The following is a 72,089-nucleotide window of genomic DNA, read 5'->3' on the forward strand; positions in this document are numbered from 1 at the left end:
ATCTCCTGGACAGTCCCTAGGGAAGACTTGGTATCCTTGTTGGCAAGTATGTAGACTTTTTTAAGGAGAAATGGGTCCACAACTTTTTTTGGCTCCGTTTAGATTTCAAACGATAGGAGAACTTCCAGGCTTCTTGCCCACAAATTCTTCCCATTCTGTGCTTGCAGGAAAGGGAATTTAAGAAGCCCTATTTCAGCACAATTTAGAGGAAAGAGGATGAGCTATAGTACCAAGCAGAGCTCCATTCAATCCCTGTGTTAGGAGTTCCCACTGTGGCTCAGTGGGTTAAGAACCTGACATAGAGTTCCTGAGAATGCATGTTTCATCCCTGGCCTCACTCAGTAGGTTAAGGCTTGGGCATTGCCACAAGCCGTGTCATAGGCCTGCAGCTGCAGCTCTGGTTCAACCCCTAGCCTGGGAACTTCCATATACTGCAGGTACATCCCAAAAATGAGGGTAAAAAAAAATTAAAACAAAACAAAACAAAACACAAATCCCTGTGTAGTCACTCATGCACTGGATGACCTAGACAAGTGACTTAAGCTTTGTGAACTGCAGTTTCCTCACCGATAAAACAGGGGTTATAACCATCACTTGATAGGAGTCTTGTGATGATTAAATCAAATAATCCCTATAAAGGGCTTAGCATAGAATCTGGTACAGAGGAAACAATAAGTTATACCATTATTATTATATTTGCCACAGCTTGCTTCTAGTAACAAAAAAAAGAAATGGAACCAATTTAAATATCTATCACTTGGGACTTGGTTAAATAAAGATGTTACATCCAAGGAATTCCCTTCTTAGCTCAGTGGAAACAAATATGACTAGCATCCATTAGGACGCAGGTTCGATCCCTGGCTTCACTCAGTGGGTTAAGGATCCAGCGTTGCCATGAGCTGTGGTGCAGATTGCAGATGCAGCTCGGATCTGATGTTGCTGTGGCTGTAATATAGGCCAGCAGCTACAGCTCTGATTCAACCCCTAGTCTGGGAGTCTCCACATGCTGCAGGTGCGGCCCTAAAAAGACAAAAAATAAAATAAATAAAAAAAATAAAGATGTTATATCCATATATACCGCTGGAGTCTGTGCAGCCATTTAAAATTACAATGCAGATCTATACTTGCTAATGTGGAAATCTGCTCATATATTCATTATTTTGGAGGGAAAAGGCAAGTTTTGTATCAGTATATATAATATGACCTGATTTTATGTTTAAATGCAAATTTGTATAAATGTGTATGGATGAATATGTAATTATATGTATAAGTGCTTAGAAAAATGTTTAGGATGAGATACACCAAACCATTAACAGTGGTTATCACTACAGGGTGAGAACATGGGTAAATTTCTTTTCTTTCTGCTTTTCTTCATTTTAATTTTTTTAATAATGACCATGTGTGATGTGTGTAATAAAAATAATATAAAGAAAAATATAAAAATTTGTGGTCTAGAACAAGAAAGAGCTCCAAATGATGTCTGCCCAACACAAAGCAGAGTAAAAATGGAATGAGATTTTTTTTTAAATGAAAAGGAAGCTTTATCCAGCTTTTTAAAATTGTGATAAAATACATGTAACATAAAACTTACTGTTTCCACTATTTTTAAGTGCACAGTTCAGGGGCAGTAATTACACCCACATGGTTGTGCAACCATCACCAGGATCCATCTTCAGAACTTTTTCATCTTCCCAAACAAACTCTCTACCCATTAAATCTCCCCATCCCTCCTCCTCCCAACCCCTGGCAACCTCCGCTTTTCTTTCTATCTCTGTGGATTTAACTACTTTACCTGCCTCGTATAAGTGAAATCCTTCATCATTTGTTCTTTTTCCTTTTTTTAAGGCTACAACCGAGACATATGGAGGTTCCCAGGCTAAGAGTCAAATACACCACAGCCACGGCAACGCCAGATCCTTAACCCACTGAGCAAGGCCAGGAATCGAACCTGCAACCTCAGGGTTCCTAGTCGAATTCCTTTCCGCTGCACCAAGACGGGAACTCCTGTTTGTTCTTTGTGTCTGGCTTATTTCACTTAGCATAACATCTTCAAGGTTCATCAGAGTTTCATTCATTTTTAAGGCCGAATAATACTCCGTTACATGTCTACACCACATTTTATTTATCCCTTCATCCATCAATGGACAGTTTGCTTGTTTTCACCTTTTGGCTGTTGTGAATAGTGCTATTGTGGACCGTGGTGTTTAATCTGGCATTTTTTGTTTGTTTGTTTGCTGCTGTTTTTAGAGCCACATCCGCAGCGTATGGAAGGTCCCAGGCTAGGGGTCGAAGTTCCCAGCTATAGCTGCCAGCTACAACCACAGCCACAGCAGTATGGGATCCGAGCCACATCTGCGACCTACACCACAGCTCACAGCAATGCCGGATCCTTAACCCACTGAGCAAGGCCAGGGATTGAACCCATGTCCCCATGGATCCTAATCGTGTTCTTTAACCACTGAGCCACGAAAGGAACCCCCAGGAAACCCCCTCATCTGGCTTTTTTTTTTTTTTTTTTGTCTTTTTGCTATTTCTTTGGGCCACTCTCTCGGCACATGGAGGTTCCCAGGCCAGGGGTCGAATCGGAGCTGTAGCCACCGGCCTACGCCAGAGCCACAGCAACACAGGATCCGAGCCACATCTGCAACCTACACCACAGCTCACCGCAACGCCAGATCATTAACCCACTGAGCAAGGGCAGGGACCGAACCCGCAACCTCATGGTTCCTAGTCAGATTCGTTAACCACTGCGCCACGACGGGAACTCCTCATCTGGCTTTTTAATGGAAGGTCACCACACACCATTCTGTGTCTGGCCTCTCTCCAGTCGCTGATCCGGTTGAGACTGACCTAATGTTTAACAAGCAGCTACTGAACTCCAGGAGCCAGGGTAAGTGCCACTGTAACAGAGATGCAGGATGGGCTAGATTATGCTGTACTAACAAATGACCTCAAAACCTCAGACACAGGTTTTTTTCCTCTGACAAATATTTGTTTCTCACCCATGTTAACATGTCTTCACATCGTAGGTCAGCTTATCTCTACTCGTGTTCTCATCACTCCAGGCCAGAGGCACAGCCCCTCTCAGGGTCATTGCTGGACTCAGGGTAGAGAGGAAAGAAAAGGATGGCAGGCCACAAGCCAGCTGAAAACATCTGCTTAGAAGCGACATGGCCATTAACACCCACACTTTACTGACCAAATCAAATGGTATGGCCACCCCTGAATTCAACCAGGCAGCGATGGAGAATTACCCTCCCCCAGGATGGGCAGTGAAGAGCCATGGGGACACTCCTGCAGCTGGGAGAGATGACAGCAAATGTCTCAGGGAAGCCGGCAGGTGTTCAGGCTGGGTCCACTTTGCGAAAGTAGACACCAAGGTTTGTGAGTGCCCCCGAAGTGCCCTAATGCCAGAGAACTGACCCACATCAACCCGAGACTCAAAGGCGACTCTAAACAAAGGGGAGGTCAAGATGTCTGTTGACAGTGACACTTAGAAAGGCCACAGGGACCAGACACCTGGGTCCTCTGGGGACACACTGTGTCTTTCCTGGACTGAGGGCTCCTGAGGATCCCGCGGTGACCACGAGGCTACTGGTGACCCTGCAGTCAGCACTGTAGAGCAATAGGCAGGGCTTGAGGGTCCTGTGTGGTTAGATGCAAGACAGGCCCAGCACCCCCCACTTCCCTGAAATACTGCCCTCTTTTTCCTGCCATGTAGAAAAAGCAAGTCAGTGTGTGCCTGGTGCCATGCTGGCAAAGATCCCCCAGGGACCCCTTTGGAGCCTGTAAGTGGAGGCTATTTAACAGCAGGAAATGGGAGGGAGATGGAGGAGCGAATGTATAGATCAGTACGCACATTTTTTATTTTTATTTTTTAATTTATTTTTTGTTTTAGTTGATTTACAATGTTCTGTCAATTTTTTCCGTACACACATTTTTATAAATACACTAGATATTACATATTTAATGATCTTACCTGCCTACATTATATACATATATAATATATGATGCATGTGTGTTTTATACTGCACATCATATAATATGTACCTATCGGAGTTCTGTTGTGGCGCAGCGGAAATGAATCCGACTGTGAACCATGAGGTTGTGGGTTCAATCCCTGGCCTCAGTGGATTAAGGATCCAGCATTGCCGTGAGCTGTGGTGTAGGTTGCAGGCATAGCTTGGATCTGGCATTGCTGTGGCCCTGGTGAAGGCTGGCAGCAACAGCTCCAATTAGGCCCCTAGCCTGGGAACCTCCATATGCCTCAGGTGCGGCCCTAAAAAGAAAAAAATAATAATAATAATATGTACCTATTATATATATTATACACACACATATATATGTGTGTATAGTACACAGACAAAATGAGAAAGGTCAATAGTGTTTTTTGCTGGTGATATAATTATGGGTATTCAGATTTTCTTTTCATTTTTAAAGTTTTATTGGAGTATAGTTGATTTATAATGTTGCGATAATTTGTGCTGTACGACAAAGTGATTCAGGTATACATATACACACAGCCATTCTTTTTCAGATTCTTTTCCCACACAGATTATCACAGAGTATTGGGTAGTGTTCCCTGTGCTTTACCTCAGGTCCCCACTGGCCAGTCATTCCACATAGCACAATGTGCATATGCCAATCCCATATGCAATTAGGGGTATTCAGATTTTTTAGTATTATTTTCCTATCTGTATTGAGTATACATCAGTCTATAATTAGGAAACACATATTAAAAGTGAAAAGAATTCTAGGGCGTTGCTATTGCGGCGAAGCAGAATTGAATCCGACTAGCATCCGTAAGGATGCAGGTTTGATCCCTGGCCTCACTCAGGGGGTCGGGGATCTGGCATTGCCATGAGCTATGGTGTAGGTCGCAGACGAGGCTCAGATTCCGCCTTGCTGAGGCTGGGGCATAGGCCGGCAGCTGTAGCTCCCATTTGACCCCTAGCCTGGGAACCTCCATATGCCACGGGTGCAGCCGTAAGAAAAAAAAGAAAAGAAAAAGAAAACAATTCTAAAAAAAATTAGTGATCTGAGGAATTGCACTTATGGGAATCAACCTGTCCTGGATTTTCTACCCAAACCCCACCTCAAGCGTCCTTTTTTGGGCAACCGTCATCCTCCCAGACCGCAGGTGCTATGTGGACAGTGGAGAACAAGAGGCGTCGTGTCCTTACAGAGCTCACGAGGTGGGAAGACGATGAAGGAGTGGTTGCAGGAGTGGTTTCCATCAAGTGCTCTGGAGGCCCAAGAGGCTGGGGGTGTGAAGAGCTTTTCCTCAACTGCCCAGTGACTAAGCGGTGGTTCCTACAAACAGAGTATTTAAAAGCAAGGGTTTTAAGGAGTTCCCGTTGTAGCTCAGTGGTGACGAACCTGACTAGTATCCATGAGGATGAGGGTTCCATCTCTGGCTTCGCTCAGTGGGTTAAGGATCCGGAACTGCCGTGAGCTGTGGTGTAGGTTGCAGATGTGGCTGGGATCCCACATTTGTGGCGTAGGCCGGCAGCTGCAGCTCCGATTCGACCCCTAGCCTGGGAACTTCCATGTGCCGCATGTGTGGCCTTAGAAAGACAAAAATAAACAAATAATAAAAGCAAGGATTTTAGACCTGAATTCAAAATCCTGATTCCATTCCCTTAACTGTGTGAGGCTCCGCCACTCCCACCCCAGGAAATAATTCAAACTCCCAGCCTTGGTTTTGGTGTGTGTACAATGGGTCATTTTAAGATTAACTGAGATAGTGCACATAAAATCCTGAGCTCGGAGCCTGGCACAGAGGGAGTTGCTGATTTGACCCAGGATATCCAAGTCCAAGTCTGTTGTCCTTCTCAACCCACTGCCCTGCCTCTAACTAGGAACGACTTCCTCAGTCACTCCCTGCTGGGTGGTAGGGACTTGAAGTCTGCAAAAATAATGACTGGCAAGAAACTGTTGTCTCTAAGGAGAGAGAACTGGGAAGCAGGGGTGGGGAGACGGCATAGCCTCCTCCTGAGCTGTTTGGAAAAATCATTTTCTCATTCATGAATTCTTCTCAGGTTTAAAAATACAAGAATGAAATTATTTTAATAATTTGAATTAATGAGCTCTTCAGTGATTCCTTCGGTGGAAAGTTCTTTTCCCTCTGCAGAGCATGGTTCTCCTCAAAGCTTAGTTTGAGGACCACCTTTATGAAATTCTGTGCTACTGCCAGCTCCAATGAATCAGAATTTCTAGGGCAGTGGAAGAAGGGGGAGCCTGCTTAGCCTCACTTTTAATTAGCTCCCCTGGTAATTCTCCAAGACACCAAAGTTGAAGAACCACTGCTTTTATGAACCCTTGGGCATAGCAAGTGCTCAGAAATGCTGCCTTTCGGAGTTCCCCTTGTGGCTCAGTGATGACGAACCTGACTAGTATTCGCGCGGATTTGGGTTCGATTTCTGGCCCTGCTCAGTGGGTTTAGGACCTGGCATTGCCGTGAGCTGCCGTGAAGTTCTCAGACTCAGCTCGGATCTGGCCTTGCTGTGGCTGCGGCGTAGGCCGGCAGCTGCCGTTCCGATTGGACGCCTAGCCTGGGAACTTCCATATGCTGTGGGTGCAGCCCTAAAAAGATTAAAAAAAAAAAAAAGTAAACTGAAAAAAATCAAAGTGTACAGCAATGTGCTTAGCCTGCTAGCACTTGTGTAAAAGTGCTGCACACACAAGCTATACACGTGTACTTGCGTATGCAAATTTTAGCATGTGCAAATCTCTGGAAGAATAAGCAAGGAACCAGGGGTTGGGGGAGTTGTGGTTGCCTCCGGGAAGAGGAAGTGGGCACTGGGTAAGAGAATGACTTTTCCCAGTGCTGTAGACACACCCTAGCTGTTGAATCTTGAACCAGCTGAAGGCATTTCTTTTTCAGAAATAAACTCAAAAGTAAAAGCATGTTCCCCGGAGACACTGTCTTTAAGCTGCTCTGAATGCACAAACCTCGTTCTCAGCTCATCCCTACAGCTTCTTGTTCCTCACACTGTCTTTTCTTTTTTCTTTTTTTTTTCCCTTTTTAAAATTTTATTTTACTTAAAAAATATTTGGGAGTTCCCGGCGTGGCGCAGTGGTTAACGAATCCGACTAGGAACCATGAGGTTCTGGGTTTGGTACCTGCCCTTGCTCAGTGGGTTAACGATCCGGCGTTGCCGTGAGCTGTGGTGTAGGTTGCAGACGCGGCTGTGTAGGCCAGTGGCTACAGCTCCGATTCGACCCCTAGCCTGGGAACCTCCATATACCGTGGGAGCGGCCCAAGAAATGGCAAAAAGACAAAAAAAAATAATAATAATAATAATGTTTGCATTGAAGTATGGTTGATTTACAGTGTTGTGTTAGTTTCAGGTGTACAACAAAGTGATTCAGTTTTACATATGTTTCTTTCAGATTCTTTTACATTATTGGTTATTACAAAATAAGTATATTTCCCTGTGCTTTGCCGTAGGTCCTTATTGATTATCTACTTTATGTTATAGTAATGTGTATCTGTTAGTCCCAAATGCCTTATTTATTTTATTTGCTTTTAAGGGCCACACCCGAGGCATATGGAGACTCCCAGGCCAGGGGTCGAATCGGAGCTGTAGCCACTGGCTACACCACAGCCACAGCAAAACCAGGTTGGAGCCACATCTATGACCTATACCACAGCTCATGGCAAGGCCAGATCCTTAACCCACTGAGCAAGCCCAGGGATTGAACCTGAATCCTCATGGATACTAATCAGATTCATTTCTGCTGTGCAACGAAGGGAACTCCTGTACCATTATTTTTTTTAGATTTCACATATGAGTGATATCATATGATATGTCTTTCTCTCTTTGGCTTACTTCACTTAGATGATAATTTCTAAGTCCATCCACGTTGCTTCAAATGGCATTATTTCAACCTCACACTGTCTTTTCATCTAAGGCTCTCCTTCCCCAGAGTCAGTCACTGACCTTGTCCATCCACAGACACATTTTGATCAGACTGTTAAGCCAAACAACTCCACCAGCACTTAACATTCCAGTCCAGAGGCAGCAAGAGCACACCTGGAAAAGATTTCATGATTTTAGACTCTAGCAGGAGGCAAGAGATCCGTGTGCTTATGTAAGCCAACAATGCTTCTCCATTGAGATGTGCTCAGGAAAACAAGGTGTGCCCTCAGCCTGCCGCTGCACCTCGGCTCACACAGGCCCAGGGCAGCTTGGAGGCACTCAAAAAGAAGGGAACTGAGTCCTTATCCAGTTAAGGGGCCTTGACCAATCTAAATTGATTGGTTTAAGCCAAAAAGGGAAATATATTAAGAATAACTTAAGGTGGTACAGCCGCTATGGAAAACAGGATGGAATTTCCTCAAACAACTAAAAATAGTGTTACCATATGATCCAGCAACCCACTCTTGGGCAAATACCCAGACAAAACTATAATTTGAAAAGATACATGCACCTCTGTGTTCATTTACAATATTTACAATAGCCAAGGCATGGAAACAACTGAAATGTCCATCAATAGATGAATAGATAAAGAAGATATGGTATATATATAATTTTATACACACGCACACACACACACACAACGGAATATTACTCAGCCATTAAAAAGAATGAAGTTTTTTTAATGCATTCCATTTGCAGCAGCATGGATGGACCTAGAGTTTATCATACTAAGTGAGATTTTTAAAAAAAGAGAATAACTTAAGGGTAACACATGACCCAGCCATTCCACTCCTAGGTATTTACTAAAGAGAGAAAGAAATATTACAACCATATGAATACTTGTACAAGAATAGCAACTTTATTTGTAATAATCTTGAATGGGAAACAACACAAATGTCCAACAAATTGGGGCATATCCATCCAGTGGAATACTACTCAGCAGTAAAAAAAAAAAAAAAAGAAAACAAAATAATTAACTGTTGATACTTGCAACGACATAGATGAATCTAAAAAAAAAAAAAAAATTGCTGAATGAAAAAAGCCAGACAAAAAAGGAGTACAGGGAATTCCTGTTGTGGCTCAGTGGGTTACAAACCCGACTAGTATCCATGAGGATGAGGGTTCGATCCTTGACCTGGCTCAGCAGGTTAAGAATCCGGCGTTGCTGTGAGCTGTGGAGTAGGTTGCAGATGTGGCTCTGATCCAGTGTTGCTCTGGCTGTGGCGTAGGCCGGTGGCTGCAGCTCCAATTGGACCCCTAGCCTGGGAACCTCCAATATGCCTTGGGTATGGCCCTAAAAAAAAAAAAAAAAAAAAAAAAAAAAACCATACAGTTTTTTGTATATCAGCTGTACCCCAACAAAGCTGTTTTTCACAAAAAGAATCATGGAGTATCAGGTGTAACTCAAGTTCCATAGGTGATGCTTTTGGGGATTGAAGGAAATGCTCTATATCTTGATTGTGATCATAATTACATGATTGCATACAGGTTTACGTTCATCAAATTGTGTGCTTAAAATCAGTGATTTTTGTTGCATGTAAATTTTACCTCAATGAAACTGATTTTTTTTTTTTTGTCTTTTTGCTATTTCTTGGGCCGCTTCCACGGCATATGGAGGTTCCCAGGCTAGGGGTCGAATCGGAGCTGTAGCTGCCGGCCTACGCCAGAGCCACAGCAACACGGGATCCGAGCCGCGTCTGCAACCTACACCACAGCTCATGGCAACGCCGGATCGTTAACCCACTGAGCAAGGGCAGGGACCGAACCCGCAACCTCATGGTTCCTAGTCGGATTCGTTAACCACTGCGCCACCACAGGAACTCGTGAAACTGATTTTTAACAAGCAGAACATGCACAGTATATACACACACAGAGACCAGGTTAGCAGCTGGACCCCAGGAACATCAGGGGCCCCCCTACCACTGCTGCAAAAATGCTCTCTTCATCTTCGTCTCTCTTGTCTCTGGTTCTCCATACACATATCTCATTCTTCTCTCTCTTTCTCTAAACATCCCACTGATTGATTTTTTTTTTTTTTTTGTCATTCTTTGGTCCAAAAGGCAGAACATTTAGCAGTGTGTACTTTCTGAGCTTTATATCCTGAGGCCCAGGCCTTAAAAGGGGAAAAAAAAAAAAAAAAAAAAAAAGGAACTTCTTTCTGAGTCAAGTTGCAAAATTCACAGAGAAGGATTCGGATTGGTCTATTCTGAGTTATGTGTTAGGCCATTGTTTACTCAATCAAAAATTACTGATCAGCACTTGCAGACACTGTGCTAGGCCCTGGGATCCCGTGGAGAATGAGGTTAATGAAGTCTCCATCCCAGTGAAACTTACAGTCTAGAAAGGAACCAAGACAATAAACAAGCTGGCAAATAAACTCTACCACTTCAAAACATGCTATGTCCTGCAAAAATGAGAGAAAGGGGATAGAAAGTGATGGAGCACGAGGTTATTATAGGTAAGGTGACCAAGGATGACTTCTAAGGAGCTGACATTTAAATAGACATGAAGGACTAAATGTCCATTGACAGAGGAATGGATTAAAAAGACGTGGTACACATACACAATGGAATATTACTGGGCCGCAAAAAGGACAAAATAATGCCATTCACAGAAACATGGTTGCAACTAGAGATTACCATACTAAGTAAAGTAAGTCAGAAAGAGAAAGACAAATACCTCATATGTAGGATCTTATATGTGGAATCTAAACTACAGCACAAATGAACCTATCTACACAATAGAAATAGACTCAGACAAAGAGAATAGACTTGTGGTTGACAAGGGGGAGGGGGGAGGGAGTGGGATGGCCTGGGAGTTTGGGGTTAGTAAGTGCAAACTATTACATTTAGAATGGATAAACAGGAGTTCCTGTCGTGGCTCAATGGAAACGAATAGGACTAGGAACCATGAGGTTGCAGGTTTGATCCCTGGCCTTGATCAGCGGGTTAAGGATCCAGCATTGCCATCCTCTGTGGTGTAAGTCACAGACACGGCTCAGATCTGGCATAGCTGTGGCTGTGGCATAGGCTGGAAGCTACAGCTCCAATTAGACCCCTGGCCTGGGAACCTCTACATGCCAGCCCTAAAAAGCAAAAAGCCAAAAAAAAAAAAAAAAAAAGGGTAAACAACAAGGAACAATATCCAATCCCCTGTGATAGACCATGATGGAAAAGAATATTAAAAAAAGAAGTATTGTGTGTGTGTGTGTGTGTGTGTGTGTGTGTGTATACATATGTATATATACTGAGTCACTTTGCTGTACGGCAGAAATTGACACAACATTGTAAATCAACTACACTTTAATTTAAAAAAATAGAATAGGATTTCCCATCATGGCCCAGCAGTGACGAACCCAACTAGTATCCATGAGGATATGGATTCAATCCCTGGCCCTGCTCAGCGGGTTGAAAGATCTGGTGTTTTTGTGGCTGTGGTATATATGGGCCAGCAGCTACAGCTCCAATTCAACCCCTAGCCTAGGAAGTTTCATATGCCACAGATGCAGCCCTAAAAAGAAAAAAATACTTTAAAAAAATACAATACATAGACATGGAGGATAAGAGATCAGCTCTCCAAAGATCCAGCAGAAGAGAAGATAGAAGGAACAGCAGGTGTAAAGACGGTGGCAGGTGTGTGAGGCCAGGTGACTGGAGCATAGTTAGGAGGGAAAGAGACGAGGCCAGATCATGGAAGGCTTTGCAGGGCAGGGAGAGAAAGTTGAATTTTATTCCCGGTGTCTTAAGAAGCCTCTGGGGCAGTTGAAGCAGATGTGATTTTTTTCAAAAGCTCCTTTGACCGCTATGAGAATAGGTTGTAGCAAGGCACCAGGAAAAGGCACATATTGAAGGTACACCAATAGGACTTGCGAATGGCTTGGGTGTTGGGGAAGAAGGAGGGAGAAAGTTAGGGAAGAAAGGTGGTGTGTAGCCAAAGAAAGGAATAAAGTGGATAAATGTGGCCAAGGGGAAGTCCTGCTTACTGACAAATCATCTCCCACCAAGGTCACGTGGCTAAAGATGGGGATGGGGTGAACGAACAGTCAGGGTAAAATGTGGCTATTTCATTTTTTTCTTTTTCAGCCACCCTGCAGCATATGGAGTTCCTGGACCAGGGATCAGGTCCGAGCCGCAGTTGCAGCCTGAGGCCAGCTGTGGCAAGGTCAGATCCTTAACCCACTGTGTCAGGCCAGGGATCCTGTGTCCCGGCATCCCCAAGATGCTGCCAACCCCATTGTGCCACAGCAGAAACTGCAAAATGTGTCTATTTTAAATTCCCTCTCTAAGCCGCAGTAACCAGGTCTGGAAAAGGAGATGGTTGGAAGAGCCTCAGTGGTTCTCAGTGGAGAAATACTCATTACAGAATGTTGACATTTAGGGAGTTCCCATTGTGGCTCAGAGGGTTACAGACCCAGCTGGTATCCATGAGGATGCAGGTTCAATCCCTGGCCTCAGTCAGTGGGTTAAGGATCAAGCAATGCCATGAGCTGTGGTGTAGGTCGCAGTAGAGGCTCAGATCCTGTGTTGCTGTGGCTGTGGCGTAGGCCAGCAGCTGCAGCTCTGATTCGACCCCTAGCCTGGGAACTTCCACATGCTGCAGGTGCAGCCCTAAAAAGCAAAAAATAAAAATAAAATGTTGACATTTAGAGGAGGGGGCCAGGTGTTCTAGCATTTGAGAATATGTAGAATATCTCATACAATCAAGAGTGGTCCCAAGTTCCACTGTCAAATGCCCCGCTGTGTATATATATAAAGATGAAAAACCTGTACAATTATCAGATCCTTAGAATCTACATCCATTCTACATACAAGCATGGTTTTTTTGTTTTGTTTTGTTTTGTTTGTGTTTTTTCTTTGTTTTTTTTTTTTTTTTTTTTTTTTTGTCTTTTTTGCTATTTCTTTGGGCCGCTCCCACGGCATATGGAGGTTCCCAGGTTAGGGGTTGAATCGGAGCTGTAGCCACCGGCCTACACCAGAGCCACAGCAACGCGGGATCCGAGCCGCGTCTGCAACCTACACCACAGCTCACGGCAACGCCGGATCCCCAACCCACTGAGCAAGGGCAGGGACCGAACCCGAAACCTCATGGTTCCTAGTCGGATTCGTTAACCACTGCGCCACGACGGGAACTCCCAAGCATGGTTTTTAAAAATACTTCCCAGGAATGCAACTCAAATGAAAATCAAGGGATTTGATCTGTTAGAGAATTGATTTTGGAAGAGCGTGTCACCAATAGCAATGCTCATAGTTTTTGAAGTGCAGCACACCCCCATCAGTCGACATTTATAGCTGTGGCCTCTAGGGTGGCCTCCAGGGTGATTCGATGTGTAGGTGTAAACATCTATTTGTCTCTTCCAGGATAATCATGCCTAGGTATTTACAAATTTAAAATATACTTTATTATTAATTACTTTCTTTTTTCCCTTCTTTTAAGAGGTAGGAAATTGTAATCCTAAGCATATTATAATATCATATATATGTACATACTAATTTAGTCCTTAAATAATCTTATGAGGTATATACACTGTCATTGGTCCCATTTTATAGATGAAAAAACTGAGGCACAGAATAGTACCCTAGTACACACAGCTAAGAAGCAGCAGAGCAGGAATTTGAACCCAGGAAAATTACTCCAAAGTCCACATTGTCTAAAGCAAAGCATATTGACTTTAGGTAGGTAATCTGTGAATTTTATTTCAGGATAGTAAAGTTGGTACTAAATATTGGTCTGATAAGGATGAGAGCCAGTGGTCTGGATGCTCCTAGGTCTCTCCCAGCTCCAAACTCTGTTTACTCTGGCTATATTTCTAAACAATTCACTGTTCAATTTAGCCTATACTTGGAGGCACAAGGAACTTCTCTGAAGAGGAATGGTGTTATGAAAAATTAGTGAAGTTTTTTGCTTTTCTTTTATTTCATTTAGGGCCAATCCTGCAGTACATGGAAGTTCCCAGGCTAGGGCTCAAATCGGAGCTATAGCTGCCAGCCTATGCCACAGGCACAGCAACACAGAATCCAAGCCACATCTGTGACCTACACCACAGCTCATGGCAATGTCAGATGCTTAACCCACTGATCGAGGCCAGGGACTTAAACCACAAACTCATGGATACTAGTCGTGTTTGTTACTACTGAGTCATGATAGGAACTCCAATTTTTTGCTTTTTAAACACAGTATCTGGAGTTCCCTGGTGGCCTAGCAGTTAAAGGATCTGGCATTGTTACTGTTGTGGCATGGGTTTGATCCCTGGCCAAGGAACTTCCACATGCTGTGGAAATAGGCAGTAAACAAACAAATGAGCAAATACCCAAGTCAAGTGAAGACCAATACAGATGCTCTCAAATACTGTTGGTTAGAGGACAGTGGGTGGCCAATGGGCAATAGAAATTCAGCAAAATATCAGCATCACTGATTATTAGAAAAATGCAAATCAAAACTACCTCACACCAGTCAGAATGGCCATCATTAATAAGTCCACAAATAACAAATGTTGGAGAGGGTGTGGAGAAAAGAGACCCCTCTTACACTGTTGTTGGGAATGTAAATTGGTACAACCACTCCAGAAAACCGTATGGAGGTACCTCAGAAAATTAAATATAAAACTACCATATGACCCAGCAATCCACTCTTGGGCATATATCCAGACAAAACTTTCCTTGAAAAAGACACATGCATCCATATGTTCATTGCAGCACTATTCACAATAGCCAAGACATGGAAACAACCTAAATGTCCATTGACAAGTGAATGGACTGAGAAGATGTGGTATATATACACAATGGAATACTACTCAGCCATAAAAAGAACAAAATGATGCCATTTGCAGCAACATGGATGGAACGAGAGACTCGTATTAAGTGAAGTAAGTCAGAAGAAGAAAGACAAATTCCATATGATATCACTTGCATCTGGAATCTAATATATGACACAAATGAACCTTTCCACAGAAAAGAAACTCATGGACTTGGAGAACAGACTTGTGGTTGCCAAGGGGGAGGGAAAGGGAGTAGGACGGACTAGGAATCTGGGGTTAATAGATGCAAACTATTGCCTTTGGAATGGATAAGCAATGAGATCCTGCTGTATAGCACTGGGAACTCTATCTAATCACTTATGATGGAGCATGACGGAGGATAATGTGAGAAAAAGAATGTATATGCGTATGTGTGATTGGGTCACTTTGCTGTACAGTAGAAAATTGACAGAACACTGTAAACCAGCTATCATGGGGAAAAAATCATTTAAAAAAGAAGAAATTCAGCAAAATACCATATCCTTTGACTCTGATTTCACTCCAAAAATCTCTCTGAGTATTTTTTATTGTGTTAAAGTACACATAATATAAAACTTACCATTTTAACCATTTTTAAGTGTGCAATTCAGTAGCATTTAGCACAACCACAATGTTGTGCAACCATCACCACTATCTAGTTATTTCATCACTCCAAAAAGAAACCTCATGTCCATTCAGTAGTCACTCCCCATTTCCCTCTGCCCCAGCCTCTGATGACCACTAATCTGCTTTCTGTATCTATGAACTTACCTATTACGGATATTTAATGTAAATGGAATCATACATTATATGATCTTCTGTGACTGGCTTCTTCCACTCAGAATATTGTTTTTAAGGTTAATCCATATTATAACATGTATGAGTACTATACTCTTTTTTTATTTTAATTTTATAGGTGAAATTCACATAACTCAAAATTAAACATTTTAAAGTGTTCAAGTCAGGGATATTTAGTACATTTACAATGTTGTGCAATTACCACCTTATCTGGTTGCAAAACATTTTCATCATCCCCAAATTAAGCCCTTACTCTTTAGAGAGTTAATTCCTATTCTCTTCTCCTCCCCTAACAACCATCAATCTGTCCTCTGTCCCTATAGATTATCTATTCTAGATATTTCATACAGATGGAATCATATAGTATGTACCTTTTTGTGTCTGGCTCTTTTACTGAACGTATTTTCTTAGGCTCACCCACACTGTAATATGTATCAGTACTTCATATCTTTTTATGGTTGAGTAATATTTCATTGTGTGGATATACTACATTTTGTTTATCCATTCACCCACTGATGGACATTTGGGTCATTTCCACCTTTTGGTTACTGTGAATAGTGCTGCTATGGACATTAGTGCCCACATTTTGTTTCGATCCTTTCAGGTATATACCTAAGATTGGAGTTGCTGAGTGATATAATAATTCCATGTTTACCTTTCTGAGGTGCCACTAAACCATTTTCTACAATGGCTGTGCCATTTTACATTCCCACCAGCAATGTTCCAATTTCTCCATCTCCATTGTTTACTGTCTCAAAGTTCTGGAGGTTGGAAGACAAAAATCAAGGTTTTAGCAGGGCCATGGTCCCTCTGAAAACTATAGGGCCCTAATGCTTATTTTTTTCTTATTATGGCCATCCTAGTGAATATAAAGGGACATCTCATTGTATGTATTTTTATTTATATTTCCATAATGACTAATGATGTTGAGCATCTTTTCTTGTGCTTATTGGCCATTTATATCTTCTTTGGAAAAAATATCTACTCAAGTATTTTGTCCTTTTTAAAAAATGGGTTGTTTGTCTTTTTGCTGTTGAGTTGTGCCTGGGGAAATAATTTTAAATTTGAAAAACTATTTAAACATAGAGATATTCATCACAGTATTATTTATAATAGTGAAAAAATTGAAATGACACTAATGTCTAACAGTGGAGGATACAAAAACAGTCTCAGCCCTCAAGGGGCATTCTCTTCTGTCAACAAAGCACACAAAAAAATAATAATAATAAGTTTAGTAATACCCATGTTTATGGTGTGTGTGCACAGGGTGTCAAAGAAGCTCAGAAGAGGGGTAGGGAGGGTGTCAGAGGCATGTGGCAAGTGTATGCAAAGCAGAAGAATAGCACTCATCTAGGGCTGTCAAACAGAATGATACAATTGGGGAACTACAAAATTTTTTGGTCTGCGATATAAGGTTTAGAGTAGAGAAACAAGATGGAGCTGGAGCAAAAGTTCTTTTGTGCTAAATCTTTACCTGAAATCTCAAAGAGCTTCAGGAGGAGGCAGCAAAATGAACTTTATGTTTAGGGAAGATGACTCTGACAGCCACATGGAGAATTGGTGATAGCGGAGCTAGACTAGAGTCCAGTCAGGAAGAGTTATAAGACTAACGAACTAAGACAGTGCCTGCAGGGAGAGAGGAGGTAAGAAGGTCAGGGATTAGATATGATCCTTATCTCATAGTTCCTGCCTGTTATGAATTAGATTGTGTTCCCTCAAAACAGATACGTTGAAGTCCTTACCCCCAATGCTTCAGAACATGAGTTTCTTTGGAAATGAGGGGTCCTTGCAGATGTAATTAGGTAAGATGAGGTCATACTGTAGTAGGCTGGACCCCTAATCCACTATGACTGGTGTCCTCATAAGAAGACAGTCACGTGAAAATAGAGACACACAAGGAAAACTCCATGTGATGATGAAGGCAGAGTCTAGAGTGATAAAACTGCAGGCCAAGGAGTGTCAGAGATTGCCAATAAACCACTCAAACCTAGGAAGAGGCAAGGAAAGATTCTTCTATAGTTTTCAGAGGGACCATGGCCCTGCTAACACCTTGATTTTGGTCTTTTTTTTTTTTTTTTTTTTTTTTTTTGCCATTTCTTGGGCTGCTCCCATGGCATATGGAGATTCCTAGGCTAGGGGTCTAATCGGAGCTGTAGCTGCTGGCCTACACCACAGCCACAGCAATGCAGGATCCGAGCCGTGTCTGCTACCTACACCACAGCTCACAGCAACACCAGATCGTTAACCCACTGAGCAAGGCAGGGATCGAACCCGCAACCTCATGGTTCCTAGTCGGATTCGTTAACCACTGCGCCACGACGGGAACTCCTGATTTTGGTCTTCTAACTGTGAGACAATAAACACCTCTTTTTTAAGCCACCCAGTCTGTGGTACTTTGTTATGGAAACCCTGGGAAACTAATATACTCATACTTATTTAGGACATGTCCTGGCATAATTATGTAGCTCAATAAATACAATCACTAATATATCTTTGTGTGTGTGTGTGTGTGTGTGTTTAGGACCACACCCACAGCATATGGAGATTCCCAGGCTAGGGGTCCAATCAGAGCTGTAGCTGCTCATGGCAACGCCGGATCCTTAACCCACTGGGCAAGGCCAGGGATTGAACCTACATCCTCATGGATGCCAGTCAGATTCGTTAACTGCTGAGCCACAACGGAACTCCAACAATCACTAACGTTTCTTGAGTGGTTACTCCATGTCAGGTTGTCTGTAGAGTACCTTACAGAGCAACCCATTTCCAGCACTTGATTCCCTAGGGGAAGATCCTGTTATTATTGCTACTTTATACTTAAGAAAACTGAAGCACAGAGCAGTCAAATCAATTTGTCAAGGTTATAAAGCTATGTAAATGACAGAGCCAGGATTTCATTCTTGACAGGTTAACTCCAAGCTCTAGTGTTCTCACCCAATACACTACGCAACCATTCTTTTTTGTTTTTTTTTTTTTTTTTTAGGGCCATACCTGTAGCATATGAAAGTTCCTGAGCTAGGGGTCAAATCAGAGCTGCAGCTGCCAGCCTACACCACAGCCACAGCAACACAGGATCTGAACTGCAGCTGCAACCTACACTGTAGCTCATGGCAGCGCCAGATCCTTAACCCACTGAGTGAGGCCAGGGATTGAACTCGTATCCTCATGGATATTGGTTGGGTTCATTTCCACTGAGCCACAATACAAACTCTATATGCAACTATTCTAATAAATATTTGATGAAAGTTTCCGTGGATGAATGAATGAGCGAATGACTGAGTAAATCTGGATTTGTCACCAGAGTGAAAGGTAAAAGTGATGAAGAAAAGAGAGGAACCAAGGATGATGCCCAGATGTCTTGTTTGGAAGACTTGGTAAATAAGGCATCACCATTTATTAAGGCAGGAGAAATAGGGGCAAAGCCAGATTTTCAAGGTGGAGGTTGAAAGCTGGAGAAATAATGAATGCATTTCTTGAAATGCTGAGTTTGAACTGTCGTGAGGCAAGACAGTGAGATGTCCTGTAGACAAATGGATTTGGAGCTCCAGAGAGAGAGGTGGGTTGTAAGTATAGATTTGGGAGCCATCAGTTTACTTAACGTCAGAGGTCTGGAAGAGATCATCAAAGCACAATGTATAGGCAGAGGAAAGCAGATCACCTAGGACAGAGCTTTGGGAAACACTGGGTTTCAGGGGGCCAGTGGAATCGAAGAAGACTTCCTACCACAGGGTCTGTCATGGAAAGAACAAAAGGCAGGTTGTGCTGAGTTGAGGAGTGAATAGAAAATGAATCAAAGGGTAAACATACATGCTGCAGGTGAGAAAGTGAGAAAGGTGGATGACAGGATCAGACCCAGAGTAGGTGCAGAGTTAACTAGACACAGTGCTGTGCTGGGGTAGCTCGTAACAAGTCTGTCAAATTTCAGAAACTTGGAGTGCCCATCAGGGCGCAGTGGAAATGAATCTGACTAGGAACCATGAAGTTGTGGGTTCGATCCCTGGCCTCGCTCGGTGAGTTAAGGATCCAGTGTTGCCGTGAGCTGTGGAGTAGGTCACAAACACAGCTCTGATCCCTCGTTGCTGTGGCTGTGGTGTAGGCCGGCGGCTACAGCTCCGATTGGACCCCTAGCCTGGGAACCTCCGCATGCCACGGGTGTGGCCCTAGAAAAGACAAAAAAAAAAAAATATATATATATATATATATTTGAATAAATATATATGAATAAATAAGTTGTACCTAAAGAAAAATTTCATAAATTCTTAAAACTCTTCACTTTCTAATTTGTTATTACTACATTTTACTACTATCTATGGTATCTGATAGAAATATAATGGTGTCCACTGCACTTCTCTTCCCAATGCTGTGTTGAGTGATGTCTATTTGTAGCTTGAAATTGGCCATGCCAGGATTATTTACACCATGGAGACTGGGAAATGCTACAGATCAGAGCTGAATTATTGTTTTGATGATTGTATACACTTAAATTAATGGAGAAAATGTTGCTAATGCATATTAAAAGTGCATCCTGTCTGTAGCTACTACATTGTAAGCAGAGCCAAAAAAAAAAAAAAAAATCGAGGAAATAATCCTCCAGTACTCAAAAACTATTTTCCAGTTTCACAAAGTCACATCATTGATGAATGAATGAAGTTCTAACACGTCTTCATTGTTCTACTTTTCTTTTTTTTCCTTTTTAAGGGCCACAGGTGTAGCATATGGAAGCTCCCAGGCTAGGGGTCGAATCGGAGCTGTAGCTGCTGGCCACAGCCACAGCCACAGCCACATCCATGCTGGATCTGAGCCGTGTCTGTGACCTATACCACAGTCATGGCAATGCCAGATCTTCAACCCACTGAGTGAGGCCAGGGATCGAACCCGAGTCCTCATGAATACTCGTTGAGTTTGTTACCACTGAGCCACAAAAGTAACTCCTACTTTCAAGTCTTTAAAAGAAAAATATCAACCATCATTTATGTCGAGTTCGTTTACAGCAACCACAGGTCGGCTAGGATAAAAGAGTTTGACAAAATCAACAAAAGTATTCTGTGAGAATTAACTGTCTATATGGAATTTAAAATGTAGAGTAATGCATATTTTATTGTCTTAAAATTGTGTTACAATCCTATATCAGTAAACTGCATATCAGTAAAATGTAAACATATATATATACACACACATACAAATGTACATATAATTGTTTTCCCACTCCCCACCCCCCAACATTGTTCAACATCCTGACTACATCAGAGGCAAAGCAATCTCACTCCTATGGGAATAGGTCACTGGATTTAAGGAAGTAAAGGTCTTTGATGCTGAGGGACTAGAAGAGGCACTGAATCTGCCAAGGATGAGAGAATGACTCAGGGTTGGACTTCAAGGCCCAAGGAACTCCATGCATTGAGTGATGGGGAGGTGGGAGAGGAAAGCAGCCATGAGGGGTAGTGGTTGTAACAGCCCAAGGATAACTGTCTCAAGCTGGTATTAGTCAAGACAGAACAATGGTCTGGATACAACCATGGAGAGCTGACCCCTCATCTCCCAGTGGTCTTTGTAGTTCATAGGTCATGGGAGAATGAGTATCCCGTCTTTGAGGTTGCAGAGAAAACAGTGTCCTCAGGGGACAACTTGTTTCAGTTATTAATAATAACAGCTACTACTATTGCATGCTAGGGGACGTTAGGACAGTGATATGATCAGGGCTTCTGAGTTAAACATTTCAGGTTAGAATTCTAGCCCTGCCACTTACTAGACATGTGATACTGGGCAAGGTACTTACCTTTTCTGAGCTTCCATGTCATAATCTGTAAAATGAAGATAATATCATCTACTGCACAAAAGCTAATATACTTCAAACACGAAGCACAGTGCCTGGCACATGGTAAACTTTCCATAAATTGTAAATACTGGAGTTCCTGTCGTCGGCTCAGTGGTAACAAACCTGACTAGTATCCATGAGGATGTAGGTTCAATACCTGGCCTTGCTCAGTGGGTTAAGGATCTGGCGTTGCCATGAGCTGTGGTGTAGGTCGCAGACACAGAGGCTCTGGTCTTGTGTTGCAGTGGCTGTGGCATGGGCCGGCAGCTACAGCTCTGATTCGACTCCTAGCCTGGGAACTTCCATATGTCACGGGTGCAGCCCTAAAAAAAGACCAAAAAAACATGCAAATACTATTTTGGCTATGTAAGTGAAAAAGGAAGATACATAATTACATAATTACAATTATACATAGAGGTAAGGAGGAGAGGTAAAAGCAATACATCATTATAATGGCTGTCCCTGGATGGCAGTACAATGAGGGTTTTTTTCCTTTACTTCCTCTGTACTTCTCAAAACTTCTACAATAAGCTAATTTTGACTTTCATTCTAAAAAAATTTTTAAGCAAGGAGTGTACAATCAGAAGAAAAATCTTCATTTAAAAAAAAAAAAAAAAAAAAAAAAAAGGAGTTCCCCTGGTAGCTCAGCAGTTAACGAACCAGACTAGCATCCATGGGGATGCAGGTTTGATCCCGGGCCTCGCTCAGTGGGTTAAGGATCCATCGTTGTCGTGAGCTGTGGTGTAGGTTGAAGACGAGGTTTGGATCCCGAGTTGCTGTGGCTCTGGCACTGGCTGGCAGCTACAGCTCTGATTGGACTCCTAGCCTGGGAACCTATATATGCCATGGGTACAGACCTAAAAAGAAAAAAAAAAAAAATAGTGCTGTCAGGTATGGGAAATAAAAAGTCTTCAGTAGGGAGTTCCCACTGGGATGCTGGTTCAATCCGAAGCCCCACATAGTGGGTTAAGAATCCAGCATTGCCACAGCTGTGGCTTAGGCCTGGGAACTCCATGTGCTGCAGGGCAGCCTAAAAGAGGAAAAAAAAAAAAAGTCTTAAGCAGACCTAGTACCTGGGCAAATTATTGTAAAGGGCAGAAAAAAACACTTCACCACTAAAAAAATTGGTAAGTTCAAAGGCTGTCTCCTCATCTCTATTTTCAATCTCATCCTGTGATTTTTAGATTTCAAGAGGGCTTGCAGTAATGAATAAAGTTACTATAAATTAATCTAAACATGATTCGAATCTTTAATTTATGTATTCATTAAAATTTTACCTGTTATCAATCTTAGGGTTCCAGGTGTTAATGGCAACTCTAAGTGAAAGTCAAAGATAATCATTTGCATAAAAGCATTAGAAGTTGATTAATTGGTGTTTTCAGGCAGCTGTGATCTATTCTGCACTTCCAGAGCCGAAAAGAGAATGTTTCACTAAAAACATTTACCTGTGCTAATGCTATGAAACAGCACAACATCCTCCAGTTTTCCATGTACTCAGTTACATTTATAGCATTTTCATTTCTAGAGTCACATTTCATATTTCCAGATTTTAAAAGGCATTACAATGGCACACCGTTGAAAATTAAACTTGTTTCCACACCATTCCTTGAATGTTTATGTGTTCTGTTCCAATAGGAAGATAGAGATTAAATCCACTCACCTTAACAAATTCCTATTTGGGTGTCTTAGCATGATTTGGGGAATAGATCCCAATTTCAAGGGGCCTAAACTTGAGGTGCCCGAAAAAATAAGTAATAGGGCTTAGATAGAAAAATGTTTTCAGAAAAGTGATTTATCTATGCTGAATAAAAACTGTAGCACTGCCAGCTCAGATGCAGTTACGATTGCTAAAGCATGTCCAGGCTGGTTATCTAATGCCTCTGCAGGAATTTAGGCCACGCATTAATGCACTGAAGATAAAATCAATTTGAAAATTTCTTAAATCAAATACCAATACTGGAGTAATACTCTCGGTGCAGGGGAACCAGCCAACAGTAATAGGAAGACAATTATAAACTATAAACCACTCTGCTCAAATGTCCTGGTTTGTTACTGGTAGGGCCCATTACACACAGTTTGCACAAGCTAAATCCACTGACTATGCAGAACTGTTGTACATGGGGACACAGGCACTCCTCTCTCCCCTGCCCCCCACACTTCACATAAAGATGCAGCTCAGTTGTGTCTCATTGAGGGACTCATTGAGGCCGAAAACCCAAAGCAACATTCTGAACATAAACATCTTCCCATTCTACTACAGCAGTACAGCCAAGCAGTTAAGTACCAATTTTAGAATCAGACAGGTCCAAATGCAGCCTCCTGCTTCTTACTTCACTTCTCAGTTTGCTCATCTACAAAATGGGATTAGGGAGTTCCCGCAGTGGCTCAGCAAATTATGAAGCCAGCTAGTATCCATGAGGATGCAGGTTCGATCCCTGGCCTCGCTCAGTTGGTTAAGGACTGGTGTTGCTGTGTCTGTGGCATAGGCCAGCAGCTGCAGCTCCAATTCGATCCCTAGCCTGAGAACTTCCATATGCCACAGATGTGGCCCTGAAAAGCAAAAAAAAAAAAAAAAAACTAAATAAAAAGGATTAGCAATGAGCAGAAGCTTATGAAGATAAAATGAGATAATTCATGATAATTCTGAGCCTAGTCCTTCTCATCAGATGTTGACTAGTGTTATTTCCTTTTTCTTTGGTCTTCCTGACTGCTCTGACCCTAAAACAGCAAAGGGATCAGAGGCCCCAACTCTGAAACACCTCTCCTTACTGCAAGCCATCACCAGCCCACCACCCATACATAAATGGTCTCAGCTTCTACTCTCTTCAGTACATTCTCATTGAACTGATAATTATTGCCCAGTAAAAATCAGCCACTGAGTTTACATAACAGGTACAGCCTCTAACTTAAGGATTTCTATCTTTTTCTCCACCCCCCCCCCGCCCCCCGCTTTTTTGGTCATACCCCATGAGGAATTTCCCAGGGCCAGGGCTCAAAAAAGCTCCACAGCAGTAACCAGAGCTACAGCAATGAAAAATCCCTAACCTACTGAGGCACCATGGAACGCCGAAGATTTCTTGAATACGCTTTCTGAGCACAGATCTGATCATGTAATTGCTGTGTTTACCAACCTTCAGAGGGTCCCTTTTGCCTAAAATAGAGGTTCCCAACTTGAGACTGATTCAGAATGACCTTTATGTTGCCTGGACACAGACATTTTGAATAAACCATGTAGCTGAATCTGTTTCCTCCTGATTGAAAAACAAGACTGAAATTTCTTGCTGACATCCAATATCCTCTACAATATGACCTCAACCTTGCCAGCCTCCCCAAATACAACCTGACCTCTGCCTAAACTCACCTCCATTCCTTGCTATACTTCAGCCATATTTCCCAGTTATCTCCTGAATGTACCAAGCTGTCTTTCAAATTGACACATACTGATACCCATACTGCTTGGAAAGTGCTTCCACTGCCTTCACAGTGCATTTGCACATAGTACTAGGCTCCTTCACCTTCCTCAGAAACCTTCCCTGACCATCCCATCTAAATCCATACTTAATTCTAGTCACTAGCCCCTTACCTACTTTTCTCTCTTCCCATCTTCATAGTACCAATCACTATCTGGAAGTATGTTAGTTACCTGTGTACCTCTTTATTCTTTATCTTCTCCAATAGTACTTAAACCCTGTATGGGCAGCGTTTGTCTTTGCCACTGTATCCTAAGTGCTTTCACTTGTGTGTAGTATGTGGTAGGTGCTCAAATACTTGGTAATACTTACCAGTAAATCTTCACTCTTCCCATAGGTTCCTTTAGCCACAGCACTTAACACGCTATTTGTATAATCCCTTCAAGTCAAGGCTCTAAGTATGGCTATGAAGAAGCTGACTCAAAGTACTTAAAAAAAAAAAAAAAAAAAAACAGCAGAAGCCTCTGGAATCTCCCTGTTTCTATTTTCTAAGTTAAAAAAAAAAAAAGCCACAAGCTGAGTGAGGATAAGAAAGGTGTTAAAATTCTTTATCTTTCAAGTTTTCAAGGTGACTGAAAAGAGTAAGTGGGATAGAGAAATGCAGGCTTGCCAGAGGGTACTAAGGCCTTACTGGAGATCATGACTTCAAACACAGAAACCATGCTAGCAAGTTCAGTTGCATACATGCTCTAAGTGCAGAGAACGTGGCATACTGAACTTAACCATAAATGGAGTTCAGCCAGACAGGTATAATGAAGCAAGAGAAGGGACAAAGCAATGTACTGTGTGGCCAAGTGATTCTAACACTAGACCACAGAATCTGAGCTCGGGAATAAAGGACAGGAAGTGAAATCAGCGAACTATAGGTCACACAGTTCTGTAACCATTCACTCTTGTTTGTATGTGCACATATCTGACTTTTCTGGACCGAAGTCCTCCAAAGTGGGACCAGGGTCTTTTCATTCTTAGTACCTCACTGCATAGATTTGTTATCTGGATGGAAGAGTAGATGTTTATCCATAGTTCAAGGGAAAGCTCCCACCTCAAATCCTATGGTATATAAAGTTCCTCCTTTCTCACTATTCTTAAAGAGTTCAAGTAAAAAGTTTCAGTCCTACATAAAAACCCTATTGGTATAAACAAATTCTTTGAACTGAGACAAGATGCTGAATTCCTAGTATCCAAGTACTGAACCAGAAAATGAACCAGATGTATCCCAACTAATGTTCAGGCTGCCCCTACTGAACACCTGGGAGCCATAAAATCTGAACATCCCAACCTCTATAATTATTTCACCTCCTTGCAGTAATTATTAGCAAGACCCAAAACAGGCCTTGAGAAAACCAAGTTTTTTAAGGAGACATAAGCGAAACTCAACCTGAGGGTGGAGAACAAATGCACAGACAAAGAGCATGTAAAATATGTTTTATTGTTCTTTAAAAGGGCTCAGGGTTTGGTTTTAAATCAGGCTGCACACCTTTCATCAGTCTGACATCTCTCTTACCATGTCAAACTGGCTTAAGCTAGCAGTACTTCATTGAATCCAAAAGAAAAAAAAAAAAAACTTTTAATTTTGAAGAAGAAAATCCAGTTCTGAGAACAATTAACATTACTCTATACTTCAAAACAAAATAAGGGCCAATGTTTCATGATGCTTTATTCACCCTTCTCCTCTCACAGAACCAGGAATGTAATTTTCCTAACTCAGGCAGGCACTGATACTGGTGGATACTACACACTCGCACGCGTGCACGCACGCATGTGCGCGCGCGCGCGCGCGCGCGCACACACACACACACACACACACACACACACAAAACCTCTCTCTTCCCCTCTCCCTTCCCCTCCCTTCCTCCCTCCAAACAACAAAAATCTGAGCATATCAAAGGAAAAAGGTTTGTTATGGTATTGATTAAAACCCTTGGAGTCAACAGTCTATCTGAGCTTAGAGGGTATGCTGTTTTGATCTTGAGCCTATGTTAAAGGAATCTACTGTCAAGTTCTGAAATAAAGAAGTTTGGGTAGTACCATCATTTTTCACTTTAAAATCCTAGAAACAATTTCAAAAAGCATTATTTTGTTTTGTTTTTTTGGGATTGGGCGGGAGAGAATCTACAGATTTTCATTTATTTCAAAATCAAAACAACTCAGCACAGGAAATAGGCAGTTCACATAGCCAGCCAACATCTGAGGTATCATCAGTGTGAGACAAGGTCCCAGTCCATTCCTACTGGCCTAGCTGATCCTAACAAAATGGAAGGTTATGGCTCTGCACAGCAAACTCCAACAGGACAAGATGACCCTAAGGCTTTATTCAAATCCTTGGAAGCAGAGCACTATTAAGCATGTTAATATTTAGATGGAGAGTGCAAGAGCCCCTGATGGTATCTCCCAACTTCTTTGTCAATGCAGCCTGGTCACAACTAACTTCTGCAAAGGAGCAGGAAAACAGCTTTTCTAGATCTGCACAATGAACCCAGCAAAGAATCTACAAAAATGATACATTACACCAATTCACTAGCCACACAGTCCCTTTGCTACTCATTGAACCGCTCGTTCTGTCTCTCTTCTACCCTGTTATGGCCTGTGGACACACACTCACTAGGCATTGTTGGTTTTGAACCAGCAATCTTTTTTTTTTTTTGTTTTTTTTTGAATTTCATAAAGACCTAGTAAGAAAATAACAAGGCAATCAGTGGTTAAACTGAACTGTACATATAGGGGACAGTTTTGGAAAATACCCATTATAGGCATTTCTCAAGTCTAAAATATTGTCTTTGCTGCTACTCCTTTGACTGTTCCTGAAAATTCAGAGTACAAATAAGTTCTAAAATAAAAATTTTTAACTACGAGCATTTTCTGACATCATTAGACAGAAAATCAGAGTTGCTACAGCCCACAATTCTACACAGTGTAGAAAGTGTGCTAATGCTCTGCCTGGACACATCTTCAGTGATGGCCTGGAGTACTCCTCTTCAGAAAAAAACCTCTGGGATATCCACTTAGCTTCACTGGTTGGAAAAGAAAAGAATTTGACTCTCAGCTAAGTTCTCTGAGAAGAGACTCCTCTTAAAACGCTGTTTCTCCACAAAGTTATCAAAACAAAAGGTTCTTGGCTACTCTGCCTAATGTTGAATATGGTTTTCAAGAAAAGAAACTAACATGAATACCCACCATCAATAAAGACTAAAAACCACCTGGATCACATAATATATATACCACTGCTTTTTTTTTTTTTTGGTGTTTTTTTGTTTTGTTTTGTTTTTTCTAAAAGTGCCCAGGTGGGCTTAAGGCTGCCAGACTGCACACACATCTAAAGCAAAATGGGCTTCTCCTATTCCATCTACAACTTGTATCGGGGGGAAAAAGAGGGACAGAAAAAAGTGAGAAGAAGAGAAAAATATACCTCCCCCCCGCCCCCCCATGAAAGAAAGAAATCCCACAATAGGGAGATCTATGTGCCAAGCATAATGGAAGAGTGTGCTCCCCAAACAGATGGTTCTGCACAGGCTAATGTTCTGCTGGTTTTCCTTGGAGACCTATTTTGAGAAAGTTTAAAAAGACAGGAGATTTTGAAATAATTCAATCCTGGCAGAAATTCAAACTCCAACACTAGGAGCAAAATCACCCTTCACTGAATTAATCCCTTTTTTCTTTCTTTTTTCTTTTCTTAAACATTTTTATTCACGTTATAGAGGGATTTCTTTTTTGTTTGCTTTTTTTCCAATCATTAGGAGAGTGGTTGAGGAGTACTGAATCCATCACTACTTTGATGACACAGTTAAGATTCCAGATTCACATTTCCAGGTACCAAGAGTTCCCTCTAAATGCCACAATCAAGTCAGCCTTCGTATGCATTTCTTTCTACTGAACACAGCAATGCCCATTGGTATCTCTGAAGCGTAATCGCATCTTAGGTCGGTATTTCTCCAGGTAAAGCAGCTGTTTGGAATTGAATGCTCCCCTTCTTTTCCTGAAAATACAAGAATGGCAAGTTTTGTCATGTTAAAAGAGAGTCCACCTGCTTCACCGAAATGCATTATTCCTTTCTCACTCTACAAAGCTGAAAACCAGCATATTTCCCATACAACATCACTTCTTGAGTGAAAGGACTAGTTGAAACATGAACTTCCTGTGCCTTCCTAAGAGAAGAAATGGACAAATTTTCTTTGCTCTCATTCGTCTATTAATCATTTAATAAAGATCAGAATGGTTTATCCAGAGACATCTGACTTCATTCTTCCCAATTAACATATTCTTCATAATAGAGTCAGCAGCAAGCATTTAGTATGAATGAGCAAATATTTACATGAAGCAACAGACTCAGCTGGCATTCCCTGAAATATGCTACCTTCCTAGAACTGCTACCATACATCTCATGCCCTTTATCACAGTCATTTTCTCTTTCTTTCAAGAAAAGTTTAAAAAGGGAAAGGGTAACATAACTGCCAAAGAATCCTAGACAACAAAACAGCATGGCCTGTTATTCCAGACTCATGTCAGATTCTGTCTGAGAACTACCATCCTGATTCTTTGACGAAACAGGTCACTGAAGGGTCCTAAGTGATTAACTGCTCCTGTAGTTTCTTCCTTTCCTTTTAGTCACAGAAAGTTACAAATTTGGAAGGCATTTTGTACATCCATTAAAAGAGACACTAGATCACTGAGACTCTACTACCTAACTTTTCAAAGATTCCTAGATATTCAAGTCATATACTGGACATATTTTAATTTTTTTGTCTTTTCTAGGGCCGCACCCGAAGCATATGGAGGTTGCCAGGCTAGGGGTCCAATTGGAGCTGTAGCCACTGGCCTACGCCAGAGCCACAGCAATGCAGGATCTGAGTCGCATCTGCGACCCACACCACAGCTCATGGCAATGCCGGATCCTTAACCCACTGAGCAAGGCCAGGGATTGAACCCACAACCTCATGGCTGGATTCGTTAACCACTGAGCCACAACGGGAACTCCTACTGGACATATTTTATAATGTCCAACTTTACCCCTAAATTAGAAAATCTTTAAATCCGGCGCCAGTAGTATTATTGTGAGTCTCTTTATGACTTGCATTTTTTGATAACTTCAAACAATATTTTAAACCAAAGACAGCAAATAACTGCACTATAAATGCATACTTTCATAATTTCTTTCTCTTGCATGATTTTGCTTTATGTGTTTTTGAACATAAAACTTCATACTCACTGTCTTATAAACTGAACTGCATCTTCATACTTCATTCCACATTCAATCAAAGCAAGTGCAACCAGCACAGGTGCCCTGAAGAAAGAAACTTATTTGTAAATAACCAGAGGTCTTTGGAATTAAAGATTTTTTTTTTTAAGCCAGGATTACATATTACCAAAACCATGTAAAGCTTGAGCTTTCCTTATTCCTAAATATTTGGTACCTTTCTATATAGTAGAAGTATCTAGGAGTTCCCACTGTGGCACAACATGATTGGCAGCATCTGTGGAGCAGTGGGGCACAGGTTTGATCCATAGCCCAGCACAGTGGGTTAAGGATCTGGCGTTGCCACAGCAGCAGTGTAGGTTACAACTGCAGCTCAGATCTGATCCCTGGCCCAGAAACTCCATATGCTGTGGGACAGCCAAAAGAAGAAAAAAGAAAAAAGAAAGAAAAAAAAAAAAAAAAGGTAACTAAAACATATATAGCTTCTACAGCATTTTCTGTTTTTAGTAAAGCACAAAATTCTTAATTTTTAAAGAGATCTTTATTCTTTTAAAACATCACATTATAGCTCAAATTTTTTACATCATTTTGTTATAAATGACCAAATGTATTATCTTCAGTATCTCAGAATTTTCATTACAAATCAATTTTATTTTTTATTAAAGTATGGTTGATTCACAACAAATCAATTTTAATATCTCATCAAATACTTCAAGAAAATCTTTCCCACGAGGCTAGGAGAGTATCACAGAATTGGTAGTTAGAATATTGGTAATAATTGGTAATATAGAATAGATTTATCTCTGTGTGTGTGTGTGTGTGTGTGTGTGTGTGTGTGTGTATAATCTAACAAAGGAAATGATGTTTTTAAAAAGCCCATTATAGGGCACCAACTTTGGACTGACTACCTAACTAGGATAGCTATTAATTTAAGAAACTGCCTCAAGTCAAGTTAGAACACTACCATTACCCTTCAGGATAAGGTCTGAAACTTATAAACCTGAAAAAAAAAAAAAAAAAAAAAAAAAAAACTGTACTACACTAAACTGCAAAAAAAGAAAACAGCCAACAAAAGAGTTGAGCAAAGTAAAGCCTGAGTCACTACCACCTTGAGGCAACAGCAGCCTGCATTAATGTTTTAAGTCAAAGGGCATGTCATAAACTGACATTTAATCTGTTGTTGATGACTGCTGCAACACCATTCCATGCATTGCTCAAGGAAAACGATTTTAAAAATCAATTTTCATTCTCCATACATCTACTTTCAAAAGTTTAAGACTCAACCATCTGCTCTCCACCTATTAACTTCCTATTCATCTCAATCCAAAATTAACCATGCAGATTCTTTAAATCTAAAATTACTTTAACTTTGTTGCCCATTTCAAAGACCTAAACCTTTGATTACTTAAAATCGGAAGAAAAAGAAAACATACTGAATTATAAGACTCTATTTTTGACTCAAAGGTAAGATAATTACATTAAATTAGTTTCAAAACAACTTCTGAACCATCACCCACTATATCTGGTATGGTATCAGACAAATAATGAAACATAAAAAGTTATTTTGGGAAATCATTACATCAGCTTTGGCTCTCATTTCCTTTCCTTTCAGGCAATTTAATATTTAGTGTAATAAATGCAACTTTCTATCAAAGTGAAATTTTTGATAATAAATTCACAGACAAAAGGGGGAAAAAAAAGCTTACCTTCCCAATCCTGCAACACAGTGCACTGCAACACAGCAACCTGGCTCTTCACGAAATTTGGTTTTTAGTAGGTTTAGCCAATCATCTACTATCTGATTAGGGGGTGGTGCTCCATCGTCAAATGGCCAATCCTGGGAGAGAAAAACCTTTTGTATTAAATTGATATTTTCTCCAGGGTTAACATCCTAATGTACAACAGCTGCATAGTACACAGGGTAGGCCCAATTGCACTAACTGTACTATATATAATACAGTTAGTGCAATATATATATATATATATATATTCTTTTTTTTTGTCTTCTTAGGGCCACACCTGCGGTATATGGAAGTTCCCAGGCTAGGAATGGAAGTGGCCTACGCCACGGCCACAGCAATGCCAGATCCAAGCCACGTCTGTGACCTACACTGCAGCTCACAGCAACGCGGGATCCTTAACCCACTAAGCCAGGCCAGGGATTGAACCTGCATCCTCATGGATACTATTTGGGTTCATTACCACTAAGCCACAACAGGAACTCCTATATATCTATTATTAATTACACAATTCTGATCTTTGCTGATAAATGATCCAATATCAAAAATTCAATGTGTCAAACAACTTAGCCTTCTTAATGAAGCATTGCCAACATCCTAACAAGTGATCTTTATTTAATCTTTGGAAATATCTCTTATCGGAGTGATAAGAGGCTAGTGTTCTTTAAATATTTTATCTGAATAGCAAATTAGACATAATAGAGAAAACTAAAAATTAAAACAAAGACAAAGTAAGAGAGGACACATCATCTGTCAACAAGATTCAGCAGTCCACTCTGGCAAAGAAATGCACAAATGGTATCTCATTGGTCTCTACAAATATTTGAGGATTATCCCCCAAATAGCTCTAAGTTATAATATCTTGTCTTTAGAGAAGGCTCTCGGATAAGTAATTTCCAATAGTTAGCAGATCATAACAGAATCATACCACCATTTCTGTACTTATATACATATTTTTTAAGTCAATTAGCAAATATTTTTCAAGCTCCGCCTAAATTATATACACCACATTTAACGAGCACAGTGTCATATGACAGGATCCTGAGCAAATGAAGACTCTCAAATATTCCTTTCTCTTTTTATATTCATTGACTTGGGTTGTTTTTTCAATGAAGACCAATCCCATGTGCATTCATTATAGTGGCAAAGATTGATCTTGTTATTTAGCATGAGTTCCTGAGAAACCAACACAAATCAGCTTTGAAGAAAGGCAGGGGAGGGAGATTCATATGTTCTCCCATCTAACTTCAAGCACAGAAATGCGAAGACACTGGGAATTTTTTTTTTTTTTTTTTTTTTAGGGCCGCACTTGCGGCCTGTTGGAGGTTCCCAGGCTAGGGGTAGAATCAGAGCTATAACTGCCAGCCCACGCCACAGCCAGAGCCACGCTGCATCTGAGCCAAATCTGCAACCTATACTACAGCTCATGGCAACATCGGATCCTTAACCCACTGATTGAGGCCAGGGATCTAACCCACATCCTCATGGATAATAGTTGGGTTCATTTCCACTGAGCCACAACAAGAGAGATTGGAAAAGAATAGTTTAACATATTAGAGAAGGAAAAAGAGAAAAGTGACAGGGTACAAAATTGATTCTGCACTCATTACTGGCATCACTAGAATACTTCATGTAGCCCATTAGCCATGATGGCACGTTATGTTTGATTTGTCAACTACGCCCCATAATTAAAGGGCTGTCAGTGTTATCATTATAAATGTCACTATAGAGTTTAACTGTAAATAGCAATAAAACCAGTAAGTACCTTAATCGAGAGCTTACTTCCTGTAATACTCCCTAAAATGCATCTAGCTAGAAAAAAAATATGAAACATGCTTTGCTTACTTATATAAGCAGTTTCTATCAAAATAATCTCTAAAATAATAATTTAGAAGCATCTGAACTGCAAACTGGCATGGCTGAAAAACCACCATTAGTCTTTTCCAATGTGCCTCTCTCTGATTTGCAAGAACACTGGTTAAGGGTAGAGAGGTCTCACTTTAGGGATATGCCCTTTAAAATGTCCCAAACCCTCTTTACCTAGCAAAAGGAAATTAACAATCCAACTTAAAATTTCTGCCTAGGAAAAAAAAGAAATTCCAAGCTTAATTTTAAATGTCCTTTTTTTTCCCCACAGCTTTAGTTAGACCTTTAATTTTATCTGATCACAGCTCTTTAAAACAAAACAAAAGCCTAAATTTAAAGGCCTGGAATAAATCTCCATCCTTCCATTATCTTTTACGAACTACTTCAAGTTCTTTAGTTCATTTCTATTTCATAAAGGTGTTTACCAACATTACTGATTCAAACAGACTATGGTCAATCTGTAGTTCATTTTCTCACCCTGCCATCTGTCAAAATGATTTCTCATCTACCCACTAAACAACATACTCATGATACAGGAAAAAGAACCTGTATTCAGTTTAATTACAGAGGTTAAAAATTTGTTTTTATGTTTTAAAACACAAGGCTACATTTTACACATATTCATACTTATCTTCAGTGATTTCCAGCCAGGGGACCTTAAAATCACTTAGAAATGGGAATGCAAGCCAAGTATTATTACCACAACATACTATTAAAACACTTTTTTTTCCCCCGGTCTTTCGTCTTTTTAGCACCACACCTGCGGCATATGGAAGTTCCCAGGCTAGGAGTCTAATTGGAGCTGTTGCTGCCGGCCTATGCCAGAGCCATAGCAATGCAGGATCCGAGCCATGTCTGTGACCCACACTACAGCTCATAGCAACGCCGGATCCTTAACCCACTGAGCAAGGCCAGGGATCGAGCCTGCAAGCTTATGGTTCCTAGTCGGATTCATTAACCACTGAGCCACGACGGGAACTCCATGTTTGGCTTTTTAATTTGTGTGTTTTCCCCAAAGTGAAGGTGAAGAAACTTTATGGGTCAGATGTAAGACATGTAAGGCCTTACCAACAGGACATTTATTTATTTTTGTAAGAACTGTCTTCTCAACCACTAACCATTTATTTCATTAAACACCTTTTTTTTTTTTTTTTTTTTGCAAGAACTGCCTTCTCAACTACTAACCAATGTAACAATAACCACTACAGAACTACCTCTCAAAAAAATTTTTTTGAAACAATTTGAAACAGGAGTTCTCCTGTGGTGCATCAGGTTAAGGATCTAGTGTTGTAATTGTAGCGGCTTGGGTTGGGGCTCTCGTGTGGGTTCGGGGCTCTCGTGTGGGTTCAATCCCTAGCCCAGGAATTTCCACATGCCACAGGCATGGCCAAAAAGAAAAGGAACATAACCTTGTATCAACATCTTCCTTGATACCTTTTCCCTACTCAACTACTTCAAAAATCTCCAGTTCTCTTCCCACTACAATGCCTTCACACAATCACATCAAACAGCTCTAAGACACAAAGACTACAAGGTCATTTCAATACATGCTCCTGTAATTTAGACAACTGTTTAGGGAATAAAGCATAAAATTTTACCTAATCGGAGGTTCCTATTTCCAATAATGAAATAGCAAATTTAAAGGCCAAGGAGAAATTTAATTTAAAATAATTCCAATCACTATGTCCAAACTGAACTATGAAAGAAATCTTATCTTACAAAAGCTTCTTAGAAACCCATCAAGTGTCAGAAACTATGCTAATTACTCTGAAGCAAAGTGCCTTACCCCTTTCTCTTCTTATCTTCTTCTCCCACCTTTTTGTGCTCTATAAATTATCCACAAAATAGTAAGTAACCAATTTGTACTTGCTAAGTCAGAGAGAATATTTCCATGTGATTTAAGAACATCTCATGGAAATTACTTTCAGTTATATTCAAACTAGTAGCCTAGAAACAAATGGCAAATATTGTATTAACTTCCTAGAGAAAACAAAATGAAATTTCGATTTTCTTGAACTAAGTATGCACTAAATTTTGCTTTTTATTTGGTGAAAATACTTTACACATTAAGGGCACAAATGAAAAAAAACTGGTAATCCAAAGGAATTTTAATAGATTGCTAAAATCACTGTATCTCCTACAAGTTTAGAAAGCAAACTCTGACTGCCAAATTTTAAACATATTTATGTTTAAAAGGTACAACTTGTCTGTAGTGAAAAATTAAAACACTACACACTCACTAGAACGTGGATTCCTTCCTTTTCAACTGGTGCTTTATCATATGTAGCATCACAAACTCGAACCAAAGTTGTCACTCCATACTTCTTAAGTTCCTTTAAAGAAAAACAAACATAAGGAAATTTTGTTTTGTTTTGTTTTGTTTTTCAGGGCCACAGGTGAAGCATATGGAAGTTCCCAGGCTAGGGGTCGAATCAGAGCTACAGCTGCCAGTCAACACCACAGCAATACCAGATCCAAGCCACATCTGCAACCTACACCACAGCTGTTGCTGGATCCTTATCCCACTGAGTGAGGCCAGGGATCGAACTTGTATCCTCATGGATACTAGTCGGGTTCATTTCCATGAGCCACAACAGGAACTCCCATGAAACTTTTTAAGAATCTGCAATCAAAGCTTTAAAAATATACTCTTGTAAACTGAAGGGAGGTCTGATTCTTAGACAAAGATCAAAATCATTCTCATTGTAACAACATATATAATGGACACTCTTCCAATAACAGTGGAAGAATCATTAGAACCCACCTTTATAAAGGGCAATTTGGTAGCATAACACAAAAACTTTAAAAGCACACACACTTTGACCTAGAAATTCTACTTCTGGGAATTTATACTAGTGAAATAATTAAAGATATATACAAAGATTTAGGTACCAGCATGTTTCAACAGAGGTTGTTTGGATGATAAAAAGCTAGAAACATAAATGGTCCAAAAATAGCTGAATGGTTAAAGAAAGTACAGCATTTCCATACAGAGAACTGTGACAGCTACAAAAAAAATGAGGGGTTGGGAGAAATTTTTTTTTTTTTTTTTTGTCTTTTTTGCCATTTCTTGGGCCGCTCCCGTGGCATATGGAGGTTCCCGGGCTAGGGGTCTAATCGGAGCTGTAGCTGCCAGCCTACACCACAGCCCATGGCAACGCCGGATCCTTAACCCACTGAGCAAGGCCAGGGATTGAGCCCACAACCTCATGGTTCCTAGTCCATGAGGTTAACCATGAGGTTATTCGTTAACCACTGTGCCACGACGGGAACTCCGGGAGAAAAATTTTTTTTCAATACAGTGTGATCCTACCTATCTATCTATATATATCCATATATACAAATAAAAACGTGTAAAAGCCAGGTATTAACAATTAAGTATTTTAAATTGTCTTTTATTTGTACCTTCTGTTATTTTATATACTAAGTAGTTAACCGCTTTTTTTAATTTAAAGAAACAAGTAAAAGTAATTCAGAAATTAAGATTAAAAAGTGGTATTATGGAGTTCCTGCTGTGGCACAACATGATCAGCAGCATCTTGGGAGCAGTGGGACACAGGTTTGATTCCCCAGCCCAACACAGTGGATTAAGGATCCAGCATTGCTGCAGCTGTGGCTTAGGTCACAGCTGTGGCTCATATCTGACCCCTGGCCCGGGACCTCCATATGCTACAGGGAGGCCAAAAAAGGGGGGAAAAGTGATATTATATTACAAAGCCAACTAACACAGTTATAGCCAGACGCCTTGCTCCTTTAAATTGTCCTACAGTAATGCCTGATCCAGTAACTACCTAACTTCAAGGGGCCACCAACATCTTTTTATAGTTGCAGGAGTCTATGACCAAGGAATCCACAGGCTGAAAATAGTATCACGTAATTCAGCCAGGCTTAAAGGTGACTGAACAACCTGAGGGCATAAAGGCCTGGAACCACTTGTACACTGTGTACACAAAGTTAAGAAGCTCAGAGAATTAAAAGTATAAATAAGTAGCAACAGTGATATCCTACAAGAAGCGTCATCATTTGGTTACCTAAAGAGACAAGTTTATTTTAATTGCTAAAGGACTTTCCTTTTCACAGAAAGATTTTCTTATAAAGACTTTCTTAGAAACTCAAGTTATTATATATTGAGTAAGGAATTTAAAAAGTGTTTTTAACTACAAATAAAAGCCCATTAAAAGAACTCCACAGTAGCTGTTCACTGAAAGGTTATGGCAGAATTTTTTATGGTAAATATCTGTGATCTTCCGCAAGTCAAAACCTCTTCTGAACTCAGTTTTCTGCCATATGTCAAGTGAGAAGGATAGATTTAGAATCTCTAGGAGTTCATCTAGCTCTCTAAGTCTCCTCCATAAATACATCAACAGAAATCACACTGAGACTGAAAAACTTGAGAATGATTAAAAAGCTAACATTCAAATGTTTAAGTACAAAAATTTCCTTACTACTACCAATAGAAAAAAATTCAAGATCTGACCAAAAAATGCTACCTCTAAGGAATTCCCATTGTGGCGCAGCAGAAATGAATCCAAGACTAGGAACCATGAGGTTGCAGGTTCAATCCCTGGCCTCCCTCAGTGGGTTAAGGATCTGGCGTTGCCATAAGCTATGGTGTAGGTCACAGACACGGCTCAGATTTGGCACTGCTATGGCCGTGGTGTAGGCCAGCAGCTACAGCTCCAATTCAACCCCTAGCCTGGGACCCTCCATATGCCGCGAGTGCAGCACTAAAAAGAAAAGAAAAGAAAAGAAAAAAAAAAAAACAAAAAAAAACACCTACCTCTAATACCTTTCCTTCCCCTAGGTTTCTGAACCCTTGTACATGATGGTTACTACTGCTACGTAATTCTAGGGTAGCTTTTCATCAAAAGTGGTTTTAGAACATGTGAGGTAGAAATAGACTTCAGTGTCAGAGATAGTTCTACCACATACTGCATGCCTTTAGACAAACTGCTAAATCACTGTGACCCTCAGTTTCCTCATTTATAGGATATAAATAATAATAGTACCCATACCTCAACCTCATAGGGTTATTAGGAGTAAATGATATAATGCATAAAACTGCTTATTGTAGTGCTGGTGTTACTAAGCGTTCAATATTAATTATCTTTAATATTAAAGCATAACAAAAGAAATGGTAATAATGTTGAAAGGATATAAGGAAAAAAACACAGTACTAAGTAATCTCTAAGATCTCCCCAATTTCCTTAAACATTCTTTTAAAAATCTGTTGTAACTAATTCAATTCAATTCAAAGATTGATCAAATGACCATCCACACCCTAATCACAGATTTCTTTACAATGGTTTTTAATCTTTAATGGGATTTTACCTATAAATCAATCCAAAAGATAGACCATGCTACAATCTTACCTCTGTGAACTTGTTGAGGGTAGCATTGGTAGGGTTGTGGGTTATCAGAAAACGCATGTTCTCATAGGAGATCTCCACAGGGGCTGGACGGTTCATTATGGCAAATAAAAAGTGTGAGTGTGCGTGTGTGAAAGTGATGGGGAAAATGAAAAAAAAAAAAAATCAATAAATCTTGAAATGTTTCACAGCAGAAAACATTAAAAAGACCACTAAAATGCCTATTATCAATCAGTGTTCTCTCTATTCAACTTGTTTATTCTTTAAGAAGCTTCTCTCTTCAAGATAAGCAGAAGTATTTAGAATCCACTTGAATCCAAATTCAATCTGGGCCTCGATGTCTGCTGATGGATACCTTCGGACTCCAAAAAAATCCAACTACATACAAAACTTAAGCAGCCTTTACTACATTTAGGCACTAGTGAGACAAGTTAAAAGTGTAGGTCGCTTTCCACTTTTGTTTACTTGATGCTTAATTTTACTGGAGTCATTAAAAGAAATATGCTTGCAATTAAAAAAAAAAAAAAAAAAAGCCAACTATTTCTGAGGCCAGTCTCGGTGTCCAGAGTCTTCAAGGCAATGTTAATTATGGCACATTGAACCTCCAAGCTCACTTGTCAGCGGAAATGCTGTGCTGAGCCTGGCAGAAGTCTGCCCTCACGCTCAGAATCGCCATAAATGTGCAACGTATATTCCAACGAAAAACCTGGAGGAGAAAAGCATAAGTTAAATGAACTGGAGGTTGACAGCATAGTAAACACAATACCCAAAGTCAAGAATACATTCTTTATGAGCCCAAAGACATCTGACATAGCACCAACTCTAAACTACTGACATCTATCGAGAATAGGATAAAAGCATACACCAAGAGTTTTAAAATAGATTCAAAAGTAAAGTATGTCTTTTTTCAAAATGAGGTTCAATAAAGTTTCCATACTAATAAGATTGTTTCTATCATTTTAAAATGACTGAATTTCTAAATTCATTTTATATCTTTTTTTTTTTTTTTTTTTGGCCGCACTTGCAGTATATGGAAGTTCTTGAGTCAGGTATTGAACCTGCGCCACAATATCGACCTGAGCTGCCATAGTGACAACATGGAATCCTTAACAACCACTGTGCCACAAGGGAACTCCCATTTTAAGTCATTTTTAAATGATTAAAAAATACTTCGAGAAGGCTTTCCCCATGGACTCTTTTTCATAAAGTTCACAGTGATCTTATTTTTCTATTTTGATGGTTAAGTACTTTGCATAAAATCATACCCATCTGTAAATGGCTGAAAGATCATTTACCAAAATTCTCCTTTGAGGATTTAATTCTTTCTATTCAAAATATATGCATTGGCCCCAATTATTACATCAGTTCATAAAGTACTTTCAAAAAGTTGTCTTTTTTCCTCACAATTCTGAGCAGTTTTTACTACCTATGAGGAATGAGAAAAGTGATTTATCTAAGGTAAGTAAGTTAGTTGAGCCCAAATTCAAACCCAAGTCTTCTGTTAGTCCTGCATTTTTTCCAAGGTACCAAAATGCCAGCTGACTCAATTAATGTATGATTCCCATTCTCTCATTTCTCGTCAGGTTTACCTTCTTACCATTTCTCACATCACTACCTCAAAGAGTCCAAAAGCATTTAAAGGTCAATGATACACACAGCATCCTCCTGTCCAAATATTAATCCCTACCAAAAACAAGGCAAGAAACTGAAGTGGCAGAAATTTTAATATTATTTTAGGCCTGTATAGCTGGCTCAGGCAGTGTCAACATAATCATATATTCCTCTGAAAACAGGAACAAGGTCTCACTTCTTTTACCTGCCTCTTTGAACTAAGCCATCAATAAATGCTCATTTAAGAACTCTAAAAAAGATGACTGTGACCAAATTGATGAAAGACAGTAACTACAGAAGCACTTGCAAGAAAAAAAAACTGAAACAGATAGGAGTTCCCATCGTGGCTCAGCAGTTAACAAACCCAACTAGTATCCATGAGGATGCGGGTTCCATTCCTGGCCTCGATCAGTGGGTCAGGGATCCAGAGTTGCCATGAGCTGTGGTGTAGGTCACAGATGTGGTTCGGATCTGGCATTGCTGTGGCTGTGGTGTAGGCCAGCAGCTACAGCTCTGATTGGACCCCTAGCCTAGGAACCTCCATATGCTGTGGGTATGGCCCTAAAAAGACAAAAAAAAAAAAAAAAAAACTGAAACAGATAAAGACAAATCTAAGCCTCAAACTTTCAAGCCTAATCATCTCTCTTCAAGTCTTCTTTTTATGAGATTCTTATGGCATTTTATTTTATAAATTAGATACTTTTGACTATATTACCACAGACACAAGTGTAAAACTGAAATAGGGAATTCCCATCGTGGCAGTGGTTAACGAATCTGTCTAGGAACCATGAGGTTGAGGGTTCAATCCCTGGCCTTGGTCGGTGGGTTAAGGATCTGGCATTGCCGTGAGCTGTGGTGTAGGTCACAGACTCGGCTTGGATCCCTAGTTGCTGTGGCTCTGGCGTAGGCCGGTGGCTACAGCTCTGATTAGACCCCTAGCCTGGGAACCTCCACATGCCGTGGAAGTGGCCCCAGAAAAAGCAAAAAGACCAAAAAAAAAAAAAAAAAAAAAAAAAAACTGAAATAATCCTAAAGTATGATAGACAAGAAATTCAAAAGGGCATTATAAGACCTTTAAAACCTCAGCAGAATGAATTATTCATTTCAGTAAACATACAAAACCTCTACATTCCAAGTAAGAAAAATAAAAATACATACCATCATTCTTCCTAACTCATAATTCTAACTACAGCCCTAAAAACACAGCCACTTCAGAGTACACATTTTATAGCGTTCTTCTTGTTCAGTCAAGGAGTTTTTTTTTTTTTTTTTTTTGCTTTCTAGGGCCACACCCGTGGCATATGGAGGTTCCCATGCTAGGGGTCCAATCGGAGCTGCAGCTGCTGGCCTACACCTCAGCCACAGCAACACAGGATCTGAGCCATGCCTGTGACCTACACCACAGCTCATGGCAACACCGGATCCTTAATCCACTGAGTGAGGCCATGGATCTAACCTACAACCTCACGGTTTCTAGTCGGATTCATTTCTGCTGCGCCATGACAGGAACTCTCAGTCAAGGAATTTTAAGATTAGCAGAAACTTAAGAAATCAAGTACACTGACCTTAAAAAAAAAAGAAAGAAAAAAAACAGTGATGTTTGAGATAGAGAGGTTAATATGACTTAACTAAGACCACGATGTGAATTAGTAGCAGATCCAGGAGAAGAAACCAGGTCTCCTAACTCCTTATTTATTTTTCCTTCAATTTTGACTAATGGAGGTACCCACATATTTTTCAAGTCATAATTTTTTTCGTGAAAGTGTAACTTTTCTCAAATATTTGCTTGGATGTTCACTTGCAACTCTATGACCTTATAATAAGGGGAGAAAAGATTATTAAAGTAACTACTCAAAGCACAATGGTTTGCATGCAGTGCAAAACACAACGAAATTCTAACCTGTTTGAATCCCTTTGGTTTAATGATGTTATCTCAGTAATATGTGTCAGCTGAGAGAGGCACTGAAAGACCAGCATTGTCCTAATAGCCAGGCTTAAAAGGTTACAGCTCTAGCATTAAGTTTTCTACCTCGTCGTCATCAGTGTTTGTCTGCTCAGCAAACAGAACAACCTTTATCCCATCTTATTTCTCCAAGCTCATTTTGGAAGGAGCACTTCCAGGGATAAGGATAAGTCATTATTAGATTTTCAATTCTTAATACCAAACTAAGATTCCCAGAAAGGAATTTCTGCCAAATGAAACAGTATGTTCTATCAGTGTTAACAGGTCCATGATAATAAGCTTTGTTCCTTCCCCCCCTCCAAAAAATTCAACGACGCATTAACAGTTAAATGTTCTTGCATCTGTCAATTCAGATAAACTAATGTGAATTTCTGTGACACCCATAAGAATGCAAAGCAAGGAGTTCCCGTCGTGGCGCAGTCGTTAATGAATATGGCTAGGAACCATGAGGTTGCGGGTTCGGTCCCTGCCCTTGCTCAGTGGGTTAACGATCTGGCGTTGCCGTGAGCGGTGGTGTAGGTCACAGACGTGGCTCAGCTCGGATCCCGCGTTGCTGTGGCTCTGGCGTAGGCCAGGGCCTACAGCTCCAATTCGACCCCTAGCCTGGGAACCTCCATATGCCGCGGGAGCAGCCCAAGAAATGGCAAAAAGACAAAAAAAAAAAAAAAAAAAAAAAAAAAAAAAATCCAAAGCAAACAATCTATAAGGGAAAAAAAAAAAAAAAAAAAAAGAACAATTTACCACAGCTGGAAAAGTAACAGAGCCCTACATTTTAGCATAAACTCAGCGCCTGTATACCTAGAGGAAAACTTTCTTCTAAAAGTTTTCTGGAGGCGTTCCCGTCGTGGCGCAGTGGTTAACGAATCCGACTAGGAACCATGAGGTTGAGGGTTCGATCCCTGCCCTTGCTCAGTGGGTTAACGATCTGGCGTTGCCGTGAGCTGTGGTGTAGGTTGCAGACTCGGCTCGGATCCCGCGTTGCTGTGCCTCTGGCGTAGGCCGGTGGCTACAGCTCCGATTCAACCCCTAGCCTGGGAACCTCCATATGCCGCGGGAGCGGCCCAAGAAATAGCAACAATAACAACAACAACAAAGACAAAGACAAAAGACAAAAAAAAAAAAAAAAAAAAGTTTTCTCTGTATTAACTCTGTTCTACTACTTAAAAAATAAAATAATTCAAATACACATCCATCTTCACCCTTTATCTTTTACAGAACCTAACTTTTAAAATACTAAATTTGGGACATTTCCATTTTTAACAAAAGAATATAACTTCACTAAAAAATTAGAGAGGGTGGTCTGGCACAGAAAAAGTCCTTTTAAATTAAGGAGGAGGAAAGGAGAAAAGTAGAATGAAGAAAGAGGAAGCTGGAAGAAGAGCAAGCAAGCAGAGGCCTACCACACTAAGATACTGTACTGCCAGTAAGACTAAATTAGTAAAACAACAGAGGCTACATATAACTCTGACAAGGGATATGTTAAGTCTCTGTCCAGTATCAATACTGTACTGCTAACATCTACCTAGATGAGAATTAAAAGGCAAAATGCATGAAATAACACGATATCCATCACTTAATCATGGCACAATGTTCAAACAGATAACTATTCAGAGGTTAAAAAATAAAACAGATACGGGAAGATGGCTAAGAGACACTGATAAGTGAAAAGAGCAAGGTACATGACAGTCTGAACAATATACATGAAAATACTTATGAGTACTGTACATGTTTTCATTCCCCTGGATTATTTGGAAAGTAACAAGAAAAAAGGTAACAGTGATTGCCTGGGGGTGGAAGGAACTGGAACTGGAGGCCAGGAGCATTATTTACAATATATAACTTCTGAACAGGTTCAATTTTTTTCCCACATACATATATTACCTTCACGTTTTACTTCTAATTCTAGGGTGATAAGGAACTCTACAATGATTTACAATTTAACTATGTCCTTAACAGTGCTATAACCACTGGATTACCAAGTGCCTCAAAAGAGCTAGTCCCTCTGTCCCAGGTAAGGCTGTACCTACACAATTCCAGATGGACAGCTTTGTTAAAGATATTTAATTACTGAGTAAAAGTCCAAACCTGCTTTGGCAACTGTAATTCTAAGTTCAAATATAAATGTAGAAAACTCAAGGGAATGAGGGAACTTTATAAAATCAGCCCCATTTAGGAGTTCCCGTCGTGGCACAGTGGTTAACGAATCAGACTAGGAACCATGAGGTTGCGAGTTCGATCCCTGCCCTTGCTCAGTGGGTTAAGGATCTGGCATTGCTGTGAGCTGTGGTGTAGGTTGCAGACGCGGCTAGGAGCCTGTGTGTAGGCTCTGGTGTAGGCCAAAGGCTACAGCTCTTATTTGACCCCTAGCTTGGGAACCTCCATATGCTGCGGGTGCGGCCCTAGGAAAGGCAAAAAGACAAAAAAAAATCAGCCCCATTTAATATAATCTAAACTAACTCATTCAGCATCTTTTAAAAAATCCTGTCAATCCACTCATATCCTACTAGCATTTGGGTAACTCTGGGGGGATGGGGAGGGAAATGTGGGGGCAAACAAAAACATCACTCTGGTGACTTTTGATATTCATTAGAAACAATCCTTAAGAGTTCCCACTGTGGAGCAGTGGAAATGAATCCCCACTAGTACCCATGAGGATGCAAGTTTGATCCCTGGCCTCACTCACTGGGTCAGGGATCCGGCATTGTTGTGGCTGTGGCATAGGCCAGCAGCCGTAGCTCCAATTCGACCCCTAGCCTGAGAACTTCCATATGCCACTGATGCAGCCCTAAAAAAGCAAAAAAAAAAAAAAAAAGACAAATACCATATGATACCACTTATATCTGGAATCTAATATATGGCACAAATGAACCTATGTATACAGAAAAGGAACAAACTTGAGTTCAGCCTACATAGCGCCCAGAGTGGAGCCGGACCTCACAGAGATGGGGCTCACGGGGCGCTGGGTACTCATTACTGGGGAGGGCAAAGGTCTTCTGAAGTGAACCTTCAGGCTGTCATCCAGGTGTCCCAGGTCGTGGCCCAAGGCTTGATAGCTCAGAGAGCTCTGGGGTCCACTGTGAATGTCTCCAGCCAGTCGTCCCAGTGTGCACTGACTGATCATAGCATCTACTGTCCCACCAAGGGTGCCTTGGACATGCTGACCAAGGTGATGGCTCTGGAGCTTGGGCCGCACAAGATCTGTGTGAAAGCAGTGAACCCCACAGTGGTGATGACACCCGTGGGCCAGGCACACTGCAGCAACAACCCCCAGAAGGCCAAGACCATGCTGGACCAGATCCCACTGGGGGCAGGTTTGGAGAACGTGATGGACACCATCTTCTTCCTGCTGAGTGACGGAGCAGCATGACCACAGGAGCCACTGTGCCAGTGGGTGGGGGCTACCTGGCCCCCCTCCACCCACACACCCCCCGTTCCCACTGAGCTCACTCCCCCCCAGCCCCAGTAAACATGATTCTTACGTGAGGAAAAAAAAACCCACACTCATAGACATGGAGAGCCGACTTGTGGTTGCCAAGATGCCAAGAATGAGGGGGAGGAACTGGGACTTTGGGGTTAGTAGATGCAAACTAATGCATTTGGAATGGATGAGCAATGAGATTCTGGAACTATATCTGATCACTTGTAATGGAACATGATGGAGGATAATGTGAAATAAAGAATGTGTATATATGTATAACCGGGTTACTTGGCTGTACAGCAGAAATTGACAGAACACTGTAAATCAAGTATAATAAAATTTTTAAATAAAAAATAAATACACAATGAAAAACTCTAGATCTTAGAAATTAAAATCTAGGGAGTTCTTTGGTAGTCTAGTAGTTAAGATTCAATCGCTGGTCTGAGAACTGAGATCCCACATCAAGCCACTGCATACCAAAAAAAAAGGAAAGAAAAGAAAATCTAGAAGTTCCCACCATGGTGCAGCAGAAACGAATCCAACTAGGAGCTATGACATTGTAGGTTCGATCCCTGACCTCACTCAGTGGGTTTAGGATCCGGCTTTGCCATGAGCTATGGTGTAGGTTGCAGATTGGCTGACATCCTGTGCTGCTGTTAATGTGGTGTAGGCCGGCAGCTACAGCTCTGATTTGACCCCTAGCCTGGGAACTTCCATACGCTTTGCGTGTGGCGGACAAAAGAAAGAAAGAAGGAAAAGCCTTTCTTCTTGGAGTTCCCGTCGTGGCGCAGTGGTTAACGAATCCGACTAGGAACCATGAGGTTGCGGGTTCGGTCCCTGCCCTTGCTCAGTGGGTTAACGATCCGGCGTTGCCGTGAGCTGTGGTGTAGGTTGCAGACACGGCTCGGATCCTGCGTTGCTGTGTTCTGGCGTAGGCCAATGGCGACAGCTCCGATTTGACCCCTAGCCTGGGAACCTCCATATGCCACGGGAGCGGCCCAAAGAAATAGCAAAAAGCCAAAAAAAAAAAAAAAAAAAAAAAAGAAGGAAAGAAGGAAGGAAAGAAATAAGGAAAATAAATCTAAAAGCAAAAGTCTGAAGAACAAGCATACATTTATTTTTCTTACCATTAACTCTACAGGAAGTCATGCAAATTTGAGTCAGCTTGGTTTCCACAAGCAGACAACATGAAAGCATAATATGGTATGTAAGACTAAAATCTTGCAACAATTTTTTAATTCATTTCACGTCACTGAAGATGTCTGCACTTCCCTCAAAATAAGTACAAATAATCTGTCAACAGTAAAGAATTCATTCTCATGAAGGGTTAGACATTTTCCCTATTTGGCTAGTGAAGAACTTATAAAGACAAATATATATCGGACACATAATAAGTATATATTTTTATAGGTGCAGAAAGAACAGTAAACAACAAGGAAAATTCATGTCAGGATGGACCTTATATATTAATAGAAAAAGACCAATAAAATATGCCACTACTATGGAGAAAATTCAAAGCGAGGGAATGTGTAGTGCCAAAAGGGAGAAGGGATTCCACTCTTAAAAAAGGCTATCAGAAAATGCCTCAATGAAAAAAGTGACATTTTATCCTAGACCTGGAGTTCTGAGCCAAAGAGATATTTGAGGGAGCATTCTAAGTAGAGGGATTAGCTCTTGTAAAGGTTATCAGGTGAGGCCATGCTTGGAGTGTTCTAGGAACAGCAAGGGGGCCAGTGCTATTGGAGCAAGGAAGTCAAGAGAATGAATATAGCCACAGAAATAAAAAGAGAGACTTAGAGGCCAAAAGAAGTGTATGTCTATCATTCCGAGAGAAATAAGAGGTTCCAAACAAGAGTAACAATTTATGCTTAAAAGGATCACTCTATACATTACATGGAGGCAGATCATATGAACAGTAAAGGTGGAAGAAGGGAGATTTGGTAGGAACCTGATTATAATCCAGGAGAGATAACGGTAGCTTGGGCCAAAGTAGTAGCAGTTTCAAGATATACTTTGAGGTAGAACAAAAAGATTTGTCCACAGACTGGATATGGGGTCTGTGGAAAAAAAGAGTTAAGTTCCTGAGTAACTGTTAAGAACTCATAGAAGCTGAATCTAATATGCACGGACTATTCAGACAAGAGAACATGAAATCTTTTTTTTTTTTTTTTTTTTTTTTTTTTTGGCTTTTTGCTATTTCTTGGGCCGCTCCCGCGGCATATGGAGATTCCCAGTCTAGGGGTCCAATCAGAGCCGTAGCCACCAGCCTACGCCAGAGTCACAGCAACTCGGGATCCGAGCCGCGTCTACAACCTACACCACAGCTCACGGCAACGCCGGATCGTTAACCCACTGAGCAAGGGCAGGGACCATAAAATCTTCATAACCATCAAGGAAGAAAAGTTAGGGAATTCCTCTGTAAAGAACTACTACAACTACTACATTTTGACCATTTGTGTTTTTGTTTTGTCTTTTTTGGGGCCGCACCCATGGCATGTGGAGGTTCCCAGGCTAGGGGTCGAACCTGAGCTACAGCTGCAGGCCTACAGCACAGCTCACAGCAACGCTGGATCCTTAACCCACTGAGCAAGGCCAGGGATCAAACCCGCAGCCTCATCGTTCCAAGTCCGATTCGCTTCCACTGTGCCACAACGGGAACTCCCATTTTGGCCATTTGAAATTAAAAAGTATCCTAAAACTTGTAAACTAAAGACAACTCGACTATGCTAATTAAATACTCATCTTTGGGTGGGAGACTGTTCAAAATAGGTAAAGGGAATTAAGAGGTACAAACTTCCAGTAATAAAATGTCATGAGGATGTAATATACAGCATAAGGAATATAGTCAATAATACTATAATAACTTTTTATGGTGACAGATGGTTACTAGATTCATATAGGTGATCATTTCATAATGTATTCAAACTCTAATTTGTTACACACTTAAAATTAATATATTGTACCAACTAAACTTCAGTTTTTTTTAAGAAATTCATCTTCTGGCTAACTGGCCTCAAACTGAAATTTTTACTCTTCTTTCATAACCTACTCCCAACTCATCAGAGCCCTGCAGAAACAAGAGTTCTACTCCTCCAAAGTACTTATCTTTGTTCATCTGTCTACTGATGCATTTATCAAACTAAAAGTGAATACATCTAGCTTCCCAAATTAATGTTAGTTCTCTCCTACTGACTATAGTCCTGGGGAACTGATAAGAGGTACCATTAAATTCTGGGAAAACTAAGATCCAAAATATCTGTAAACAAACTGAAAATAGCAAAATGCTCATTACTGCTAAAAAAAAAAAAAAAAAGTTTCATAGTTACTCCCTTGGTTATTCCCACTTTTCTACTTCCTCATTTAATGAGGGAACTTGAAAATCAAGTTCCAGTACACAGATCAATAATCAGGTTCTATAAAAAGAAATTATGACCTTGATGGTGGGAAAGTATCTTAACATTTCAGAACCAGCAGGACATACATAGCCTACCACTCAAAAAGGAAAGGAAAGCAAGTAACCAACAATCACACCTGCTTCTGAGAACAGTGACAGTTATTTTCTGAAGTCCTGTGGGTTCAGTTCCCACTCAAATGAAAAGGGAGTGGTTTTCAAATTTATATGTTCCCTGGTGATTAGAAGTAGTTGACCTTTTCTAGTAACTTCTACCTCTACAAATAACTGTAAGACAAAAATTGCATTAAATATTCTCACTTGAAAATATATACTTTCCGATTTGTACTCCATTGCTCCCCTAAAGATTAGCAATTCTCCAGCTGAATCTCTTTTTCCAAATATGTTATTTTTTCTTTCATAAGTAAAACTGAAGTGGAGATAACAGCACTATGACCAATTTTTGCTTTTTCTAAGAAAAATTATTTGAAAAAATAATTTACCAAAAAAATTTTTTAATTCTAAACATAATTCTAATATTGGACATTAATCTCACAAGTTAAATAGCTCTATTAAATTGATTCTATTCATTCATACTTTCATTTCCAGGCAAAGGTATCATGGCTATCCTCTCCATGAGCTTTATGTTTAAAGACTTCAGTTTGTATACATCTCAAGACTCCCATGCCTCTTTATTATAAAGTTTAAGCACATTCTTTTCCTAAATAACTCTGGTAACCTCCTTTACACAACAGAGAACTATCTCAAATTCGGCTGCATTCTCATATAATGAAATCTTGTTATTTTTTTGTTTTCCTTCCATCCTTTTTTCTTTAATCTCAAAAGGCTAAATAATTTTCCTGGAGAACTTATTAAGTCTTAATCATTTTAATTTAGTTTCCAACATCACTATACATACATTAACCCAAGAACCACTGAATCAATTATTTCATTAACAAAGAAACACATTGGAGATTCTGAACTTCAATTATAATAAAGCAAATTCAGTAGTAAAAACCAAAAAGGACACCTGAATTCACCCTGTCAACACCACTCTGAAATGTTTTCTGAGCTATATCAGGACAGTTAGAATAACCGTAACAGCTGCAAGTTCCCTGAGGTTGCAAAATAGATACTTGGGAAAAGGTTATTTGAATCACCTTTCAAAATAACCTACAGCACAGGAGCAGCATGCAAAGCAAAAACTTCCAGGCTATTGTTAGCATTATTTAAAATATATGTTTCATAGCTTAGCAGTTTATGGGTCAGCTTAACTCTTTCATTTCCCCATTTTGTGTAATGTATTGAGCACATTTAAAGGTTCTGTTCTAGTACCCACCACCAAAAGGGAGGAAAGAAGCTCTCTATGTACAGAATACAGAATAAAAACATTGCAAATTACATCTTGTCAGCATAAATCTTTTGTTTGAGCCCCAGAAATTTTTCTGCTGTTAGGGCACTTTGGTCCAAGTTTCTCCTAAGTAAATTACACTTCACTTTCTCTCCTAAAGTTGCTTCTTATAAGTCGCATTATACTTCACAACCGTCTCTCTCTGTGCATGAGTACAGGACAAGATAAACAGAGAAAAACCCAAATTATTCAATTTGGAGCTGCTGGTGGCCTTTTAAAATATACTGTCTGCCCAATAATGACTTGATGTTTATTTTTATGAAATACATTAAAAAATCTTTAGAAATCATACAGTGAAAGCAGCTTTTTCACATATGAATGTGAAGTTAAAATGGTAAAATAGTTTTATAATGTCATGTCAAGGAGTTATTATTCTTTTTTTTTCTTTTTTTTTAGGGCCACACCTGCGGCATATGGAGGTTCCCAGGCTAGGGGAATCTCCCTAGGCCAGGGATTGAATCGGAGCTGCAACTGCCAGCCAAAGCCACAGCAACTCAGGATCCTTAATCCACTGAGCAAGGCCAGGGATCGAACCTGCGTCCTCATGAATGCTAGTCAGATTCGTTAACCACTGTGCCACGATGGGAACTTGTCCAAGGAGTTATTATTCTTAGCTCACTAGCTTACTTCAACATGGATCCACCTTTTTTCTCTTCTCAAAGAATGCAAAATTTAGGGAGTTACTCCTGTGGCACAGTGGGTTAAGAATCCTACTGCAGTGGCTCAGGTTGCTGTGAAGGTGCAGGTGCGATCCCCGGCACAGCACAGTGCATTATAGGATCTGCCACTGCCATGGCTGCAGCTCAGATTCAATCCCTGGCCTAGGGATTGAATATGCCTCGGCCATTGGGGGCCAAAAAAAAAAAAAAAAAAAAAGAATGCAAAATTTCATTTTTCGTGCACTCTTCCTCCAAATGTTTACCAAGATGAGGAACAATATAGCTCTAAAAGATACTAAAATGCAGCACATCTCATCTTAGAACAAGCATTCATGGAATTCTTTGTGCACTGCATACAATTACCATTCAGGATCAAGATTCTGGAAGAATCAATGTTGGTGAAAAATATTTGATGAGCATTAAAATTTCATTATTAATGCTACAAACTTTGAAGACAAAATAAGCATGAATAAAAGAGAAGGATTAATTAAGACTTCTGAAGAAAGGTAAAACTTTTATAAGACTGGTAGAAACAGTGACAGGCAATGGCAGCATGACTTGAGAAAGGAACTAAGTCCTTAGTTAGATAATTCCGAGGAGTCCTTAACTACGTTGAGAATTCCAGACCAATTTAAATGCAATAAAAGCTCTCAGGAATTTAAAAAACAGAGTAGGAGTCTTCTTGTGGCACAGTGGTTTAAGTCCAAAGTTGTCACTTGAAGCAACATGGGTCACTGCTGTGGTTCAGGTTCGACCCCTGAACTTCCACATGCCACAGGCATAGCTGAAAAATAAATAAATAAAATAAAAAGTTGAGTGGTAGTAAGGGAAAAACTCTGCTTGTTGAGAGAAAACAAATATTGCCATGTTGGTGGGCATCTTCTGATCTACTAAGCAGTGCCACTAATTATCAGCACGGTTCACAAAAATAGTCTCCCAGCTTCTAAAACCTACCTGATAGTTGAATTCTTTTTCCTAGAAAACAGATACAAATTTAACTAAATTCTACTTGTTGATGACCTCCAAAAGAATATCTCATCTTACTAAAAAAACAATTCAGAATTGTACTATGACTTAAATTTGATGTGCTCTTCATCTAGAAAGATCTAAATTATCTGAATAATTTAAACCAATCACCAAAAGGAAACTTAAAACGTTACCACACGTGTGGAATGAAGAATAATGTCACTAGAATCTATTGTTTTTCCATGTATCCTTCTCAATTTGCTGACAAATCCTACTGATGACTCATATCCTTCTGAACTAACCACTCTGTTCCCTCATGATAGGCTTGTCACTGATAATGGAAAGAGGGAAACATCAATTTGTTCTGCTACTAAAAACAGTTAAGTATCAACATATGTATATAAAACCAATCTACAAAGACTGTGGTCGTACAACCTGGTGAATGTTTAAAGTAAAAGAGTACAAAGAAGTTATGCTCAAATCTCAAAACTAAAAGACAACCAGAAGAAAGCAGACTTGATTATGAATTTGAATTCTTGTCAAACAATACATTAGTTAAGAGCCAACATTTTTGACCACTGTAGAAATAAAAATATAAAGTCATTTATCTGATCTGCTAAAACAAATATATCATATGTTCATTTTATGCCAAAAGAATTAACATTTTCTGAGAAGAATGAAATTTCAACCCAAAAATACTAAGGAATTAAATAAACAGATTCTCTAAAAGGTAAAGACAGTTCTAATGGTCAAAACATTTTTTCAAAACAGGCTCAACTAGCAAAGAAAGGGTCACAGAAAAGCTTAATCTTTAAATTTTTTACAGTTTAAAAAAGAATGTTATACAATGTAAATTTATATTCAAATGATGAAATTTAGTTTCTAGGCCACTTAAAATGGAGTGGATGCTGTGTTACAGAACCTACGTGTGCAGTTCCTGTCGTGGCTCAGTGGTTAACAAATTCGACTAGGAACCATGAGGTTGCGGGTTCGATCCCTTGCCTTGCTCAGTGGGTTAAGGATCCGGCGTTGCCGTGAGCTGTGGTGTAGGTTGCAGACACAGGTCAGATTCTGAGTTGCTGTAGGCCGGTGGCTACAGCTCCGATTAGACCCCTAGCCTGGGAATCTCCATATGCTGCAGGAGCGACCATAGAAAAGACAAAAAAAGAAAAAAAAGAACCTACGAGTAAGAAATCAGTGCAGGCAAACAAAAAACATTTGTATTCAAGTCACAGAAATAAAAAGTGTTGGTATAATCTGTCAGCCCCTCATAGCCATTTTTCTGGCAGAGTTTACGCGCTGTAAATCTATACTGATTAAACAACAAGTGCAGGGGAAACCACCTTAATTAACACTCACAGGAGAAAGGTTATTTTCTCACCTGCGTCCTAGTAACTCCACAGGGTAACTATAGAAAGTAGAGAGAGCCTGCAGTGCTGTGCAACTTCTTTCATGGAGGTGCTGGAGTAGTGACAGTTTCTGGTTTAGCTTAGACCTCTACAGCTTCAAGCAGCAAAAGATGCACATACAATATCCACTTGAACTCTACACCAAGCAACCCTCTTAAGACTTCACATCTCAAGAGAGTGTCCAGGAGGTCAAAAGAGCTAGGTAATGTGTTTCAAGCAATTAAATGAAGAATAACCAGAATAAACGAAGGATAACCCTATACATATACTAGTTCTGAAGTTGAAAATGGAGAAAAGATTCTTCTAATATTCCACATTAATAGACTCAAATCTCTATTTCCTGAAGTAACTTTAATTGGCAGCATCCATGTTCATTTAACAAACCCAAGGTACAAAATTATCAGAAATGTAACATCAAGGACTCTTGCTTTATAAACTTAGAGAATAATCATCTGTTTCTATATAACCAACTAGTATCTTGAGAAAAATCTCAAAGTAGCAACATCCTAAAAAGAGAAAAAAAAAAAAAAAAAAAGTATGGAAGTAACTTAAGTATCCTTTTTAAAAGAAAGCTAAAAACTGGAGTTCCTGTCTGGCTCAGGGGGAATAATCTGACTAGCGTCCACAAAGACACAGGTTCGATCCCTGGCCTCGCTCAGTGGGTTAAGGATCCAGCATTGCTATGAGCTGTGGTATAGGTCTCAGATGTGGGCTCAGATCTGACATGGCTGTGGCTGTGGTGTAGGCCAGCAGCTACAGCTCCAATTTGATCCCTAGCCTGGGAAACTCCACATGCCTCAGGTACAGCCCTAAAAAGACAAAAAAACAAAAACAAACAAAAAAAAAAAACCTAAAAACTAAATTTCAAGCAAAGAAAAGGCTAACTTCCTTAACATCTACTATTTCCTACATACCTCTCCATAAAATGACTAGAGTTAACTGGGGGAAAAAAAGGTTAGCCAGAGATTTAAACCCCGAGGGGAAATTTTTTTTAAACCCACTGCCATCTATTTACTGATATTCTTTAATTATGATTCAATAATTGATCTCTAAACCAATTTTCTTATCTGTAAAATTAAAAGAATGCCAATTAATCATTCACAGGATTATTATGAATTTTAAATGAGATGATTCATGATTTAGCACAAAGAAGATTCTTAAGGTAATGTTGAAACCTAAAGCATAAAGTTGGACTTTATAAGAATTCCAAGACCTCAAATCTTTACCACTACCAATTCAATAAACATAACTAGGTCTTTCATGTTGAAACTACAGATCCTGATTTCCAACTGCTGGAAATGTTTAAAGATCCCTAACTTCAGTAAGTAGTACACCTGACAGGATAGCACTTTAAGAAATCAACCTAACTTAGGCTTCACTCTAACTTAAGTTTCACTCTTCCAAGAGCAACAGCTAAAAATGTATATACTTCTCCCCTGCATCTTATTTGTAAATGCTTTTTCTAGAGGCATCACTGGTTACCAATCCCATATTCCAACAAAAAAGGAACAGTACAGTCAAACCCTGTAAAATAAATCTCCATTAAATTTCAACTTTATGTCTCAAAACCATAACTTCCTCATATAGAAATGCTATCTTTAAAAACAAAGTGAATAAAAAGTTATATCTTAAGAAAAATAAATCTGTTTTTCCTTGTTCACACAAATGTCTTTTCAAGTAAAATATAAATATGGGACTGTCAAACTTTTTAAGAAAGTTATATGCACAAGCATTCAAACATTTACTCTTCCCTAGTGCCACCAAAATTCAATGATGTTGTAAATGGTTTCTGCCTATAAATTTGGTTTGTTCAAATTGAATATTACTTGCCTGACTCACAGAGGGAGTGGTTTGACTTTTGCTGTTCTGAGTCAGAATATACCCAGTTCAGCAGTTCTAAATAGTTTTTCATTGGTATAGGTGGTCTAAAATGCTAGTAACTTTTTCCAGCTACTAAATATAACAAACTATTGCCTTAGAAGAAAAGTCTTAGTGATAATACTTTGAATCTGTATTTCAATTTATAATTTAAAAAGTGCTTTCATATATATTTTCTCATTTGACCACAATCTCCTGAAGTAAATATTCCACAAGGCTGATGAGAAAAACTTTCACAAAGAACTGACAACTTCTGGTTGACTCTTAGCCCCAATAAATATACTCTTCTTCTCTCCCCCCCCCCCAAAAAAAAACATAAAAGGCTGCTGGGTTTCTTTAATCAGACTTTCCTCTCCCAGACACATCCCAGGTGCCTCATAAAAACTCTGTCTCAAAGCACACACCCCGAGGCCCCAAGAGAGTTTCAAGGCAGAGTCTCCACCCACATAAAAGCCTAGCCTAACTTAGGCCCCACAGAGCCTCAAGTCGGCATCTCCTAAATGATCTCCTTGCCCCCAGCCATTCAGTCTTCCACATTAACTTCAACCTCTCTCATCTGTACAAGCTGCTGGGTTGCTCTGTGGATGAGAAACCTCAAAGTGAGACAACCTATTGCGAGAGTAGTTAATGATGTAGTGCAAAAGTAAGGACTTTGGAGTCAGACTGACCTGGGTTTTTAATCCAACTCACATTCTTATTACCTTGTAACCTGGGACAAGTTACTTAACCTCTGTGAGTCTCTATATATCTTCATCTCATCACTGTTAGTCAATGAGGGCTCATCACTGTATCCCTAATGCCTGGCAAATAGAAACCACTCAATATGTGCCAAATGAATGCAAATGAGGACACCTACCACCTTTTAATAGTAGCTATGAGAACTGAATGAGAGTATAAAAAGTACCTGGTACATAGTAGGCACTTAATACTAATTAGTTAACTGAGTCCCCCACTGAATACTAACAATACTATTTACTATTTCTGAAAGTGGAGAGCATACTAGTGATCAAGAAAAAAGACAATGTAAGAAAAATAAAATTTCTGACCTCTAATTACACATCAGTGCTTTTGCTTGTAATTCTATCAGGCCTACTAACAAAAGGACCATACTACTCTTTGCTTATATGGAAAAGACGCCCAACTACTAAGAGACTTCCTATCACTATACTACAAAACCCGTATCAATGTACTCCTCTTCTACAACACAAGAACCTAGGAAAAGTCTACCACGATTAGCCCATTCACTATCCAATATGAAACAACTTTTAAAATGAACACCAAATAACCAGAAAGCAACTTCTAACCATCTGACCAACACAATGGTATGCTGGCAAGTGATGATGAAGCCTTAATACTGTGTCATTCTAAAGCCTTAATTTCCTTTTGGACATTCAACAAGGCATAACTCACTTCCTGTCTGAAACTACTCTGTAACACAGAGAATGGCAGCAAGGAACTACCCAGCAGTAGCTACAGTTTGGTGACTCCAAACAGACAAGCATTTGCTGAATGCCTACAGTGATGCTAGAACTTCTAGAAACTTTACATGTTTCTCGACAAATTCCAGAAAATAATAAACTAGCCCATGGTTCATCTCATCAACATGTTACATCATTATTATTATCATCATTATCATTATTTCTTAAAAAGCTTCTCTCCAGAAGGTTAGGAAAGAGCTAAAACCTAAAAAGCATTGCTTTAATTTACCCAAACAATAAAATATCTTTCACCTGAAAAAACTAGCAGTACTTTACAAACTCTAAAGGCAAGAGCCTAGAATCCTGGACAATATACAAGTTTTAGTTAGCTCTCAGAACCCCAGATAAGGATGGGATGCCAATCAGATAGATGTCTGACAAATAGGAAAACTTATGTCCCTATCATGAAACGAGGGAGAGGGGGATAACAACAACAAAAAGCACGGAGCCAGAAGATGACAGTGCTACTGGGACAGACTCTTGTACGCTTTCCTCATAACGTGAACCCAAGGACCCAGGGACAATATGCTCCTGGAAATAACTCCCTAATCCAGGACACCCTGGTTCACTAGGGCCCTGGAAAACGATCCAGGAGAGCCTCCAGGATGCCTGCTGACACACTGGACAATCGCAGGCACACCCTTCCACGCTCCCTCATCTGCCATCTCCTTCTCCCCAACCTCTCTCTCACACTGCTCTCGCGTTCTCCCCCCCACCCCATGCGTACCCCATGCGCGCAACTCCCTCCCCGACTTACTCTCCCCATTTTCCCCACTCTCCCACACACACTCATTCTCCCCTACACCCACCCATAGACGCTCTCTCCCCCACCATCCTGACACCGTCCCCCTTACCGCCCCCGACTCACACTCCCCCCTACTCTCCACTACACACGCAGACTGCTCCCAACTCCCCCGTCACACTTTCTCCTCGCCACGCTCCCTCTCCCCGCCTGCACGCGCAGCCCCGTCCCCAATTCACACTCGCCCTCACGCACGCACATTCCCCCCAACCCACAAGTCACCATTCTTGCACACAGCACTCGACCCTTCCCCTCCCACACGCGCGATCCTCCCCCTTCCTCACCCACCCTCGCTCTCCACGCTTCCCGGTCGCGCTCCCCCCGCCCCCGGGCCCGGCCCTGCCCTCCTTCCGGGGACGTGTCTCGGGCCTGCACTAATGGCTGCGGCGCCTCCCGCCCTCCCCTGCCCTGAGGCCCCGGGAGCCGGCGCGGGGGCCGCCCGGGGGCAGCGCACTCACGCTGGCGAGCTGGGGACTGGGCATTGAAGTCCGGCGGCGGCGGGAGCGAGGAGGCGCCTCTCTCCTCAGTCACCTCGGCGGCGGCGGCGGCGGCGGTAGCGGTGGCGGCGACGACTCCCCCCCAGCCTCGGCGCGCGACACCCGGCCCGGCCCGGCGGCGGCGGCGGCGGCGCGTGTCCACGAGTCCGTCTTGCTGCTGCTGCTGCGGCCGCCTCTGCGTCTCCGGCTACCGCCGCTGTCCCCACTGCCGCTGCTGCCCTGTGGCGTAGCCTCGCGCCGTGCCCGGCCGCCGCTGCCGCTCCAGCCGCTACCGGACTGACGACGGTTACAGCCCGGCCGATCGCGCCGCCGCCACCACCGCTGCGCGCGCAGCCGGAACCAGCTCCCGCCGCCGCCCCTCAGGGGGCGCTGCGGGGCGCGGCGCGCGCGCCCGCCGGCCCGCCCCTCGCGCCCGCTGACTGGCTGGCGGGCCGGCTTGAGGCGATAGAACCCGCCCACCTGCCCCGCGGGGCGCTGACCCACTGCCCTCGGCGCCTCCCCCATCTTTTCCTCGTGGTTCGTTCCGCCCGGCACTCCTGGCTGCGGAAGGCGCGTCCATGTGACCGGGGAGGGGTGGGGGGGCAGAACCTGGCCTGAGGAGTCGGTCGCCTATGCTGCGGCCCGCCGTTCCGCACCTGGACTGGGCAAAGGCCGGAGACCGCGTGGTGACCCTCAAGGTCGAAGGGCTTTTGCTCTGCAGCCCAGGCTGTGAGGCCCGGAGCCAGGTCCTGATGGGACCGGGCGGCAACCGAGAAAGACCGAGCCCTTTGCGCGGGGATTTCCAACCCAGAAGTGAGAACTGGGGCAGCTCAGTTCTTGGCTGCCCTTTCCCGAGGCCCCAGATAAATGGCGTGTGTGTCTGCAATTGCGAAGGATAGTTCTCCGCTCACCCCCCCCCAACGCCCCGCTTGCGCCGCGCGCGCGCGCGCGCGCGCGCGCACACACACCTAGGAACCCTCAGTAGCAGATCAAGATTCAAACTTCGGGATGTAGCTTCTTGGGCAAGTTGTTTCCTCTCTCGACATACTTTAAGCTGTTACATGGAAATAGTTACCAGCTACCTCATGAGACTCTTTTCACATATCAGTGATAAAATATATGAAAAATGTCTGATGAAGAGGAGACGCTTGAATTTCAAGGTTACCAACCAAATGTCCTCTTTAACAGGGATTATTCTAGGGATCTCAGTATTCTCTCTTGCATTTAGAAGGTGGCTGGAAGTTCTTTCTCAGTCTGTGTTCTGAATTTTGGTTTGGAAAATGTGGTCACCGGTGAGTTGGAAGACTGGTCCGGGCTACTGCCCGATGGCAGCCAGAAAGAGATACTGGAGGCTGGCTTCAGAGGAAGAGGGGAGGCTTACCCATGAGAGTTGGGGGTAGGGGGCAGGGGGCTCTGTCCTTCCCACTCCACTCTGGGAAGCCTCACCTGTTCAGACCTGGCACCTATCTAGAAGGGGACTCCTGCCCCTTGGGCTGCCTGTCTCCCAGCCCCCTCACCACCACACACATCTTCACTTGGCCCTATGGGGAGAAGCAATGGTCAGTAGTCATCACTATCCCTCCCCACAAGGTAGACCTGGGGCTTTTTCTCCTGACCAGAAGGCTTCCATAAGAGCTTAGTAGTAAAAAAAAAAGGGTCTTATGACTCAGCCACAGCACAAAACCCAGGATGCTCACCACCAGCAGGTGGCCCAGGAGGAGGTGTTCCAGGGCAGCCTGGCTGGCAGGGCTGCGTGGGAGTTGAGAGTCCTTGAAGCAAGAAGGGCTGCAGATCAGAATCAAGGCCCTTTGGGTGAGGAGCACAGGCTCAGCTGCTGCTCTCACATTCTCTCTGCCTTCAGCAGGCAACGTTTTCCACTTCCTAGAAGCATAGGCTTGAAACAGGAACTATCTGTTCTACAAAACTTTTGCTGAGTTCCCCAGTTGTTGATTCTTCCGCTAAAGTCTCAAAACACCTTATGCAATTCCCCTATCATAGCATGTATCATGTGTGTTGTAAATGCCTGTTTTCATGTTCTCCCCTACTCAGACTGACTGCCAGGGCATTGTAGTAGATGGTTGAGCAATGAATGAATCTTCCCTGCATCTATCTCTCAGCCCAGTCCTAAAATGTCAGTAAATAATATAATAACAACATAAAGATAGCAATAACGGCTATGATAACAGATACCATTTATTAAGCATCTGTTCTCCAGCCTAAGTCCTGGGCAAGGTGTCTTTAAATATATTATCAAGTTATGCTTCAAAATAACCCGTGAAGAAGATGTTATTATCCTCATTTTAAAAGAGATTGGGGGCTCAGAGAGATGAAGAGACAGAAGCAGGATTCAGCCCCGATGTTTGCCTCTGAAGCCTGAATAAGCATGAAGTTAGTTTCTAACTTCAGTCAATGACTGTGTACCTTAGATTAGGCCGGAATCCCTTCTGAGATGTTGGGAACACCCACCTCTGGGAGCAAAAGATCTGAGATCATGGCACCAACAACCCCCTCATACTCCCAGGACAGCAGGGAAATGCTCTAACCCCTGACATGAATGACCTCATCCAAATGGTTTCCCAAGGATGTGGCTCCCCACCTCAAACAGATCAGGAACTGAGCTGCAGGCCCCTTATTACAGCGTGAACCACCCTTGGCAGTGGGTTTTACACATAACAAGTACCCGGAGTTTATCCACTGCCTTTGCCGAAGCATTCCAAGTGCCATTAGCTTATTAATCCTCCCCAGCACCCCTGTGAGGCAAAACTGGTGGTATTCTTGACTGATTTTGTGGAGCATTAGTTTCCTGATAGCAGGAGCTGGGTGGGCCTGCCACACACAGGGTTAGAGAAAGACATAACAGTGGTGTGGCAAAGCAACCTAGACTCTTAGGGAAGTGGTTTTAAACAGTAGTGAGGACACAACCTAGGGGTCTGGCTCCCACTCTGGGACCCTAGACTGTTTCATCAGGCATTTTGCATTGCCATCTTGTTGCTGTGTAACTTTGGGAAGTTACTTCATCTAATCTCAATTTCTCCATCTATAAAATGGAAAAGGAAACAGTACTTACCTCATGACATAGTTTTGAGCATTACAGGCATATGTATAACTCAGGGAGCACCATACTGGACACATAGTAAGTGTTCAATAAATGTTAGCTATTATAACAATGATTAGTACAACCACTATGGAAAACAGTATGGAGGTACCTCGGAAAACTAAATAGAGCACTACCATATGACCCAGCAATCCCACTCTTGGGCATATATCTAGACAAAACTTCCCTTGAAAGACACATGCACCCGTATGTTCATTGCAGCACTATTCACAATGTCCAACACATGTGATGGACTGAAAAGTGATGGACCAAATGTGCATCGACAGATGAATAGACTAAGATGTGGTATATATACAAAATGGAATACTACTCAGCCATAAAAAGAACAAAAGAATGCCATTTGCAGCAATATGGATGGAACGAGAGACCCTCATACTAAGTGAAGTCAGAAAGAGAAAGACAAATACCATATGATACCACTTACATCTGAAATCTAATATATGGCACAAATGAACCTTTCCACAGAAAAGAAACTCATGGACTTAGAGAACAGACTTGTGGTTTCCACGAGGGAGGGGGAGGAAGTGGGATGGACTGGGAGTTTGGGGTTAATAGATGCAAACTGTTGCATTTGGAGTGGATAAACGATGAGATCCTGCTGTATAGCACAAGGAACTCTATCTAGTCACTTGAGTTGGAATATGATGGAGGATAATGTGAGAAAAAGTATATACATATAATATGACTGGGTCACTTTGCTGTACAGTAGAAATTGACAGAACACTATAAATCAACTATAATAGAAAAAATTAAAATCTGAAAAAAAAAAGAAAAAAACAATGATTAGAATGGTGCTTGGCACTGTGGAATGAATCAGTGGAATGAGTCTTGCTACCACTGGCTTTATAGGGTTTATTTCAAGACTGCAGTCTCCGGCCCTCACAATTATCTTTGTGTCCTTGGACAAGTGGCCTAACCTCAAGAATGAACCTCTATCCTCATCTGTGCAATGGAATAGCTCTGAAACAAAGATTTTGAAAGGGCTTTGTAAACTGTCAAGTACTACACAGACATTAACTGTGGTTTAGGGAGTTCCCATCGTGGCTTGGCAGTAAGGAACCTGACTAGTATCCCTGAGGTCATGGGTTCCGTCCCTGGCTTCACTCAGTGGGTTAAGGATACGGTGTGGCGGTGAGCTGTGGTGTAGGTCACAGACACAGTTCAGATCCTGAGTTGCTGTGGCTGTGGTGTAGGCCTGCAGCTGTAGCTCCAATTCAGCCCCCAGCCTGGGAACTTCCACATGCTGCAGGTGCAGCCCTAAAAAGAAAAACAAAAACAAAACTCTGGTTTTGTACTATGACTGTATAGGAATTCCAGCTCTGCCCCTCAAATTCCCAACTTCTAAAGTTGCCTCATGTGTAATGGCCATGGTGCTCACATCTATCTCAGGGGGTTGTGAGAACTCAAATCAGGCGTTCCTGTTGCGGTTTAGTGGGTTAGGAACCCTACTAGTATCCATGAAGATGCTGGTTCAATCCCTGGCCTTGCTCAGTGAGTTATGTGGCTCAAATCCAGTGTTGCAGCACCTGTGGCATAGGCCTGCAGCTGCAGCTCCAAATCTACCCCAGCCCAGCAATTTTATGCTGCAGGTGCTGCTATAAAAAGAAAAAGGAAAGAAAAAAATTAAATCACTAAATTAGCACTGTGGGAGGTAGTCCATACATTTAACTTCTCTACCCACTAATAAGTGTTCCCTTTCAATGTCTTCCTAAGTAAAAGAAGCTGCAGTGTGTGGGGGGAAATTTACCAGAACCAGTAGAGCTGGGATTATTCCTAGCTCTGCCACTTTGTGACCCTGGGCAAGTTACCTAACCTTTCTGAGCTTTCTGATTTCTCGCCTAGCTAACAGGAGATAAGGCATCTACACTGCAAAGTTTTAGCTAGAAAAGACACAGTGACCCAGCCCAGACTCTGCCTCAGAGTAGGGGCTTGCCCAATAAGTGGGAGCTACTGACATACGCACAGGCAGGCCTATGAACTACTCTTATGGAAAGGACCCATTTGGAAGCAACGACCAAAATTCCCCAGCCTGAAACCAAATGGGGTCCTGAGCAATCCAGGCTCTACAAAGTTCAGCTGAGCCTGGAAGTTTCCCGCCCAGCACTGCTTAGCTTGTCTGGACCCAGTCTGTGCGCCGGTCAGGAGAAGGCCAAGAGAGGACTCAACCCTCCCAAAGTGATAACCGGGGAGGGGGAGGCAGGGGGAGGAAGGAATGTACTGATTCACCGCCCCACCCATCCCCTGCCTCTAATCTCTCTTCCGGAATTTTACAGCCCTCTTTCACACGGGCGGAGGCCGAGGGGGCAGGGCGCCGGTTACCGCGGGCTGCAGGAACGCCCCCCTTCACCACCACCACCCCGCCCTTGCCAATCAGCTTCTGCAGGAAGTCCCCAGGAGTCGTGCAGACCCGGGCAGTTTTGCTCAAAGCGGCCGCCCCCACAGAAGATCCTGGGTGCGAGCTGCTGGGGGAGGCCCAGCAGGGAGGGCGAGGAGCTGTGAATTCCGGGAGAATTCAAGGCTCGCTCCGGGGGTGGGTCCGCGAGCTGGGAGTTCCCTCCCCGGGAGCCGGTAGGAGCTGGAAAGCTGCTGCGGAATCAGGGCTGGGCCTGGGTGCGCTGGAAGGCCGAGGCCTTCTTCGAGATCCTTGCCAATCAGCTAGCAGGATCCCCCCTCTCCACCGCGCTCGGTGTACGGGATTTCAGCCAGAAATCCAGAAAGAAAATGACTTCAGGAGCTGGCTGCGGGGGAGAGGGAAAAGTTTAGAACTGCGGTTCTACCTCCTTATTTTATCCGACTAAGGATGGGGCAACTGAGGCCCCAAGAGGGCGGGGATCTGCTCAAGGCAGAGCTGAGATTCGGCGCGGGGCTCCAGGCTAGGACTTGAACCTCTGGCGCAGCCCTGACTGCTCCGTTCGGTTCACATCATCCCCTGATACCTCAAGATTTAGTTTCCCCTTCGTTTGGCAGTTGGGAAATAACGAAGAATTTGTTAATCAATGAAACAAGAGCTGTTGGAAGTGAAGCAGCAAATCTCCTACACAACAAAGGAAGAGATTGGGAAGTAATGACAGCTAAGTGTCACAGCTAACGCTTACTGAGCACTTATTATGTGCCAGGCACTGCTGTTCTAAGCTCTTTATGAGTATTAAGTTTAATTTCACAACCATCCGTATGAGGTGGACATTATTATTATCCCAATATATGGGGAAACTGAGCTGTGTGTATAGTGAAGCCACTTGATCAAGGTCACCCAGCTAGTAGGTGACAGAGGCAGGATTTGAACCCAAAGAGGGTTTGTCCTGAGCCCCACACCCTCATCCTCTATGCTGTCTGCTTCTCAAATGAGAATGTGGTTACCGTCTACCTACATTAGAGATGCTGGCTTAACTGTGTGAGTTCTTTTCATCATGGCAACCTCTTTCAGAGTGACTTAGATTATCTGCTTGTGTATAAATGTTTAATGTATGCTCTGACAGTGATAATGTTTCTACACACTGAGACTTCAAAGCACCGGGTTAAATGGGGCAATCAAGGTCACATTATGAAATCAAGAGGATTTCGTCCCTCCTTGGTGCCAGGTGCTGTGGTTAGAATCTTGACACCCGCCCCCACACCCACCCCCACTCCCAGTAGCGGCTCCCATTTTACCTACTGGTAACCTCCAGTACCCATCTCTACACCAATGCTCCTAATTTAATTACCGTATGTTTTTCAAGGAGGCCGTGAAGGTTGCCCTATTCCCTTAACCAAAACATATCCCTTACCCTATCCTCAATTTGTGTACATATAAACTGCACACTTGAAGTTTTCTTTCTTGGCTCAAAACCAAAATGATAGTTCATCTCATGTCAAAATGCAAGCATCACCAGAAAGAAGAATAAACCAGGCCTCACCAGCCATTTTCATGTAATGAGAGTATTAGATCATTCCTAAAAATCAGTTTTGGTAAGAGACAAAGCAAAAGGACTACAAACTCTCAGAAACTAATGTTCAAAAGAACTTCCAATGCTATAAGATTGGGTTGTGATGATCGCTGTACAACTATAAAGGTAATAAAATTCATTTAAAAAAAAGAACTTCTGAAGTCATCTAGTGTAGCCTTTCCTTTTATAGGTCCAGAGAAAGGAGTTCCCACTGTGGCTCAGTGGTAATGAACCCGACTAGTATCCGTGAGGACACGGGTTCGATCCCTGGCCCCAATCTGGCGTTGCCTTGAGCTTCAGTCACAGACCCAGCTCAGATCTGGCAATGCTGTGGTATAGGCCGGCAGCTTTAGCTCCAATTTGACTCCTAGCCTGGGGAACTTCCATATGCCATGGGTGCAACCCTGAAAAAAAAAGAGAGAAAAGGAGTTCCCGTCGTGGTGCAGTGGTTCACGAATCCGACTAGGAACCATGAGATTGCGGGTTCGGTCCCTGCCCTTACTCAGTGGGTTAACGATCCAGCGTTGCCGTGAGCTGTGGTGTAGGTTGTAGACGTGGCTCGGATCCCACGTTGCTGTGGCTCTGGTGTAGGCCGTCGGCTACAGCTCCGATTAGACCCCTAGCCTGGGAACCTCCATATGCGGCAGGAGCGGCTCAATAAAAAACAAAAAGACCAAAAAAAAGAGAGAGAGAGAGAAAAGAAAAGAAATTTCTCAAGCCATTCAGAGATACTGAGGGCCTGAGGAGGATGGGAGGACCCATCATGGGGAAGGGAACAGAAGGCAGGCAAAAGGACAGAAGATCAGATTAGCCTCAATGTCAGACTTTCTATCTAATTGTGCTTTAACACTGCTTCCCAGCCCCCGCCTTAAAAATTATACCTGCATTTAATGATATGTAAATTATAATTTAATAAAGTTGTTAAAAAACAATCAGGGGGAGTTCCCGTCGTGGCGCAGTGGTTAACGAATCCGACTAGGAACCATGAGGTTGCGGGTTCGGTCCCTGGCCTTGCTCAGTGGGTTAACGATCCGGCGTTGCCGTGAGCTGTGGTGTAGGTTGCAGACGCGGCTCGGATCCCGAGTTGCTGTGCCTCTGGCGTAGGCCGGTGGCTACAGCTCCGATTCAACCCCTAGCCTGGGAACCTCCATATGCCGTGGGAGCGGCCCAAGAAATAGCAACAACAACAACAAAAGACAAAAGACAAAAAAAAAAAAAAAAAAAACAATCAGGGGCATTCTTGTCGTGGTGCAACAGAAATGAATCCGACTAGGAACCCAGAGGTTGCAGGTTCAATCCCTGGCCTCGCTCAGTGAGTTAAGGATCTGGCATTGCCGTGAGCTGTGGTGTAGGTCTCAGACTCGGCTTGCATCTGGCATTGCTGTGGCTGTGGCGTAGGACGGCCGATTCAACCCCTAGCCTGGGAACCTCCATATGCCGCGGGTGTAGCCATAAAAAGACAAAAAAAAAAAAAAAAAAACCCACACCCAAAGAAAGAATCACTATTAACAATGTCTCTTATGGATTTCCTCTCATGGCTCAGTGTTTAACGAACCTGACTAGGATCCATGAGGATGTGGGTTCAATCCCTGGTCTTGCACAGTGGGTTAAGGATCTGTTGTTGCCATGAGATGTGCTGTAGGTCACAGATGTGGCTTGGATCCCGTGTTGCTTTGGCTCTAGCATAGGCTGGTAGCTGTAGCTCTGATTCGACCCTTAGCCAGGGGCCTCCATGTGCCATGAGAGCGGCTCTAAAAACCAAAAAAAAAAAGTGTCATATTGTTCCTCCCAATTTTCCTCTGTACTCTCATATTTTTTCTGTGCATATATGTATACACATGTGTGTTTAATGGAAACAGGATTATTTCTTTTAACAGTTATGTCTTAGATAGTTTCCAATGTTAGTAGATTTAGACCTACCTTATTCTTTTTTTTTTTTTTTTTTTTGGCTTTTTAGGGCCTCACTCTCAGCATATGGAAGTTCCCAGGCTAGGGGTCGAATCAGATCTGTAGCTGTCAGCCTACACCACAGCTTATGGCAACACCCACCTTAACCCACTGTGCAAGACCAGGGATTGAACCCTCATCTTCACAGATACCAGTTGGATTCGTTTCTGCTGCACCACAAGGGGAACTCCTTAGACCTACCTTATTCTTTTAAAGACTGCCCTCGTAGTATGGCTGAACTGTAATTTACTTAACGGTATCCCTAATGATAGATACTTGGATTGTTTACATTTTTTTTTTGCTAATACAAGCAGTTCTGGAATAGACATTTTTACACATACATCTTGAGCCCTTTTAGGGGAATTCTGTGACATAAAACCATGTCCCTGATCAAACTCACAGAAAGTGCTTAGGATAAGTACACATTATGTAATGTGTTATTTTCATGATTATTATTACCATTATTTCAAGATATCATTAGTCTGGTAGGTAGAAGTTGATCCCTTCAGTCAACAACTTTTTTTTTTTTTGGGGCTGCACCCACAGCATATGGAAGTTCCTGGGCCAGGGATCAAAGGCAAGCCACAGCTGTGACCTATGTGACAGCTGCAGCAACACCAGATCCTTAACCCACTGTGCCACAGCGGGAACTCACAGTCAACAATTATCGATGAGCTTCTACCATGTGATGGGCCTGAGGATCCAGCATGAACCGTTGTAGACCTGCCCTCAGGAACTGGCCGTCTACTCCTTGTTGGATGTATCAACCAGCGATTGCAACACTGTGAGATAAAAACTATCAAAGCGGGAAGTGCAGGGGAGAAAAGGGAGCACATAGGAGAGATAATAACCAGTCTGAAGAAGGGCAGGTAAGAGAGGGAGATGAAAAAGAAGTAACAGTTTGAATTATCCAAAGAGGGAATGTAATGAGTACCCCACCTACCGGAGGTATCTGGGCAGAGGCCAAGACACCATCTCCAAGTACTACTGGTAGGAACCAGGAGTTCCCATTGTGGGAAAGAACTCAACTGGTAACCATGAGGACATAGGTTTGATCCCTGGCCTCACGGTTAAGGATCCAGTGTTGCCATGAGCTATGGTGTAAGTCAAAGACGCAGCTCAGATCCCAAATTGCTGTGGCTGTGGCGTAGGCCACCAGCTGTAGCTCCGATTCCACCCTGAGCCTGGGAACTTCCATATGCTCCATGTGTGGCCCTAAAAAGCAAAAAAAAAAAAAAAAAAAAAAGGAAAAAAAAACTACTGGTAGGAACCAAATCAGTGCTTTTATTTAGTTTAAAGGACAGGCTTTCATCCTGAGAGTGTACCCTTCCTGCTTTTTTTTGGTATTAACATGTCCTTTCTATGATGGAAGATCATGTGAAAAAAAGAATGTATATAAATGTATAAGTGCGTCACTTTGCTGTACAGCAGAAATTGACAGAACATTGTAAATCAACAATAATAAAAAATTTTTTTAATAAAAAATAAAATAAAATAAAAGGTCCTTTCTTTCATGAAGCAGGGGTTGTAGCTGATGGTAGCTGTTTTTCACTGATGTTTTTGTTTGGCCAACCTAAAAGCCAGCAACCATATCTGGATCTCCCTCCTTACTTTATAAACTTCTGAGTATTGATGACATCTGTAAGTCTTAAGACCTCTAAGCCAGGTGACTTCTAAAGCTCTTTCCATCCTTGTGGTTATAAGATTCTCTGCTCGCCAGTGATTATGGCCTGAAGCTAAATTAGGTTTGCATTCTGTGAGCCAAATATTTTTCAACAGACATGAGGTAAAAATAAACACATAAGTATGTGAGTAAGTAAAAGAAAGAAAAACAATTTGGTACCCTCTCAAACACTTTTATTTCTTGGTTCCCAAACCACATCAGAGTACCTCAAGTTTTCATATAGACTTGCTTTCTTGCTCCCAGGAAATGAAGCACCGAAGGAGAAAAACCACAGAAATAACAGATAGAAGTGATATGGGAAAAATCAATTTGGTGCAGTTTTCACAAACCTTTAAAAGAGAGCGATTTAAGTGATGATGGGGTTTCATGGCCAGCAGGGACAGAGCCTCTGCTGGTGTTTTTCTGGCATTTCTCTGAGGGCATGGGAAGGGGAGGATAGTGATTTTTTTTCTCCTCCCCTTCCACTTAGAAGAAAATAGAAGCAATGAAAAGCAAAAGTCTCCTGTAAGGACCCATTAAGAAGAACAAATGAAATGCGGTTCCCCTGTAGCCAGAAATCATAAACCCTCAGACGGGCACCCGGCAGGACTTTTCTGTGATGCTGCAGGAACTGAGTATTCACCAGCACACCTGGCACTGCTGTTACCATGGAAACGCCTCACCTTTTACATTCCTTGACTTGGGAGTTGAGACTAGTTCAGGGCACATCTGAGTTTTCATGTTTCTCCTTGGCTTCTGGAAAAGGAAAGGGGAGGAGAAGGAAAGGATTCTAAATCAGCTGACTCCTCCTGCTCTGGCTATTTGTTTTGCAGCTTGTGTAACTAGGCCTCGCTGGTGACAGGGGCCTGCAGCAGGGTGAGGGACATGGCACTTTGGGCTCCCCAAAGACCTAGGTTCAAATCTCAGCTCCTCAATTGAATCCATTTATGCATTCCAACAAGCCCCTCGCTGGACCAGGCACTAGCTGGAGAGAGGTGACAGAATAGCCAGAGTTGGCCCTTAGAGAGCTCGCAGCCCAGAGCAAAAGCTGGGTCAGCAGATGACCACATGCCAGTGTGACAAGTGACTTCACAGAGGCAGGTGTCAGTTCTATCACAGCCCAGAGAGGTGACCTTGCAGGGAGGAAAGAAAAATATAAGCCACACTGCATTGAAAAGAACTCTCAGGAACACCCTAGCAAGAGGCCCTGCCTCTTAGGCCCACAAGCATTCAGCATGAGGGCCTCAAGTTCAGGGTGACAACATTTGAGATTTGTACTCTGACCTCAGTCAGGCATGTGAACTCACTTTCCTGAGCCTCAGTTTCCCCATCTATGAACCAAAGCTAGTAGTAAGTACCCTGCTCCTGTTGAGAAAAACTACATTAATTAATACATAGTGATGAATCATAGAACAGACAGACCTGGATCCAAGCCCTCACTCTCTAATGCCCAAGTGAGAAATAATTCTGGACTTTAACCCCTTTGAGGCTCACTTTCCTTACCCATAAAAGGGCAACCATAATCATAAAACTCTTAAGGGTGAAGCTGATGGGATATAACAGGTGAACCACTTAGTACTAGCATACAGTAAAATGCTGGTTACTTATTTTATTTTATTTATTTTTGCTTTTTAGGGCTGCACCCATGGCATAGGGAGGTTCCCAGACTCGGGGTTGAAACAGAGCTACAGCTGCCAGCCTATACCACAGCCACAGCAACATGGGATCTGAGTGCATCTGCAGCCTACACCACAGCTCACCGCAATGCCGGATCCTTAACCCACTGAATGAGGCCAGGGGTCAAACCCACATCCTCATGGATCCTAGTCATTTTCATTAATCGCTGATCCACCAAGGGATCTTCTTTTTAAGAATTTGTTTGTTTTCATTTGGGGATATTTTGGCTGTGCCCCCAGCATGTGGTAGTTCCTGGGCCAGGGATAGGACCTGTGCTGCAGCAGTGACCCGTGTCGCTGCAGTGTAAATGCCAATCCTTACCCCACTGGGCCACAAGGGAACTCCAAAATGCTAGTTGCTTCATATTACAGAAGCTGATCCTCTGGTCTAGCGCCTGTGTGTCCTTAAGTCCGATATTATTATTATTATTTTTTTGCTTTTTAGGGCTACACCTGTGCCATATGGAGGTTCCCCAGGCTAGGGGTCGAATCAGATCTACAGCTGCCAGCCTACACCACAGCCACAGCAACGCCCACTTAACCCATTGAGCAAGGTCAGGGACCGAACCCACAACCTCATGGTTCCTAGTCGGATTCGTTTCCGCTGCGCCATGACAGGAACTCCAAGTCCGCTACTACTGTTATTAGTGTTCCATGGCACTCAGGAGGCACTGTGTAAAGATTACTTTCCCAGTCTCTTTGGACCCTCTCCTCAGACCAGACCACCTCTGCATCCTCTCCAGCTTTCAGATGTGTTGGCCTCCCAGACCAAGGAGGGCGCGGGTGAATCTGCATCCATCTCAGCACCCCCTTTTCCACCTTGGTTTTTGCCTCTCTCCTGGACTGAATGACGAGGGGAGAGGGCCTGGGCCTGGCCCCCAGGGGCTCCTCTGGGGACGGAGATGGGAAAAGGCAGGGAATGCGTCAGCCCTGATGCAATCGCAGGCTCATTGCTTGGCCCACGTCCTCCTCTTTGGGTGTTTACCGGAGCCTGGATTCCACAGGAACCCTTGGACGTGTGCACGAACAGTGGGGGCGGGCAGCACACAAAATTGTCCCTGCTTTGGGGACAGTTTAGGGAGAAAGTGATAGCACGCCCGCCTGGCCTCACGCACCCTGGGCTCAGGAACACAAAAGAGATACCAGGTGTCGAATCCAGAGGGAGGGGCAGGGAAGACAGGCTCGAGGAGGGGGCACTAACCACGGGCTGCTGCCAGGGCCGGCTTCCAGACCAGCTCCGGGAGGCCCCATGAATAGGTCCTTTATCCCTGAGCTTAGAAGCTCAGGAGAGGGCCCCCTGAAAGGGGGTCTCAGGTGACAAGGAGCCTCAGAACGAGCCAAGAGGATCCTGTGCCTTCCTT

General features: G+C 42.0%; 1 protein-coding gene, 1 long non-coding RNA gene and 1 pseudogene across 4 annotated transcripts; 2 read left to right on the forward strand and 1 right to left on the reverse strand.

Moving 5' to 3' along the window:
- Window positions 1–26,185: 26,185 nt before the first annotated feature.
- PTP4A2 (protein tyrosine phosphatase 4A2) lies at window positions 26,186–58,742 on the reverse strand. 3 transcript variants are annotated; one of them, XM_021093390.2, is made up of 7 exons: window positions 58,387–58,504; window positions 53,743–53,822; window positions 38,946–39,648; window positions 35,814–35,906; window positions 31,675–31,805; window positions 29,981–30,055; window positions 26,186–28,750 (listed from the first exon to the last, which is right to left on the reverse strand). In XM_021093390.2, exons 3-7 carry the CDS (start codon window positions 39,039–39,041, stop codon window positions 28,642–28,644), a joined length of 504 nt encoding a protein of 167 aa, XP_020949049.1. In that variant the 5' UTR covers window positions 39,042–39,648; window positions 53,743–53,822; window positions 58,387–58,504; the 3' UTR covers window positions 26,186–28,641.
- LOC146402655 (uncharacterized) lies at window positions 39,937–43,548 on the forward strand. Its single transcript, XR_014807433.1, has 2 exons — window positions 39,937–41,414; window positions 43,469–43,548. It is a non-coding gene; the product is annotated as an uncharacterized LOC146402655 (long non-coding RNA).
- LOC100626635 (L-xylulose reductase pseudogene) lies at window positions 45,459–45,883 on the forward strand (annotated as a pseudogene).
- Window positions 58,743–72,089: the final 13,347 nt, after the last annotated feature.

This window comes from Sus scrofa, chromosome 6, assembly GCF_054392235.1.
Source record: "Sus scrofa isolate SSC_HxYL_T2T_F1_AM1 chromosome 6, Sscrofa_HxYL_maternal_Yorkshire_Landrace_v2.0, whole genome shotgun sequence".
In the NCBI taxonomy this organism is placed as follows: Eukaryota; Metazoa; Chordata; class Mammalia; order Artiodactyla; family Suidae; genus Sus; species Sus scrofa.

Excerpts from the sequence above, each read along its gene's own strand:
- PTP4A2 (XM_021093389.2), bottom strand. The coding sequence starts at position 39,041 with ATGAACCGTCCAGCCCCTGTGGAGATCTCCTATGAGAACATGCGTTTT. Across the intron at positions 35,907-38,945 it reads CCCTCAACAAGTTCACAGAG|GAACTTAAGAAGTATGGAGT; the intron begins GTAAGATTGTAG and ends TTTTCTTTAAAG. Across the intron at positions 28,751-29,980 it reads GCAGTTCAGTTTATAAGACA|GAAAAGAAGGGGAGCATTCA; the intron begins GTGAGTATGAAG and ends TTGTATTTTCAG.